Source organism: Ammospiza nelsoni, chromosome 6 (assembly GCF_027579445.1).
Source record: "Ammospiza nelsoni isolate bAmmNel1 chromosome 6, bAmmNel1.pri, whole genome shotgun sequence".
Lineage (NCBI taxonomy): Eukaryota > Metazoa > Chordata > Aves > Passeriformes > Passerellidae > Ammospiza > Ammospiza nelsoni.
Window position 1 is genome coordinate 54,559,413 of NC_080638.1, and position 70,493 is coordinate 54,629,905.

Below are 70,493 nucleotides of genomic sequence, written 5' to 3' on the forward strand. Positions count from 1 at the left end.
CCAGGATAGCCAGGACAACCAGGACAGCCAGGGACAGCCAGGGACAACCAGGACAGCCAGGGACAGCCAGGACAGCCAGGGACAGCCAGGGACAGCCAGGATAGCCAGGGACAGCCAGGGACAGCCAGGACAGCTGCAGCAGCCCTGGCGCGACCAGAGCCCATCAAGGCAGGGGACCTTGGCTGCAGGACTTTCCCCACAAAGGCAAAGGAAGGATGGGCTCAGCGCTTTTGCCAGGGCTGACATCTCAGGGAATAAAGACAAATAAATTGGCGGGAATTTGTGGGAGACCTAAGTGTAAACACGACAGGAGAAGGAAGCTCCCTCAGGCTGAGGGACCAGGGAGCCACCCCAGGGCCGAGCTAGTGTTAGGACGGGATTCACGATGGTCTGAGGAAGAGGCAAATTTCTCTCCACAAGCGAGTCCAGCTCGGCTGTGCTGAGTTTTTAAGCTGGAAGTCGGTGGGACAGGGCTCAGGAACATCAGCTACCAGTTGCCAAAGGGCCACAGTCGGCCCTGGCACTGGGCCGTGTCTGGAAGGAGGAACGCCGCCGTGCCAGCCCTAAGGGGCATGCCCGCTCCGCGGCCCCACGCGTGGGCTCGCCCGTTCCCGCAGGTTTTGCTCCCATCTAGCGGCGGATCCCGGCTCCACACGGCGCTCGGAGCCCGGAGGAGGCAGCTCGGGGTGCGCAGCTCGGCTCGGGCCGCGGCAGGCAGAGCCCCTCGGTGCCGAGGGGGCACCGGCAGGGCCGGGGCTGGGGCTGCCCTGAGCGCCGGCCCTGTGCCAGGGGACCCGCACGGCCAAGGGATCATCCCTCAGCCTGCGCCCTGGAGGGTTCTCCCTCCTCTCCCACAGTGAAAACTCATGTTTAACATCTACCCCAGGTTCTGCCCGAGCTGCAACACCTCCGTTTGGGCTTATCCTTTCCCCTTCCTGGACCCTCCTCTCCCTCCAAAGTTTGGATCATGCTGGTTGAGACCGCAGCAGACATGGGCACAATGGGCCATGGACCATGTGGCACCATCAGCAGGAGCCACAGCAAGTGTCTGGGAATGAAAATTTGGATCTTTCTCAGCACTGGGCAGCCTCGAAGGAAATAAAATGACATCATTCCTCATAGTACAAGCCCATTTTGTTAGGCACAAAAGACCAGTGTGAAGTTCAGAGGGTAGAATACAGCGAAGAAAAAAAACCCTAATACTCATCTGTGAACCAAGATAGGCTTTATAATTTTTTCAAAACCCTGCAAGGGTATACAACATAACAAACAGCTCCAGACAGTCTGCTCTTGCAAGTACTTTGTCCCAGCCCTGAAACACAGGGGTTTTCCCAGCAGCTGCTTTAAACTCAGTCCATTTATTTAAACTGCTGGCAGACTGGCACCGCTTTTAGAACAGCCCACTGGGGCAATAGGCAATGGTCCCACACAGGCTGTGTGAGCCAAGCTGGACAGCACAGGCACCCACAGCCCCTGGAGCAAGGGGCAGCTCGGGAATGGCAGCTGGGACCAGGCTGAAAAGCAGGATAGCAATAGGAGAAAGGAGAGTTAGAAGGTGTGATGCTGGCAGCTGGAGCTCAGAGAGATGGAACCAGGGCTCCTGAAAAGCAAACAGGAAAGGCAAACACATGCAGGATTATTTCTTTTGGCTGCTAATTTGCCATCAGTGGAGCCATATGATGAAGTAGTGAGGAGTCACCCAGGGGTGAGGGCAGGAACCCATCTTCAGGTGCCCATATGGCCTTAGATCAGATTAAGTCAACTAAAACCTTATCCTAAAGCCCTTTACTACAGCAGGAAGCCCAGCTGCTGTGTAATAGGAAAAAAATCATGTTCTTGGGTCCTGGCTCTGCAGCACTGCCTCTCAACCTCTCCTCTCCACACTCACAAGCTCCAGCTCTTTCTGTAAAGCACAGGGCACATCCCACCTATCCTGTTCACTACTGTCTTTCACAATCTTCCCATAGACCTGCTGGTTATCTGGCAGGCAGACACATCTAAGTGCTCTGTGCAGGCAGACACATCTAAGCGGTCTGTGCACCCTACTTTGCAGCAGAGTTGAGTTCCCAGTGTTTTGTTGTCCTGCAAGTCGCACACTCTGCTAAGGGCCACTCACAGCCCACACAACTGATACGTCACTTAGGAGTATTTCCCTGTAACGCCCCATAATAATAACACAAATAATGAACATGAAAGAGGCACGGCCCTTTCCATGTCCCAGTGCCACTAGATGGCACCAGGAGTGTACCCTTCCCAGCCCGGGTGTTCCCAGGGCCGCCGAGGCAACGGGAATCCAGCCCAGCCCTTCCTTGATACAGAGACCTCAGCACACGCCAGTGCCTCCTCCTCGTCTTTTCTTCAGGGACTGTGGGGTGCTGCAGTAAAGGCAGGCATTTCAGCCTTAAAAATCAACCTTCAGTGATGTGCTGGGGATAATAGCCTGTGCTGGCTTTTGCCATGTTGCCTGCCACACATACACCCCTTCGCCCACCTGTGGACCAGGCATCACTCCCAGCTGGGTGCTGGAGAGGAAAGCCTCAAAGGTGGGTGCGAGTTATTTTGATTAATATTGGTATTAATGTATGAGTTTCCCATCATTGACAGGCTCCTCTTGGGAGGAACAGGAATAAAACACAAGTCACTATATAATTTTGCAATCAGAAGGTTTGCCTTCTCTGAGGCCTTACAGTTTTAGAGATTGATTCTCTTCATGCACATTTGATATCCAACAGAGCTCAGCATGTCCCAGAGTATTACCTGTGGTTTTCACTGTCAAGCCCTCCATTCCCTGTCACATCCTTGGCAAAGCCACTAAATAAACCAGGGAAGAACAGGCAGCACTTCAGCAAATGTCAGGTCTTTCCTCAGACCTTGCAACATAATTAAGGAGCATCTGCTTTCCACTGCTCTCAGCATCAAGGTGACCCTCAGAGATGGCAGCTCACATGAGGGGAATTCTGGTGAGGCCCTGTAGTAACACTTCAAAGCAGCCAGCCAAACCCTGCCCCCCAGCAGTGTGGGGCACTCAGGTGACAAATCATTGCTCATCACAGAGCCCTGCTGCTCCAAGCAGAGCTGGAGAGGTGATGGAGCAGCTTCCAAAAGAGCCAGAGCATCTTGTCACTCCTTCCTGCCCACATCCCAAGCCTAGTGTGTGTGGGTGATGGATGAACATGGCAGGGGCACAGCCCTTGTGTCAAGGGGATCCCAGTGAAACCTTGAGTGAAAAGGGAGTGGGAGAGAGGCTTTGTGCAGGGAGCCTCTGAGTGATGCTATCCTGCTCACAGAGGTGGAGTCCCTGGAAAAAAGGCCAAGTGGGAGATGCATAGCACAGCTCCATGGTGGCGCTGGCAGGCAGGTGGCAATGGCAGGGCTGTCCCTGCTCACATCCCAAGGCCACAAGATAATCCTACAGGAGGATCCTGAGTGTGACCCTGCTTCCCAGCCCTCTTCAGAGAGTGGCACAAATCCCACACAAGCGCTTTAACCCCAGGTTAGGGTGAAAGCTAGAAAGGAGGAGGCTGGATCACTTGGGAAGTTCAGGTCACATAATCAAGCGGGTTAAAATCCCTCATCCATTCCATCAAACAAGGCAAATTCCTCATCCTCCTTCCCTGCAGCCTCTACTTCTTTCCCTGATCACCTCAGACAGTCCTAGGGAGTGACCCAGCATTCCCTTGCTGCTGCCTCCCCTCCAGTGAGCCTCCCCACACACCATCTGCTCTCCACAGGTGATTTGTGGGTACCCAAGGACACCCCTCCCACACCATCTTCCTCCACACCATCCTGCCTCTCCCCATCACCCCCAGCCAACATCCCTTGGCCCTCTGGCTCTGGAAAACTTCATTAAACCTCATGGACAAACTCAAGTCTTTATTTGGTCTCTCCATAAGTGCATGTTTTCACACATGGTGCAAAAATTTGCTGCTACAAAACCTCATTGATCTGCACACAGCAGTGGCAAGCCTGGTGCCCCTCAGGGCTCCCAGCTGCTGATTCCAAGCAGAACACACCCCTGTGTGGCTGCAGATGTCAAACAGCACAGACACACATCGACGTGTGCATGGCCAGAGCTGTCCACATGCTGAAGGATTATTTTTAACCCAACAGTGATGGAAATGTCAGAGAGGGTTTTATTTACTTTCTCTGGAAGGCTTGTTGCTTGAAATCCCCATTGGCAGAGGCTGACCCTGACCTCGCCATCACAACAGGGTCTGTCATCCAGGTCTGACATCCCTTCCCTGAAAAAATGTGCAATTCAGCACGAGGGGAGGGTGACTGGCCCACCGTGCCTGGCAGGGCTGGCAACCTTCAGAAGGCAGGTGCTCATGCAGCCCTGCAGCCCAACCCGGCCAGGTTGCAGCTCCCCCAGATTCCCCAGCCTTCCCACATCCCAGGGGAGGTCTCACTGCAGCCACAATGGGCAGCTATGAAATGTTAGGGACACCAGCACTGGCCTTTTGAGCAGTCAGGAAGGGCAGGCAGGCCATGGGATGCTCTCACTGCCCTTCAGTGACATGAGGGATGAAGTGTAACAAAGCCAAGATCTCCTGGTGCCCTAAAAGCACCAGAAGACTCCCTGGAGATGGAGCAACCTGTTTCTTCCTTCTCAGACACTCACCTCATGCTCAGCACTGCACCTGGAACAAAGCCAACGACAATTACAAACCTGCCCTGGCTCCTTTCCAGCTCCCAGGACCCCATCTGCACTGAGGGTTCTGGGATGGGGCACCCGTGTCCCTGGGGAATGTGGCAGCACCCAGCTGGACCTGCACTTCTCAGGGTACCAGGGCATGACCTGTCCCCTGCTACAGACATTGACAGGTTATGCACAAATTTTCCTTCTCCTTGTGAGGGTGGCAGACTCGAGGGGGAATGGCTGCTCAGAAAAGCACTGGCACATCTGAGGTAGAGTTTTTTGCTTGGTTATGGTGTCAAAGAGGAGCAGTAATGTTCTATATTCACACAATAGCAAAGGAGGGCCTTGAAGCACATCCCGCTTGGGGTCTGTGACCAGTCCATAGACAACGAGGAAGAAAATCAGTGTTTTTCCTTCAGAACTGCATATTTACATCTGAAAACTAGCAGAGACCTTGCCCAGAGGCTGGGACAAACAGCTCCTTTTACTGCCTGCTTCCCATGAGCTTTTCTCCTCTGTCTCCAAGAGGAAATTTCCAGTAACTGAGGTATAAAAATTAATGCAAGACTATGCTCTTGAGCCAGTTGTAAAACTCATACAGGAGGAGCTCCCCATCCCACACCTCACCATGGCAGGCTGCCCCCAGAGCAGGTCACAGCCTTCATGAGAGAGGGAAGAGGCAGCTCTGTCTGCACCCTCCTGGTGCAGGTCAGGCTTTGGGAGTAAACTGAGGCACCCAGACCTGCAGGCATTGCCAGCACAATCAGCCAGGCAATATTCCCTAACAGAGGTCTTGGATCCCTCAGGAGGTTGCAATGCTGGGACACCATGTGGTGCAGCAGTCCCAATATCATTGGAGATTTCATGGAACAAGAGGTGGAAACAGAGAGGAAGTCAGTGAGGGGAAAACCTCCTCCACACTTGCCACATCCTGGGAATAACCACCAGGACTCAGCTGAATGGCAGTCTCTAGGAAGTCTTGAAGAAATGTCTTTCAACCATATCCCATTCATCTCCCTCCTGGACTTGGGATTTGAGCCTCATGGTTTTCCTGCAAGAATGCAGAAATTTTGTCTTCCATGGCTGACAGGCTTCTCCATGCATCCAGCTGCATGTGAAGCTTTCAAGGAGCTGTGGTTGCAGACACTGGCACAGCAGAGTAAGGCCTCATGTTTCTCCCAGCAGGCCTGAGGGAAGGCAAGAAAAAAGCTGGGTAATTAAATGGCACTCGTCAGAACATATGCAAGAGTCAAACAGCAGAAACATCCCTCCTGTGCACACTCCTGCATGAAGCTATGTCCACACTTACCTGCTGAAATCCTCACTTCCTGGGCTAAACAAAATCCCTGGGCAGCACCCCCACTGCTGCCTGCCCTCCCCAGCCAAACCTTCTCACTCCTCTTCTGGAAGGACATTTCGTGCTGACATGAAACAACCAAAAGCAGTGTTCTTCCAAAGTCCTGCCACCTCCATGTACAGGAGGGAGAAACGTGTTTCTGGCTAGGAGGAAGCAGCTGGTTCCCAGCAAGCCTACAGGTCACACCCCAGAGCATGGCAGCAAAATCACAGGGCTGGCATGGAAGGAGGAAGGTGGCACATCCCATAACTGATTTCACCTTTACTGTGCCAGGCATGTGTGTCCACCACACTGCAGACTCAGCTGGGTCTGGGATTTGGGAGCCTATTTTCCCAGGGAATTTCAGAAAACAGGAGATTCAGGGACTTACAACGCTTTAAAAACTTGTTCCTCAATATCTTTACTAAAGCAAAGGTGACACTATGGGTAATTTCTTTAAAGCAGGGTATAAACATGAGTAGCTGACAGCCAGTTCATTATATCAGAATCAGTTTTCATTAGGAGGGGAAGCTTTTGTGTTTATTAATTGTTTCTCTAATTGCTTTCTCTCTCTGCTACCAGGGCAGCCTGCTGTCTGCCTGTGCCTGGAGGGCAGAGTCCTGCATACCTCATCCCTGATCTGCTAACATGGGTAACTATAAATAAATAGTGACACCTGAGAGGGGAGGAGGAGAGGGACTGTGCTTCTCAACCTCAGTCTAGTCAGCTTATGCAACAGAAGGTAACTGCTGGCAATCTGTAGTTATTGACTGAGCAGGACTATTTCTGATAGCTGAGGGCTCTGACCTGGCCAACATAAAACAAAATTCTCCACCTCTGAGCTGGAGCTGGGTAACTTCGGAGTAACAAGAAATCGTCAATTATTTAAAGTGAAGAAAATAGATACATGTTCTCCACTAAGCAGTATTCAGTCAGCTAAATGGGGCCAAGCCTGGTTGAATTAATGCAGCTGTCATGGAGGGGGCAGTGGTGGGGCTCACATGTCCCTCCCCTCGGCACCAGAGAAGCAGGAGGATCACAGAGAGGTTCCTCCTTGGCTTGTCCTGCTAGAAGGCAACAGCACCTGCCTGGGAGACTGTGCCCAGGCAGAGGGTAAGAGCTGGGAGGGAGGGGATGCTGCAGACAGACCTTGCTGCAGGGATACACAGACACGAGTGAAAGTTGGGGAGGAAGAGCCAGCCCTGCCTTCTCCTTTGTCCCTGCTGTAACCTGAATCACTCATCTAAGAATTCAGCACCCTGCACTGCCTCCAACATGATCCTGCAGGGTGTGGAAGTCTGCAGGAGAGAGAGGGAAGTAGAGCCAGTGCATGGAGCAATGAGGGCCCTGGGGAGGTGAGGCTGCAGCTCCACCTCCCTGTAAGAAGTGTGCCTGGGCAGGTACACCTTACACACAAACACACTCACACACACCCACCTTTGCTAACAGCAGAGGCAGCCACAGAGTCCACATTTTCTAGGTTTTACTTCTATATCTGCAAAAAGCAAGTTTGCTTCTGTTTCTGATTCCCTGCAATTATCATGAAATGACTTCAAGAGAGCAGCTCTGTCATCTCGGCTGAGTGAATCTTTGATGTCCAGCACTGCACTCAGATGTTCCTTCCTTTCCAAAAGGACAAGAGGACAGTTAGTGAATAAGCCAAGAAAAAAAAACCTAACATTTGTTTCCTATCCCTGAGTTTTGCTGGACCAGACCAAAGACTGGAAGCTGCTTTTTGACACCCTCTGGCTATCTAAGGGGGATGCCATATCCCAAGAGATGTGTGGGACAGGGCTGAGCTCACAAGTCCCAAGCCCAGAGCCCACAACATCCTTGTGAAGTATTGAAAATGTTCAGTTTAGGTTATTCCTAGAAAAAGACCTGTATCTATCATAATAGGATTCAGATAACTCTACATTTGACCATTTGGAGGCATTTTTGATATCTTTTCTCCCCTCAAATGGAGCCAATTCTCGTTCATCTGGAAGGTTACAGCATTTGTGTTCTACAGAGCTCTATTCCCCTGAGCAGGGAAATACTGTATTGGATATAAGGCAAATGTGTACAAGCCAAAGAGTTTGAATCAGAGAAATCTGTTTTAGTCAGCAACACTGCATCCACTCACACCAGGATAACCTCCTCTGAGATCTGGGTCTTCTGAGAACTTTCTATGCCCACTTCCTATACTATGTATGCATATGTGTATATATATATATATCATTGCTATGCTGTATCAGATAAACAGCTTTTTAGCTCAATAGCATCTTCAAAAGTAGTAAAGTAAAAAAGAAGTAAGAAACCAGATGAAGCATAACATAATCTCTCTTTCTTTTTATTTTTTTCTTTGCCCATAGCAGTCTTTCCTACAGAAATCTAGAGACTTCCCTTGCTGCAGGTTTATCTGATGACTGTCATGTTGAATAGGCACTGAAGTAATTATCTGCCACAAATTGTCTGCCCCACGTTTGAAGGTATTCACACTTTTGGCCTTCAGAGCATCCTGTGACAGAGAGTTTTACACTGCAATCATTTTAAGTTGGAAAAACACAGGTACAGCACATAGAACAAAAGATAGATGCAGTAAACCACAGGCTTTGGAAAAAATGCAGGTATCCAAGATCTCTCCTTCCTAATAAAACCTGTGTTTCAATTCTGTTAAATTTTCTGTAAGAAATACAAGTGTATATTCTTGCTGAATACACCTTGAAACTTCTGAAAATAGTTATAGAGGGTGTGGTGAAGTATTGAAGCCAGAAGCCAAGTGTTTGAAAGTTATGAAATGCCCAAATTAAGGATGTTCTTGAAACCTACATTCGACACATATGGTCCTGTAAATTCTGCATTAAGGTAGTACTTTTCCACAGCATTTCTGCTTTGTTGACAGCAATTTCATCCATCCTCCACCTTTACAGGAGGACATCACAACTTCAGCAGTTCATGTCTGACAAGGATATAAAGCAGGCACCAGTGAGTACATTCAAAGGGTCACTGTGCCTGGCCCAACACACTGCAGAAGTATCACAGGACTAATATTGCTGTAGGTTTTCTGGTTTCAAGTGATCATGTAAGAAAGTACAGAAGTCAAAGCAATCAAAGACATTACCTGAGGTCAGGAAATTCTTTAAGAATGGGCAGAAGTGCTATCTTCATCCCCTCAGGATCAGAAGTTTGAACAAGCTCTAAAATTGTTTTTATTGGATCCTTGAGAGAGCCAGCTGCAGGACCCTGGGAGAAAAGCAATATTGTGTTCAGGGCAGGAGAAACAGCACAGCACATTAAGAGCTGGACTCATGTCAGACTGGGGATCTCTCTGTGTGGGTTAGAAGCTTTGCAGGAGTGTCTGTGCATGTATAGAAATCTGATTTTCACCACAGGATAGCAGAAAAGGACCTGGGGAGTGGCCACAGACTGCTTCCAGGGTGGCTTCTTCAGTAGTGCAGAATCCTCTCCTGCACTTCCTTAGGCAAAGCTGGCAAATGTACCTCATTTTTCCTTAAACTGCCTTTCCTTTCAGGGCCATTTCCTCTTGTGGGATGTGGTTTGCCCCTGAAGGTAAGCACAGCCCTGTGCTTGACTGTGTGAAAACAAGCCTTGTTGGCCAAACATGATGGCATTTCTGCCCCCCCAGAGCAAGCCCAGGACAGAAAAGCGACTTTAGGGAGAGCATAAATCCTCTAATAGAAAAAAGTTGGCAACAGGGCCGGACAGTGTAGAAAACATGACATGGTTGGTAGATGTTGCACACAATGATCTCCCTCTAATCTAGAGCACACAGGAGAAAAAAGTCTCATCAAAAAACACACAGCATTTTCAGCAGAGCTGGAGAAGCAGAATGCAGATGAACCACCAGGAAGAGAGCTCCAGGTCTTGCTCACATTTTCCATCAGTGCAGTAATGCAATTTAATTGCTTCCCTGAATTATTGATGCCACCACATCAACAGAGAGTGTGACAAAGCAAACCTGGAGAACAGGCTGCCAAAATGGGGCAGGAGAAGCCCACGTTCCCCTGATCTGCAGGGGGCATTTGAAACAGCTGGTCACATTATCTATGCAGCTCCTCTGCAATGAACATAAATTAAAAATAATAATAATATTTGAAGACAGTCTTCCCCCTCTCCCCCTGCAGTGCAGGCACACAGCATGTCTAGCTCTGCTCAGTGCACAAGCTGTACTCAGCTCCTGAGGCACTGGTACTGTACAGCTTCATACTTGGCAAGCTCACTATTACAAAATGCTAATTAATTTGAAGGCGTCAGATTTAGTTAAGCACTGCATAGGCAGGCAAGGTCAGAGGTAAACAGCCTGCACTCTAAAGGGGAAAAAAAGAGGTGTTTTGTCAGCAGTGTTTAAGTGCCTTTGACATGTACTGCTCTTAGGAGAGAAGCAAGGTATTTCCTAATGTGTTTTGAGAGCAGAGGGGAAGGAAAAGCCCAGAGAGAGGGCAGAACAGGGCAGAGAGCAGGAGCAGCCTGTGCAACAACTGCATGATAAACTCAGTCTGCAGCAGAGTTCATATTTGGCACGCATAACCATGAGCCTCATGACTGAGGAGCAGGCTGTCCCCTGCAATCTCTCAAGCATTTCACCTCCAAGGCTTTCAGTGCTCTCACATCAAGTAAGAAAGTGCACACACTGAGGACACTGGGGAAAATTTCTAACCAGATGCAGCTCTTTTTCACCCAAGCTCAATGTAAGGTTTTAATAGATAATTAGATTTCCTCTATTTCCTTTGCACTCTTCCATGCACATTACATCCAAAGCTGAAGCTGAGCACAGCATTTCTGGTAAACTTCAGAGTTAAGATTAGAGAACCCTCCTGCTATTCCCCATGTCTCAATTGCTGAAAGCATTAATTCATCTGTGATCGATCACTCCAAGAGAGGTGGGAATTCAGCTAAAAGCACTGGCAGCTCCCAGCTTTCTGCCATGAATCTAATGCATTAATTGTAATGGGTCTGAGAGGATTTTAGAGAAGCCTACAGACAATCATTTTTATTTCATTTTATTCATTGGACAAGGTAAGAATTGCTGACATATGGCTTGCAAGGGACTCATTTCTGAGAAAATAGATTTTCAGTCCCTAGCACTTAAATAGGCAAGTTGTGAGAATGACTCAGCATTTGTGAAATCATTAAAAGCAGTGCAGCCAAGGGGTTTAGGTGCTGTCACATCTGAGTCCTGTTACCAAACTGACTTTGCAACCACTGCTGTGCTGCTCAGCCCAGCCCCTTATGGAGCACCATGCCTGGGCACTCTCAGCCTGCATCTGCTAAGGAGCCATGCCAGGGACATTGCACAGCAGTAATTCTCCAACTGCACCAGCTGAAGGAGGGGACACTGCTGCCAGGGCAGTCCAGGCCCTTGGGTAACCCAGGGACTCGTGTGACAGCCTGGTGGCACCCACAGATGCTCTGTGCAGCACTGCCAATTACACCAGATTATGAGGTGAGACCTTTAAAGCTTCCGAAGTTGTTTCTGCAAATCAGAACCAGCACTTTGCACAAGTTTTCTTCAGAGGTGTGGCTCTGCTTTTACACCCAATCCTCTGCAATGTGCTTCACCTCCTAATGGTGTGAGGTGTTTACCCCTGCAGGAAGACTCGTTCTTCCCCACAGCCGTCAGCAACCACAACAGCATCAGCATGTTTTGCCATGAGGAAATGCCAGAGCACAGGGAAATGGCTGAGGCAGTCATCATGCCAGCTCTGAGGGGCTGGGAAGGGCCTGTGGGGAGGGAGGAGGCTGGGTGGAGGGGGGACAATGCACACCCCATGCCCAGGGAGGAGCAGCCTTACAGGGCAATGCACAGAGCAGGTGGAGGTGGGGAGCTGTTTGCTTCATCACTCCAGAGGCTCCAGGGTAAGCACTGCCACCCCATGCCAGCTACCAGAGGGCTGATGGAGGAGCTGGCAGCTCTGGAGCTGTCTCACCAGCTCAGAGGAGCACACCTCACTCTTGTGTCAGTGGCAACAGTGCAAAACTTGCATCTTCCAGTCACACATTTCAAAACCATGAGCTAACAGCTTCTGACAGATCAGAAGAGCTGTCAGCATATCTGAATGTCATTTCAGTGAAGCTTGATACCCCTGTGGTAAAATTCTTAAGCTTTTTTGCAGTCTTCAGAGTGTCTTCCTCTGCTGGTATTGTTCTTGATGATAAAGAGCAAAACTGTAACCATATCAAAGACTTACTAAGCACTCTTTAAAGATGGTTTGCATCATCCTATGATCTTCTTCTATCTTGTTGACAATCCTCCTCCTCTGCATAGCAGATGTTTTCCTGGGAGTGGTCAGGAGGGCCTGCAAGTATTCTGTAACAATGATGGCATTGACAGCCTTGACCAGGGCCTGTTCCAGAGCAAAGAGACCCAGATTAACTTCCCTGCACTGAGCAAGGCCCAGCCACACTTGTACCATGGCACAGAGCAGATATTCGGCCCATGCAGATGGCTGCCCCATTTCTTTGCTTAAATATTAATTTAAAATGCTTGATCCAACACTTGGACTATCTCCAAGCAGCATGTGGATCACAAAGCTTGATGGTAAGTGTGGAGACATCAAATCAAAAGCAATGGGAGCAGTTTGCTGAGCCAGAGGTCACTCACACTCCAGAGCTGCAGCAACACTTGGCTTGGCTCACAAATTATCACCTGGGGGGAGCTTGGGCTGCAGACAAAGCCAGATGCAGCCTCCCTCCAGCATCTACACTTGACACAGGGCCCTGGGGCACACAGCTGTGGCTGGGCACAGAGAAGTCACCTGGGCAGCTCCCTCTTAGCTCCCAGTACTGGCTGAGGAACCTCAGTGCAGAGCCATGCAGTGCCTGACAGGGACAGGGAGTGTTTCTGCTGGGGGTGGGCTGCTGCACAGAAACCACATTTGGTTAGCAATTGAAATCAGAGCAGGGTTAGGCTGCAGTCCAAAGGTACAGGAAATCCCCAGCTCTGTCCCAAACAGACAAAGCAAGGCACAGAGAGCTCTGGCACAGCGCTTCACCACTGAGCTGCTGCTTGCCCCAGCACTAATGTGACATGATGTCCAGTGACAGCCTTTGAACAACAGCAGAATAGATCCTACTTTTTTCTCTTCCATTACTTTTTCCATATTGCAAAATGTTAATTAAAATCATCGCTGACAAAGGGACTGATGACCTGGGAGTCCCATGCTGAGGAGGACACATTGCACATGTAGCAACAGCAAATCCAGCCTGCACAAAAGAGAGAATTCCCCAGGTACCAACCTCATTGCTGAAGAGATAGACTCAAGGCTGCTGTAAGATCCTATAAAAGCTGTTTAGGCTACTGTAAAGGTGAAAAAACTTGGGTACTTTGTTAGGTTGTTTGCCAATTACTCTGCATGAGACGCTGTGCCCTTTAAGAATTTGGACTTTTCACCCCACTCTGTCCACTCTACATCAAAGGGATCAATAATCCTCACAAATAAGGTTGAAGCACATTAGAAGCTGAGAAATTTTCCAAAATAATTATATTGGAGCAATGGTAGGAGAGGAGGGAGCCAAACATTCCCCTCTGTATTTGGGAGGTACATTCAGTTTCCACATTTCTTCACTTGTTGGTTTCTCTGCTGAAATTACAGGAAGGTTCCAGCTGTCACTACCCAACCCTAGTGGATAGAGGTACTGGACTGAGACCACCAGATATTTAAAAGCCCATTTGACAACAGAGAAAACTGCAGTTTAATTTTCTAGTATTGTGCCATCCAAATGTTCAATTACTAGTTTTAGTGATTTCACAGAACAGAATGGTTTGGGTTGGAAGATACCTCAAAGACCATCTAGTTCAAACCCCCCTGCCATGGGCAGGGACACCTTCCACCAGAGCAGGTTGCTCAGTACCCCATCCAACATGGCCTTCAACACTTGCAGAGATGGGGCACCCTCAGCTTCTCTGGGCAACTTCTGCCAGCACCTCAACACTCCCACAGCAAAGAAGTTCCTCCTAAAATCTAATCTAAACCCATTCTCTTTTAGTTTGAATCCATTCCCCCTTGTCCTTTTACTACATGTCCTTGGAAAAAAATCCCTCTCAATCTTTCTTGTAGGATGATTTCCTGAGTAACATATTGTTCTCACTGTCTTACTTGTTTCTTACCTCATATATATCTGGTTTTTTCTTCCCAAAGGTCAAAAAGCTTTGCTTTAAGGATTCAAGGATGTGGTCAAAACCACTGTCACACTTTTTGAAGTGGTCCTTCAGTGTTCCCTGAGGAAAAGAAACAGACAGAGTCAAAGGGTGCACATGTAGAGACACCAAACAAACAACAGACACAGATTATTGTGTCTTTGCTCTTTCTGCTCTTGGAAACAGATTTCTCCACCAACTGCAGCATCCTGTGTTTTTATTTCAAAGAAAATCAAAACATGAAAGAAAGAAACTATTCCAACTCAGGAAGGATGTACTAAGATCTTAAGCCCAAACCTGGAAGACTGAAAACCTGGGCCCTGGGCCTCCTGTTCCCCCCAGGGCTGCTGGTGCTCTGTCAGAGCCACCCCCAGTTCCCACACAGATGTGTGGGCCCATGGGACACGCTGGCAATGAGCTCTGGGACCAAAGCTGCACAGCGTAGCCAGAGTTTCTCTTGTCATTTTCCTTTTGCTGCCTCCAGCCTGCCCGAGGGAGCCTGAGCAATGAGGCTGGAGATGCCCAGGGGAGCTTCCCAGGGAAATGCACAGGATCACACACACTGTCAGGAGCCTGGAATTCTGTGTTTTCCAGACACAAGGGTGAACAGTGCCTGGGCTAACAGACTGATACTAGAAAGGATGAAGGAAGGGGACTTTATCTCAAGGCAGGGACACATTTCTGGTCAGCCTTCTCTACATCCTGACTAGCCAGCACAGCCCTGGGCTCTGTGAGTTATCACTGTCCTGGGAAGACGCCCAGCTGCTGGGAATTAATGGGTACCAGGTGAAATTCAGCTTTCTGGGCTCTGGGCAGCACAACGGCAAACACTACAAACAGTGAAACTGGGGTCCCAAAACTGGAAAATGTGAAGCTGTCCACATATAGATTCTGACACGGCAGAGGAGAATACCAGGCTTGAAGACCAAACTATGGCTTCACCTTTTCCAAATCAGGACATGAGGGAAGTGCATGCCAGCCATATGGTCTGCAAAGAGTCAGAATTAAAATGGGTCTTCCATACCTTGACTTTAGTAGTGATGGTCTGCAGAAAATGCTCCATAATGTCATCTTCCATCCTGTGTAGAAATCCATTCACCTTAACATTCTGCTCAGTGCTGACACTGCAAATGTATGTTAACTTATGCCAGACAGTTCTGTTTAAAAAAATAAATATGGAAAGTATTGATCAGATCAAATCATGCTATTCTCTCAGATCAAAACTCTTTCTACTGTAACCAACACAGGGGTCATTGAATGGGCACATGGTCAGGTCCAAAGCTAGCTCAGGGACCTGCATTTCTGTGCTCATTAAGACACTGCCACAAGGGCACGACATGCAAATGTCACCTGTACCCATCACTAGTGAGACCAGATCAATAAAAATTCCAGTATTTTTAAAAATGAGCAAGCATGAAGCAGCCTTGACAAACAGAGTCTGGGTGAGCATCCCATGTGCCTTTTTTGACAATCTACAAATACAGGACAAACAATTATCTTCCATCAGAACAGTCTTCCAGTCAGCAAATCCTGGTTAAAATTATCACCAGCTTGAATCCAGACATCCTACATTCTGGAAAGGCTCAGTGTACAACTTCATTCTCAGTAAAGCTGTGAAGGATTACATAAAAGAGACTCATAAGTATTCAGTCTAGGATCCAGCATCAGCAACATGCAAATACAACAAACAAAGCAGCTACCTAGGCTCAACACAAGGCTCTGATGTCAAGTAATCACCGTGCATGTGTTGGATTTTGGCATTTTGCTGACTCCAGAGATCCCTGGATAATTTTACACAGGAAGAAGAGAAGCAACCTTGTTTTCTCCGATGCTGCAAGTGCTTCTGAAATTAGCTTGTAGGTGCAAACATCCTCCTCCACCCTTCTGTGCTTTACTTCTTCCCTCCTTCCTAGCAACCCCAGGGAGTGCCTGGCATATTGCTTGGGGTTTCATTCAGCAAGGCACTTGAGATTGCACCTACCAAGTGCAGCAGCACACACATCTCAGCATAACCTTTGTGCAGCTTTTCTGCTGGAGGATGATCAGGCCTGGGAAAGGAAGGACATCACAACCCACAGTGGGGTTAGCCAGGGTAGTGTCCCCACACATGGCACAGCACTGCTGTCTCCTGCTCAGTGCAGGAAGGGGGAGATGGCTGCAAACCCTGCACCTGCAGGGCCTGCGAGCAGGCAGAGAGTGGCAGCACAGCCCTGTGGGCCTGGCCGCAGTGACAGCCCCATCTCAGCCTCCCTCTGGCTGGGACAGCCAGGGCAGCTCTGCAGGAGTCTTGCTGACAGCAGCTGGCTTCCTCCATGTTTAAAGGCTGGTGTGCACGGGGTTGGATGACCATACCCAGCTGGAGGTCAAGGTTGGCCTCATACCAGTCAGAAGGAGATCAGACCAGCAGAAAACTCGTTTTGCTCCCCATGGCATGAGGCTCTGCTTTCTAACCTGAGAAGGCAGCAACTCTCCAGGATTCGTAAGCTGCTGTAGATCTGTGAGCAGCCATCAAGCTGGATAAAACTTCTCACTTCATCTTCATAGCTAAATTAAAACAGGAAGAATCACCTTTAATCTGTTGTGATCCATAACACATCGAAAATCAACAGCACACTGAAGAAATACTGTGTGACTTTTTTGTCTTTTCATCTCACAGTTTCAATCCCCCAGGTGGGATCTACAACATGACAAAGTCTCTGCCTGCCCAGCTAAAGGGGAAGACAAACACAGGAACAGCAGGGAGAGCCCTGGAGCTGCCTGGGTACCTTTGTCAGGGACCAAGAGGCAGGAGGTTGATTTGCAACACTTCCTTCTGGGAAGCAGCTCAGTTTTGTCAATAAAGGTGCAGAACAAAGCCTCAGTGTGTATGAATAACCCATAAGGTCTCTGAACTGCTTTGTCAGTCTCAGTCTCACAAAGGGCTTCTGCACAACCCATTTTATAGGAATTTCTTTCCTCTCATCATGTGGAGGGCCAAGGGTCTTAAACCAAATCTCCATCTGAAATACTACCTAAACCAGCAGTCCTGACATTTTCTACATGGGGAGAGAAATACCCAAGAACAAAAAGCAGATTAGGGGAGCCAGAGGAAGTGGTGAGAGGCCAGATGAGAAGACATTCATTCTGCTATGAGAACTAGGACAGAGCAGATCTCCCCACCCTGCCACAGAGCCAGCAGAAAGCTGTGCCTGAGATGCACAGCCAGGTCAGGAAGGGCCAGGCCTGGGCACTGGGCACCTGGCTGCCCCTCTTCCCAGGTGTGTTTAAGGTCTGAGTCTCTCCAGATCTCCCCCAAAGGCTTTATCCTGTCCCAGCTACTCCAGATGCACTTTGTTCCCTCAGCTTTAGTCCAACTACAGATACTGAGCACACAAAGAGCAGTGAAGTGCTGTGTTGTCAGTAACAGCTTCATGGGAAACAGCCATCAAGATCCAGGTGAACACAGCATTACCAGCTGCTTCATCAGGGTTTCTTTCTGTTGAGCATTAAGAATGTTACCAAGGAGGAAAGCAGCATCCTTCCTACCTCTCCAGGAACCTCAGGCACTCCTCCAGGCACTCAGCTTCCACCTTCTCACCCAGGCTCTCGCTCACTCGCCTGGCAGCCTCTGTCTTCTCTGTTAGTATCTGTGGATTCCAATGTGTGAGAGGAGAACTGGCCAAAGTCATTTGTTCCCTATGCAGTGAACAGGAATACATCCCACTGCTCACCCTGCAGCAAATCCCTCTGCCCTAGGCACCAACTTCTGCCTCAGTTTGAGAGTCCTCATGGAAATAAATGTATTTTTTCATCAGCCTTATTGTAATGCCTAACCCTACACCTTTGCTACCACTGTTTTTGTTGTGGTCAGCTTGGGTAGAAGCCTGTCCCTGCAGATGTTCTCTGCTGGCCACATCCAGGCTGGCAGCTCAGCTCTGCAGACCTGCCATCTGCAGGAGCATCTGTGCCTCTACCTGACTCACCCTGGCAAATAAATTTGGGTGCAGCCACTAAAAAGAGGATTATGCAGACCTAACTGTGTGCCCTGCACCTCTGCCAGGGTCTCTGCACGGCATGCCTCAAGAGGGCAGGTGTCACCTTCCCAGCCACCACCCTCACACCTGGCACAGCTGTGTGCTAAACCCCACAGCACATGTCCTGCCCACTGAGCCCAGCTGGGTGGCCCAGGTGTCTGCAGGGGATGGGCTGTGCCAGACAGCTCAAAATTCACCCCACATCGGGCAGGCTTGAGCAGGTGGCAACTTAATGCTGCCCATTAGTTGCTCTGTGGAAACAAAAGCTTGCAAGGGGAGGAGAGCCAGATGGAAAAAAGGAGACAGATGGACCCATATGCTGTGCCCTCACAGTGCTCGTCAGCCAGAGACAAAGGGTGACTCACATCATGAATGTGTTTTTCCACTGCTCATAACAGATGCAAAGGCTCACCCAAAGGGGCTGGATGAAATAAGCCACACCAAAGTGTCAGAAAACCACAGCTGATGAGTTTCCATGACACCTTGATCATTTTCTATCTGAAGTTTAAGTGTCAGCCTGAGAAAATTGAGGAGGTGGTAATTTCATAAGGCTTTCCTATTAATCCAGGCTTTTCCATCACCCACCCCAGAGCATTCAAACCTGTCAGTTGCATACACAACAGAGTGAACCCACTCATGCTGAAGCATGGCCAGATGTTACAAATATGAGGACTATGGGATTCAAACCATGCTTTGTCCTAGTTCCAGTTAGAAAACTTTCCACTGTGAGCCAGGAGCAGGAAAAAAAACCATCTTGATAGCTAAACATCCCCCTAGCACAGGTACATCACTGGGCACATCACTGCTCCATGGCCCCAGCAGGTACAGGGCAAGGCAAGGAGGAAACAGCCCCTGATGTGAGCTCTGCTTTTGGTGCCACAGTATGAGATGGGCCAGAAAAGCCAGTGCTTGCCAGCTAAAGCAAAAACCAGCTGCTGCTGATCTGCAATGCTTCCAGTGCCTGAGGCTGCCATCCCAAAGGACCATGGAGCTACTTCCCTCTCTCATGGCCTGAATTGGGAGTGCCACTGGGGTGGTGGAAGAAAGCAGAGAATAAAGAGCCATGACAGCCCAAAGCCATGCCCCTGATCTCCAGCATCACTTAAACCCACATATAAACTCCAGGATTTGTGTTAATCCTTCTGCAGGTCGTGATCCACACCCCCTCTGCCCACAGTACGAGCTGCTTACGAGTCAGCAGGGTGTGCTCCTCAGGTGTGCTCCTGCAGACTGTCAGCATGAGTGCTCCTGCAGTGTTCTCCTCAGGTGTGCTCTGCAGTGTGTCAGTGTGTGTGCTCCTGCAGTGTGCTCTGCAGTGTGTCAGCGTGTGTGCTCCTCAGGTGTGCTCCTGCAGTGTGCTAACATGTGTGCTCCTCAGGTGTGCTCCTGCAGCGCCCTCGGAGCCCTGTGCTGTGCTCTGCAGAGCCCCCTGCACTGCCTGACCCGCCAGGGCAGCAGTCCCAGCAGGGATGAGCAGGAGCAGCCTGCCTGCAGTTTGCACTGCCAGCCAAACGGCCCTGCCATGGCTCAGCAGCTCTCCCTGCTTTTATAAAAGTGCTCTGCAGAGCTCACACAGAGCAGGCTGGGTAAGACACACCACCACTTTCAAAAAGGTTACATAAAGATCCAGGAGCATGTATGAAAATGCAACTTCAGCTTGAATCAGCTCAGGCTGATCCTTGGTTTAGTAAGGGGGTATTTTTTTTTCCCCAAAACAGGTTTGGGAGCAAACAGACACAGCTTAAGTATGGCAGCCAGCTTGCAGGCTTTTAACACACTGAGCCTGGACTGAGACATGCAAAACTGGGTCTTGCCAAATACCCACATGCTTGTGTGCAAAAACACCACAGCCCCAAAGACTGGAGCTTTTCATTTCCCCCCAGTTTACCTCAATGACTGCAGCATCTGCCCAAGGGGGTTTCCCAATATCAAAGGCTTCTTTCAGTGCTCTCCCCACTTCCTTCTAAATGATAAAAGGAAATTAAAAAGTACAGTTAAGATACAATGGCATTCATAACGTGTTAGGTTTCCCAGCCTCTCATTATCCATTTGGAGTAGATGAATTTCTGCCTCCATTTTTTTTGGCTGTCTCTTTTAACCCAAAGCCTGGCTGTTTTCCAGCTGACCTAATAACATTTTTCTGTTTTGTTCTACATTGTTTGTTTGAGTTTAAGTGATTTGCAGCTTTCTTTCATCCCAGTGTCAGCTTGGGTTATCTACAGTCTTCCCTAGTTAGCTTAGCTCAAATGAAGGCGCCCACACAGCAAAACAATGCTTAGATACATCTCCATGCTGCCAGCTACTGTAGCTGAGATTTTCCACCCTTCCTCTCTCCAACCAGCATCCAGAGAAACCAGCCAGCATTAATTAAAACCATTCCCTTGCTTAAGCCAGGGACTTGTGAGTGCAAAGAGGAGCAGGCTTAGTGTTTAGAGCTACTGTCATGGTGAGATGGGCCCCATGAGGCTGCACGATGGGAAATTTCCCAAGACTTGGCTGGCTTGTGCTAGTTTGAATGGCTGTAAAAACAAAACTAGCACTGCAGAGAAAGGGCTTGTTGCTTAAAACATGATCTGACCTTTACAGAAGCTTTAAACTCAAAAATCTGGCTTGCTTATTTATTCTTTCATTTCTGAATCTTCCTCCAAGAAATATAAAGTCTGATCTCCCATTTTGGTCTTTGTTCTCTTTTGCCTGATGAATTAGGAAATTTGTGGCTGTCAGCTGAAGAATTTCATCAAAAGTATATTCAAAACAACTGCTCTCCCATATTCACTGAAAAGTGTTAATCAAAGACAAACAAGCAGTTGTAAACAACCCAGAAAAATTTCTTTCCTCACAAGTGCCATCACCTGACTGTGAGCAAATGTGTGAACACTATGTGCTGAGATAGCACATCCCTGCTGAGCTGCACAAACACTTCAAGCCTGCCCCCCACAATGGGACAAAGCACGGCTTAGTGAGGAACTGCAAGGCAGTTAATAACTTGTTGAGGACAGCACTCAGTTGTTTTGGATCAGATTATGTGTCTGCATTAGAAACAGCCTGCTTGTCTGTAGCTCTTGTAGTGACACCAGCACGTCCGGCACCAAAGCTCCAATGTGGAGGGGACCAAAACTTCTGCTGTAATAAATAGATCCAGTTTACTTCTTGTTTCTTCCTGTCTGACCAAAATGTTTCAAGGCTTCAGATCCATGGATGGTCAGTACACCTGTGCTGACTGCAGAACAAGAACTTCTCAGTCCTCCTTCTGTCCATTTGAAAAAATACAGGGGTGGTGGGGAGAAGACACAGAGCCAAGTGATCCTTGCAGGGCAGTGTAAATGAGCATCAGAATGAGCCCTGGCACCATGCTGGAAGGCCTGCCTTGCACTCTTGTCAAATTCCCCAGTACAGCAAGGGCAGAGGTGACAGACTGGCAACCCAATTCATGGCAACAGCATTTTCATTTCACCAGCTTTGTAACCTCAAAGGCACAAAGCTCCCCTGCTCCAGGTGTGTCCAGACTGAGGGGAGGGCTGCCTGCATGCAGAGCTGAGTTCCCCACACTGGAGTTTCAAAGTGGTTTTCATGGCATCTGGGCTCTCAGCACCTTCAGACATGCTCACAGTTCTCAGCACTCATTTCTGTTTAAAGTACTTTTAGTTTGCACAAATATCAGGCTGCCACACCCAAAGATAAGCCAGGTATTCCTAAGCAAAGCAGGCCAGAGCTTATTCTGGTCAGGATCCTCTCATTCTGAAATTTTAGTCATCCATTGAAGTGGCAAAATGCACACCATGTGATTTAGGCACAATAATACATGACAATTGTTAAGAGATAACAGCAGGATATTTGCTCAATAACAACTGCCTGTATATTAGCATAATGAAGGCTGAATTACCCTAGAAGCTGAAATAGAGAGATAAAGCAGGTTTTATAAGCTGTGCCACTGAGCTAAGGAGACATCCATAATTTTTCCATATGGACTCAGCTTATGTCCACTTAAGCTCATTAGCTTGAGTCTGGAGCTGCTCCCAAGCTGGCCAGGTTTGAAGCAAGCTGGAGCAATGCTGTGCTACACTGTCCAGCACTTCCAGCTCTGCTCTTTCTGTACAACTCAGCACCACATAGAGCTGGGATGCTCCAGGATCCAAGGTGTGATCCTGAAACATCAGGGCAGCATGGCACAAAAGTTCATAACCAGACTGAGGTGAGCCTGCTCAGCACATGGTTTATCAGGAAAACGGTTAAGCAAAAGCATTATTCAGCTATTACATTAGAGGGAACTAAAAAAAGTTAAATTTCCCATCACTGTTACTCAGCATCTTTGAGGGCTTGACTCAGGGACTTGCTCTAGGATAACCTCAGTGGCACTGCCCTGAGTTAAGTCACTTCCTTCACTGAAACAAATGCTAAAAAAGGAGCTTGAGAGCACATGGTTTTCCCCAGGGTAATGATTAAAAACAGCCCATAAAGAACTTAAACACTGAAACCAGTAGGCTTTAAGCATATTGTCACCAGCTGGCACTTCTACTTGCATGTTTGTGACTACCTTCTTGTTCTTCAGGGAATAATTCTTGAGGAAAATCTCTGCAATTTAGAGTACTTTCCCAGGGATGATTCAGCAGTTTGCCATGGAATTTCCCCTCCTCTGCTCCCCAGGGGCTGGTGGAAATGGAAAGCAAGAGAGCTGAGTGTGGTAACTCCTGCTGCTGCATTTCAGCTTTAGCTGAATAAAAGAGGCCCCGCTGAGTTTTCCAAATAACATGGTTTCCTCTGGAACTCCCCATTGCCACAACACATCTTCCCTGCTTCATTTGTATTCTACATGTCTCAACAGAATTCTTCAAAGAGGGAACTTTGCTGAGAAAAGAAAGGGATGCTGCAGGGCTGGGGTCACCTGTGGGATCACAAGACAGGATTCTCTGTGGAGGGCTGCTGGGTGGGCACCAACTGCACAGTTTCTTGTGCTGAGCTCTGGAAATAATCTTTGCTCTAACATCATCAGTGTCAGTCCAACAGGCTGGAGAGGACTGTGAGGGGTTCACACAGAGACAAATTTAGCAGCCTCAATATCCTGCACAGCTAAGGCAAAGGGGCTGTAAAAAACCCCAGCTTTGCAGATGATGGGATCATTAACTGCTGGAGAGAAGATGAATAACATTTTGAAATGGCCTTCAATAAGGAAGTGGGTTTCACCCATAGTCTCCCTTTCTTCCAGATAAAAGGGCTTCTGAGCAGACTGTAGCTCTCTGAATATACAGCAAGGGGATGAAGAGAGATTTGCAAAAGTCCCAACATTTCCTTGCTAAGGAACAAGGACAAGGCAGCCTCCCTTTGGCAGCAGACAATCATGGATCTTCACACCTGGGCTCTGCAATGAAACTCGGTCAAGATGGAAACCTTGAGACCCACACATGCCTGAGCAGGGATGGCTGTTTGACAAGGGCACCCCTTAATTTTACACCACGGGAATAAAACTGGCAGATTGAGGTAAAACTCCTGAGTTCTTACCCGTGCAGTTGCAAGTAACTTTTCCTCAGTCTTCCAAAGGATCCACACGAGGCACTGTGCACCAAGGGAAAGGCTGTGCCCGGGTCTCTCACAGGCCTGGCTGCCTCTGTGTGCAGAAACAAGAGCTCAGCCAGAGGGGCAGCATCCCGTGGGCACACAGCATCGCCTGCCTGGCACCACAGCCCCACACCGAGCAAACAGGCTGCCCCGCAAGGACCCAGCCCTGCAAGGACCCAGCAGTGCTTGCCAAGCTTGGGCAGCCACAGCACAGTAGATCTTGACAATGGCCTTTGGCCAGCATTTCTTTTGTGCTGTTTCTTTTTCTTCTTCCTACATTTGCTGCCCAAGTTAAGGGTTTTGCTTGTTGTTCCCCTCTCCCCTCACTGCTGCTCAATTCCCTCTTAATCTCAGGGAGAGTCTCCCAAGCACTCTTGCACGGATGCACAATTTTGCAAGTGTCACATACTCTTTCTGAATGGAATAAGAAGCAGCTACATACCAAGACAACTGCATCTATGCATGAGCTTTCATGGAGGTTGTAACGGTATTTAGAGAGAGGAAAAATCAAATGCTGAAGTCTGGCATCTCTGCTCTCCTCATTTCTATTCTTTTCACTACCATCTGACTAATAGAGTCACTGTCTTATTTGTTTGGGGTTTTTTTTTCCTTGAAGGGATTCTGCATTTATATAATACATTTTTCCTATATTTGACTTTTCTTTATAAAATTAAATTACATTATTTTTCACCTCCACTTTAATAAAAGTTTTCAATATTTAATAAATCCATTACTCCAAAGCTTTACCATTTTAAAAGCAGCAGTAAAAGGGATGCCTCCTGACCACATCCACCATGTACCTGATGATGGCCAGTGTGTACCCACCACACAGCTTCCCTCCTTCAGGAGTTGGCTGGGGGAAGAGACCACCTGATGAACTGTTAATGAGCTCATCAAGGGTTTATCAGTGTAATTAATACAAGGACCAGAGAAGCTGTGGGCTTGGATGAAAGCAATCAAATAATCCAAAAAGACTGAGAACTATTAGGCATAAGAAGATTGGAGCTGCTGAGTAGCAATTAAACCACGGACACAGAAAATCAAATGCCTCATCCACCATGAAAAAAGAAATCACAAGAAAGTTTCAGGCTTTGATGACACCCATAGGCTGTGAATTCACATTGGGCCAAAGGGCCCTAAATGTGCCGCTCTTCAGAGGGAAAGCCATATCTGTTTCCCCAGACTTGGGCAGGAATTTAATGATCTGTTACATGTTTTTTCTGTGATCTGAGCGCTAATGAAGGAAATAGAGAAACAACTGGGAAAACTACAAGCCAGAAAAAGCAGTGGGAGAACCAAGGGCAGAACAAGAGAAATCCATAGAGCACCATGCTGACATAAAGGCCAGGGAAAATTACTCTGGGCTAATTAGAGTATTAGGGACCTTGTTAAAAAAGGGTTGATGCAAGGAAAGAAATTGCTTACTAAAGTCAAAAACTGTGCATGTCCAACAGCAGTCCAGCAGAAAAATACCTGCCCACCTCTGGTAAACCCCTGAATCTGATATTAAGGATTTAGAAAGAGACAGTACTGCAATGAAAAAAGGCTCTGGTTCTGAGAACACAGAAGATAAAAGAGACCGTGGGCAAATCTAAACTCAGCAAGAGTCCTTCCTCATCATTGCTGTGTTATCAGGAAGCAGGGACTGTTCTCAGAAACAAAAATTGAGCTATAAATATGTAGGAAAAAAAGCCCTTCAGACGTACCTTTTGTACATTTTAATGATCCATTCATAAATTAAAAGGCTCTGGCTGAAGCTGAAACAGTTACTGTCAGTAAGTGTGGCAAGGTGAGAGCACAAGGAGGCATGACAGCAGCGGGCATAGGTGGTGAGCAGTCCTGCTTCCCTGAAGACATCACTTCTGTGCTCCAGCCTGGGGACAAATGTCCTTTCCAGGTGACTCAGGTGCTGTTTCAGGGCAGTCTCATCGGCGTCAGTAGAGGAAGCAAACGGGGGAATCTGGGCTGTCATGTACTGCATTAGCTTTTCCTCCAGATCTTTTCTCCAGAAGTTTGGGCTCCAGGTGGAAACAGAGTCTGTCTCTAGGCTGTTGCCAAGCCACTCTGCTTCCTTCTGCTTCTCCCACTTCAGTGATTCCCCCACTGACTGCAACGGCTCCAGGAGCATCCTGTCACCTCCACTGAGTGCTTCTCCCACTACAGTCCACATTCGTTCAGCCAGCAGCACATAAAGTGATTCAGACTTTCCCATTCCATAATTTCCAGAATGCTCCAGATTATGAATCTGATCACAAGCTTCCAAAAATTTTCCTTGCTCAATGAATCTGCAGATGGTTTCCTCTGCAACAGAATAAGAACACAAGCTGCTACAGGTCTATAGGATCATCACTTTATTACCCAAGTTATGAATTATCTAGCTTATATCCATTCCAGAATTCCTCAGGATCTACTCAAGATCAGCCCACTTAAGGTCTAGCACTATCACCTCTCAGTTTCCTCAGGGCAAGCACTTTTTTGTTTCTAAATTTCTTTCATCCTTTCTCCTCCAGGTTAACCAAGCCTGAAGAAGTCTGCATCTTTCTACCATCATCTACGAGACACCTCCTCGTGTGAGCAATGAAGGGTCATTAAATACAATGTTTCCATAAGAAATGTACCTTCTGTCCAGAAAAAAGCATTAAAGAAAGGACATCTTCTGAACAAGCCAACTGCTGAAAGCCAAGCCTGGAAGGAATTCTCTGCCTCCTCTACAGAGACCCTGGCAGGACCAAAGTGCTGCAAGCTCCCTTGGAAGGAAGATTTTCAGTGCTGCTTGTTTCCAGTGCATCTTACCTAGCACATCCAGTCAACCAACAAGGGTTAAATGTACTCTCTCAACAGACTCACAGAGCTGCAGGGCTTTTTCCATGTGTTTTACAGATTGCAAGGTTGAGCAATGAGGGGTTAAGGTTTGCCAAAGGTATCTGGAACAGAGCCCAGAGGACAAATCGAACTTGATGAGAATGCACGGAAAGTTAAGCAAAGCCAGAAGCAGAGGGACTTAAATAATTCAGGATACAACTTTGGATGCAGAGTGAAGAATGAAAGGAGTATAAGCTTCCACTATGTTTTGCCTATATCCTTCCTACCTTTCCTCTATGAAAATATCTCAAATGTGAAATAAGAATTAAATCAAACAGGACTGGAGGGAGGAACATGACATGAAATGGAGAAGGGTTGATGCAAAGATGTTCAGTAAAGCAATTGGCAAGTTATTCAGGAGGGGCCTACAAGCTGCACCCACCCTGCCTCGATGCATACAACACATGGGAAACGTTTAATTGGCACAACCAGCCTGTGTGCAGCCCACCTCCCCCTCCCATCTGTGGAGGAGCAGCACAGTCACATGGCTGGGGTGTCAGTCACACATACATCATCTTTCTCACAAGACACATCAGGAGTCTTTGCAGAGATAAAAATAAGAACAGTAAAGAGAAACATTTGTGAAGCAAATAAAGAATGAAATTCAGAACTGCCCAGAGTAGCAAGCGTAGGGTTCAGAAGGGACAAGAATTCAGGTGAAGGATGGGGAGGAGGAGAGTGGAAAGCACCTGATCCAGAAGCTGATAAAAAACAAGAGCCTGTGGATGGGAGGGGCAGAGGAGATCCAGGCCTGGACCCAGAGATAACTCCAAGGTTACCTGCAGGCGTCCCTCTCTCCTCTCCTTTCCTACAGCTTGGTCTCTTCAGCAAATTCCCTGCCACATCCTCAGCACCAGCCTTCTCCTCTGTTTCCTTCCCACCAACCACAGTCTTCAGCAATTTGCCTGCCAAGGTTTTCAATTTCCCTTTCCTTTTTGCCTCCTGCTTCTTTCTTTCCTCATGTGTGGCCTTGGGCAGTATTCTTGCATTTTCCCCAGTCATTTTCTCCCCCTTCTTGTTGCCTCCTCCCACAAAGGCTGCCCAGGAATGCTTTCTCTTCTGCATGATCCAAGCAGTCTCAGGTTCTTTCTGTCCAATTGGGAATATTATCAGAAGAAAACATGAGAAATAGCTCTATGCAAAGTAATCTTAGTGTCTGTCTCCCAGAGAAGTTGTCTCTTCTTCTGACTTTTTTCCTGCACAGCTACAGGCTTCAGCTGCCTTTGAAAAAGTCTAACCTGGTTCCTGTCTGTGCCAAGTGAGGACACTTTTATAGGCTTCCAGCCTCTTATGTAATCCTTCCCTCTTCTGGGTAAATAATGTCAAAAACCTCATACATAGTCTAACCACAACCACTGGGGGGAAAACCAGGGGGATTTTTGGCATTTTCTAAAGGATTCAAATATCCCTGCACTGCCAGTTATCTTGATGACAATCCTATCAGTTTAAGGGAGTTGATTAGTAACAACTTTTATGAAGCACACATCCTTTTCCACCCACCCTGCATGCCCAGGCTGCACCTGAGTTTTCCTTTGGCAGGGAGATCACATCTGGGTTTGGAGCCAAGTTTTCCCTCACCTCCCAGCAAGCCCAGTGTGAGCCAGCAGGGATGTAAAGGCCCAGAGAATGGGTGTTGGTTTCCATGTTCTAATAACACCATTCAGAGGGGATAAGAGCAACCTCAGCCTTCTGGAATGTGCAATATTCCAGCAACTACGTACACTAGTGTGTATTATTTTAAATGTATATACACACACGTGGGTATAAACAGCATAACATTGCAGCAATCCAGCATATATGTGTGTGTGTCCATACATGTATGCACACATATGGATCTGATTACCACCCAACACCCACAAGTGAAGAAAAAGGAGGAGATTTTCTGCTTAGCATGAAGTCCATAATAGGCTGCTTAAGGTTCTGACCATAAACCACAGAAAAAAATTCCTCCACAGAAAGTATCCTTTAAATCCAGGAGCTTGCATTTAAAATAGATTTTTTTAAGTCCCTACACTGCTGTGAGAACTTGGAGAGGAGTTGAAATGCTGTCCTTACCACACCCTTCTTGCAAGAAAATGACAAACTGGGCTTAATTCTCCATTCCATTATTATAAAGATGAAATCAAAAACTTGAGGATTTTCATCAGCTGAAGACAGTTTGTATTAATCATTTCAAGCTGCATTGATTCAAAACCATGCACTATGCCACAATGATTTCAGGGGTATGAATTTAAGGGGTGATTTTTCCACATGTCATTTAGACTGTTCCAAATATGTTAATTCATATTTCTGGGTTTAATGCCTGCAGTTTCTTCCAAGATTTTCTACATTTTCATGATAGTAAAATTCCACTAGTTTCCTTCTTGGAAACCACGTGAATATTTTGTTCTGGCTCTTTTATCAGTGCTGAATTCCACCAGCATGTTATCACAAAGCTGTTTGATTCATTAGTAACAATAGGGAGGAGGAAATAAATACATTTCATTTGGAAAGAGAAACAGAAATTCCAGCAGTGGTCACACATTTGAGCTGCCGCCAGTAGGAAATACTGAGGTTGCAAAATACAGTGTTTTCCCAGCTTGTGAATAAAGTTGAAAACTGAAAGGCTTTATACACATTCCATTTTGACCTTAATTTTTAATTTGCTGAAGTAAAAATGTTTCATTTTGAATGTTATAGCTGCACAGTATATGAATACAAAATGGAGTAATAGGGTCAGTACTGACAGAAGCATTCCAGGCATGCTGAAACCCTTCAGCAATATTTTCCCATGAGAATTCCAACACAATGTGTTTATGTTTCACTTCATCAGCATTTTTCCAAGCCTGTCTCTAACAAAAACCATTTCCCTAGACTTCTCTGTTGAAGGAAATTAGATGTCAAAGTGCCAGTCCTGAAGGCAAGACTCCCTGCAGTACACAGATTTTGAACACACTTACAATTGCAGATCGTGCCCTCAGCTGTGGCAGCATGATGTGTGGGAATGGCTGTGTTTTCCCAGAAAGCCTCTTTCAAGGGAATACAATACAAGCCTCTGGAAAGCATGAAGTGACTGCAGGGATGGACTGACATCCTGAGGCTAGGACAAACTCTCATTCCATGCACCACTTGACCCACTCACTCAAGGGAATGTCAGGGACTCCCCAGGATGAGAGGGCACAGTCCACCTGAGCACTGCAGCACCAACCACCCCCATGGCTCCGTGTCCTGCCTTCCCTCACCCACAAAGCAGGGCAAGCAGGGGCAGAGCAGGCCATGGCCTCCAGCAGCAGGCAGCCAGGAGGGCTGTGCAGGGACAGCAGGGTCTGGGCAGGGTCACTCTGAGCAAGGTGCTGAGCCCAGCAGCAGCAGGAGGTGACGCCCCAGCCATCCATTGTCACCACTCTGCACCCCTGCCCACAATGGCTTTGTGCAGCCATGATATTTTCTGAAAAATCCTTTCCTTAGGATTTTTTCTCCTGAGAAGCTGAGAGGCCTCTGGAACAAAATACTGTATCCAGTTCTGGGCCCCTCACTTTAAGAGGGACGTTGAGTTACTTGAGCGTGTCCAGAGGAGAGCAACGAAACTAATAAGGGGCTTGGAACACAAGCCATATGAAGAGCGACTGAGGGAGCTGGGGTTGTTCAGCCTGGAGAAAAGGAGACTCAGGGGTGACCTCATCACTCTCTACAACTTCCTGAAGGGTGGCTGTAGTGAGCTGGGGGTCGGCCTCTTTCTCCGGGCGACAACGGATAGAACAAGAGGACACAGTCTCAAGTTGCGTCAAGCTAGATGTAAGTTAGAAGTAAGAAGGAAATACTTCACAGAAAGAGTGGTCAGAAACTGGAATCATTTACCCAGTGAGGTGGTAGAGGCATCATCCCTTGAAGAATTTAAAAAAAGACTGGATGTGGCACTTGCTGCCATGATCTAGCTGAACAGTTAGAACATCGGCTGGACTAGATGATCTTATAGGTCTCTTCCAGTCTTGAAAATTCTGTGATTCTGTGATTATCTGCTGCTGTGGAATGCAACAGGTGCATCTGTGATTGGTCTCATGTGATTGTTTCTAATTAATGGCCAATCACAGCCCAGCTGTCCAGACTGTCTCAGTCAGTCACAAGCCTTTGTTATCATTCCTTTTCTATTTTTAGCTACCCTTCTGATGAAATCCTTCTTCTATTCTTTTAGTATAGTTTTAATATAATATAAATAATAAAATAATAAATCAAACCTTCTGAAACATAGAGTCAACATTCTCATCTCTTCCCTCATCCTAACACCCCTGTGAACACCATCACAGCTTTGGGTTGAAGATGTTGTCTCTGAGGGGAATGCTGTCCTGCAGGAGGGGACATGGCACAAGGGAGCTGCCCAGGGGCCACCAGCAGCCAGCTTTCCTGCTTTTCTGTGTGCCTTAACAGCACACACAGGGTATACAGGTCTCTCCCCTCTATCCCCAATGCTGTGTTACTGCTCAGGCTGAAATTCTGCAGTTAAAAGATGGGGATTATCTGAGTCTCTAGGAATCATCCAGCACAGGGCTCCCATGGATGCTGTTATGCTGACACAGGCAAAGCTCACAGGGAAGCTACACCTTCATATAAAGGGTTTAGATCAGACTAGAACAGAGGTTTTCACAGTTTACATAATGCAAAGGGGATTGTTTGCTGTCCAAAGCCATTGGTTTGGGCAAAGGAACTGGTGCACAGCCACATTTTATCTGCTCCTTCCATGGGCTCCTGAGCTGCCCACCCAAGGGAAGCCACACCAAGGAAAGAAGTGCAATAGGAAACCAGAAAAACACAGGACCAAGAACAAGGAGAGTTCTGCTTCTGAACAAACTCCTTTGTCAGGTGTACAAAATGACTTTCTTCTTCCTCCAAAGCCACTTCTTGGAAGCCAGCCCTCTCCTTCTTCCTGGAGTTTCAATGCCTCCATTTATCCACAGTGGGATTTTCCTAGCAGGTCATTTTCTCTGCCATGACCCTTACTATGCTTACTGTGAAAGAGAAGCCATTTGTCTCCTAGGAACATCCCCAGCATTCAGGAGTTTCCCTCATTTCCTGGAGCTCCTAGAAAAGTCCACAGCCTCCCCACATCATTGAGACTCTGTCTTCCTGTCTCAGAAAAACTGTAGCTACTTTGTCTTTGGGATTTTACATTAAACAAGTGAACGTTGTGGAGAAATTTTATATTGTTTCCCTGTTGACTTATCTTTATCTTGCTATTTCCCAATTCTTCTGCCTATATAGATAAAATCTCTTCATAACAAGTGGATTGTGTGCCTGACTTGAACAATAGGTGTTTGGTCCTGATGCTGATCAGATGAAGTCAGACTACTAGCACTACAAATTAAATGACTTTGCAAGAGTCCAATCACATTAATATTCCAATTCCAGCAATGCAGTGATGCCTCTGCTCGCTTTGCAGGGACATTGCATTAACACAGTCATGCATAGACAATGGAAACTTTGTGTTCAGTAGCATCTGTTATATGAAATACACTTGGTCCTAAGAGGCAGGTGGATTGCAGTATCTGGAGAGGTTTTTCACTTCCTTCTTTTGTTTCCAGAACATGCTGGTACTTTCCACTGCTTTGAACCAAAGGCATGAAACATGGCAGAAAGGATATATTAATTATTATGATAAAATGTGCAGAGTATGGCACAGAATTCCTAGGATATAAATCCATGCAAAACCACTCTGTGAAGCTATATTGCTGTCAGACAAGGTGTTCCTCCACTCACACACAGCACCTTTGATTTCATCAGCAATCAAAGAAGAGCAAGTCTCTATTCCAAGCAAGATAGGTTCTTTTGGAGAGATACAAAACAAGCAAACCAACAAAGAAACAAAAGTATCGTCCCCTCACATTTGACATTGCAGCTGGTGTTGCCATCACAGGAGCGTGCAAGAGGTGACTCTGTCTATTGTGCACAGTTAGATGTTTATCATCGGTGAAAAACATACATTAATTCTTATTTCCTAAGGATAACTTCACTTCCTAAGGAAGCAAGACAACACAGCCAGAGGTGGCATGTGTCTCTGTATTCATGTGATTCCCTGCCCTAATGCACAAGAGTGGATTTTAAGTCAGTTTTAACCAGTTTTAAAGCCAGTTTTAACCAAACTGAGAGAAGGTGGCTCACACAAAACAGTACATCCTTCATAAACATACACATCTGAGGAGAGGATAGACCTTCAGTGCCCTCTAAGGAAGGGAACACAGCATGAACTCAGCCGTTATTTGATATCAGAGGCTCCACCCGGCAGCACAGTCCGAAGGTACACAAACACTGTTTCCTTGCCTTGGTGCTCACCAAATCCCCTGTACTCTCCAGATAACCTGTGTGCCTGTGCAAATAAAGCAGCACAAATATTTAATACAGGCAGCCTCTCCTGTAGCAACAGATGGAACAGAGTTCCTTCCCCAGAATTATTCCCAGCCCCAGCCTGCAACCTCTCCCTGCCTGAGATCTGTGCTACCCTGAACTTGCCACCAATTTGGGAGAAAAAGGGAAAGAAAAAAGATTCTTCCTTTCTCTTCATGAGTGTGTTTGTTTGGGTAGCTTTCCTCTGTTCAGCCACTGATTTTTATGCCATTTTAAAAGAGTTAATCTGAAACTTCTGTCCTTCTCTGGATTTGTCTGAAACTGGAGAGGATGGGCAGATGGGTTGACAGAGACACTGCATGGCCCAGCACTTTCAGCAACCCCACTAAAGTCCAAAGAATAAGTTCCCCAAAGATTTGGATACTGCTCCTTCCCCTGCCTTGAACACTGAAACATAACACTCATTGGATGTGTTATAATAAAATTTTTCACTGCCTCTGTTTTCCCTCTGATTGTGAGTACCCCATTTTGAACTGACCTCAGTTTTCACTTAATTAGTAACCTACTTTGCTGTTCTTTTAGAATATTTTTAGCTAATTCCTGGGGATTTTGCCTAATTCTGTTTTTTCTTTTCAGAATGAAACAAGCATTGCTTTAAGGAAGATGCTTCCTCTTTTGGCAAAAATGGCAATAGTAGTAATAATAAATAAAACACACAATCCCCAAAATTGCAAGAATGAACTGTAGAGAGTCAGGCAATAGAAGTGGTTGATGTGGCCCTAAAAATCCTTGCATTGGAAATATCTCAATCCACATAGCAAGAGAAGACTTGCTACAAACAAGTCTATAAAACAATGCTTTTCAGAATAGCAGCTTAGTCCTCAGCAAGGTTTTCTGCCACCTAAAACACCACAGCACTGCAGGCTGCCAGTCTGGTCATGTTGAAGAGCTGTCACCCAGCAGCTTGGTTTCTAATCTTATGAGTTATCTGAACTTATCCAAGGAAAACTCCAAGGGCAGCTTTGCCAGAGGAAATCTACAACTTAAATGCTATTTGGTCTTCTAGGAATGGAAAGAGTATTTTTAAAAAATTAATCATGGATGTTGTTTGCTAGTGTGATTACCTCAGCCACTACCTTGCCTCATTTCAAGATGATCCATTGTTTTTTCCAAAGGGTTTCTTTTGGGAAAGTTTGTATTATGAATATTCCATCTACATTTGGGACAGACAAGCCTAAAATTTTGAATTTCTTCACTTGCTTTAGATCAACAGGATTCCTCTGTGCATTTTTACATCAATTCTTTCCAGCAGTAAAAACTTTCAGTTCAACTTCAGAGGAAACTTCCTACACACATCTGTACCCACAGAGCAGCATATGCAGAGATCTGGGATTGAAAATCCACATTACATCATTCACATCCTTCTTCTGCTGCCACAAGAGGCCAGTGATTGTGTAAATTCCAGTCTTCAGTGTTTCACCCCCAGCGCACTGACATGGCTCCACAGGCACATCTGCCAGACACCATCTGGAAACTAAAAATCATATCTACAGATCAGCTACCAGGACACCCTGAGTCCTCTGACAGGAGCCAGGTACATTTCAATATTGACAAATTATCAAAACTCAACTGTTTCTCCCCTCAACATCCACTGCAAGTGTGCCTGGCTACAAACTAAGGCATGAATGCCCCATGCACTTGCACTGACACAGGAGCTATTGTATGGGGCACATTGACATATTAATATTTTTAAATGAATCTGTATTCTTATGTTACTACACTGACATATAAATATATTATGTAGTCATATATCAATATATTAATACATTTATTATTATGGGGTGGGGTACACCAACAACACTACTCAGGGCCCTCATTCTCATGGCTGAACAGATTATTTAGGAGAGGAGGTAGAAAAAATGAGATCAGCTGTTGTATAGACACTTAATCTTCAGAAATGCCCAGCACAAAGTGTCTCCCATTGTCACTTCTGGACAACCTGAGCAAGAATTCCATTCCCACTCCACAGTGAGCAGCAATCTGGCTTAGCCACTAGCCCTGGTAAAGCTCAGGATAACCAAGATGCCAAATCACACTGTTAAAAGGTCTGTTCTGAAAGATTTTTGCAATCTTTGCACTGGAGCTTGCTAGCTACAGTGAGGGACTTCCTGCAGCAAGAGGCACCCAAAAAGGTCCTAGGAGAGAGCAAATCATCCTCTGAAACTACTTCAGAAAAATACCCTGGGGAGGAACTCTTCATGAGCACAAAGAGAAGCATTAAATTTTTATTAGCATCAGTTCAGGCTGAATAAAGCAGGCTTCCCAAATACATGGTGATAAAACATTTACACTACATCACTGAGTTTTCTTCCAAAACCAGAAAAGCATTTAGAAGAGAAATGGCACTAGAAAATTCAGCACTGTTTCATGATGTGGAATCTGCCTGAGGGTCTTCAGCATTTTCAGACCCATTCCTGTCTTACAAGGAATGAAAAAAATACCAAGAAAACAAGAGGCGGGCAAAACCTGGGGACGGAAACATCAGGAACAGGCAAGGTAAAGGGAAGAGTATTTGTAATGCATGTATCTGCTGTCAGTATCAGGATGTATCTCATCTTTCCAATGCCTCCCACGTCTGAGCAGAGTAGAGGCAGTGCTAAATAAAGATCCAGAGACACTCCCCAGCTCCTGAGAGCTGCACAGCACCAACTGCCAGCACTCTGGCACTGCTCCCCTGCCTCCTCCTTCACAGCCACTCTGCCGCCTTCATCGCTCACAGAAAGATTCTCCCTGAAAGGAGGAAGATGTGGTCCTCGAGGAACTAAAATTAGGAGACTTGGAAGGATGTTTCTAAATTATTGAGCACTTTAAAAAAGGAATGGCTATTTTTTCCCCATCATGGACAAGCACATTATCTGCACTCTAAGGACCTTGGATCTCCTGCACGTGTTATTTACTGGTTGTCAAGAGCCAAGAGCCATTCTTGAAAATTAATGAAAAAAGAGCATAAAGGCCACATTGCAGCAAAGGATTGAAGTAACTGACAAATTCCTTTTGTTTCAAATTCAGCCTCTTAACTGTACACATCTGTTCAGTGAGCAGGAAGGAGGGGTGCAGCGTGGTGTTTGTACACTCCATGACTACACAACAACAAATGCCTTGGAGTCAATAACCTCTGAAAATCACACAAACTGCAAACCAAGTTAGCACAGCTGATCTTGACACAGCACAGAATCACTGGATTTTCAGGCAGCTGCCTTGGAGCTTGTCTGTTTGAATAAATGGGTCAAAAATGGTATTTTCTACACAAGGTTTTAATGTGGAGGTTCCAAGCCCAATAATGGGTGTATGTTCTCCTTGGCTGCTGCCCCACTCAGTATACCTTACACATGTGGGCAAAACATGTAAAATGGTAGCAAAAATATAAGTTGGAAGGCTCAAACCCTGTTTTACATCAGGAAAAAGATGACTGCACTGATTTTGTTGATGAGGACAAGAAGATGAACAGGGCACTCCCTATCCCTGGTTCCTATTAACCTTACCACGGGTAACAATTTCGTCTACACAAAAGCAAAGCCAAATAGCTGCTAAATATCTTTTGGATAAAAATGTCTATGGATCACACTTCATACTAGTGGGACCTGAGTCTTTCGTGTCTGCAACTGCCTTCCCCCACCTTCTGCAAATGTAAATAAAATGGAGAAAAGACATATTAACATTTTCTTTCCTCTTCCTTCCCAGTCTCAAGGAGCCATTACAGCCAGAAAAATCAGGAACTCCAAGATGGACTGCAATTTTATATAAAATATATAATACAACAGATCTTCTGCAACTAGTTCCAAGAAGAAGCAGATGCACCTTGTGATTATTAATTTATTCTAACATTTTTGAAAGGAAGAGATGGGGATAAATATTGATGTATATGGCAGGTACTGACTAATATTTAAAACCTTTGGCATTACCATATGTTCCTGAAAATGACTGCCAGTGCTATTAGCTGCTGTCATTGATGACAGCATGTAAATGACTCCCTAATCTGCATATACAATTAAATAATTAGATGCCATATGTAAGAGGAGTTTTTTATAGGTGTGAAATCAAAGAAAAAGTTCATTTTATAATATATGTTTCTAATATATGTTCTTACAAATCAGATCCTCTTGACCACAGATACAGATCTTCATTACTGAGGGCCCTATCTTAAGTTAAAAAAATTTAAAACCACAATTAATACCTCATACTATTAATTTTGCCCTGTGATGCACTGATTCAGTAATGCTTGCATCGAGCCTGCTGGCAGGATGCTATAGCTGCTGTCCACAAAATGCCTGTCAGCTTCTGGAGCTCACTGTGAACAAAAAAAGCCAGGGAAAAACCCATCCAACTGAAGGTCTGTCCACTGCATTCAATGAAGGCTTGATCTATTCTTATGAGCAGCTGACCTAGATTCTCTGCTTGAATGAGAGCATTTCCCAGCATCAAGGCTGCTCAGAGTCAGAAATTCATGTATCACTTATCAAGAGAGATGGGAAAAATAAGGAAGAGGATATGATCTTAAGGGACAGAAATGGCATCCGTTTGCCTTAAAAACTTTATTAATATCCCCACAGAACACTCCCTGACACACTTTGCTCTCATTTCAGAGTCTGGAAAGGACTGCAGCACAGATGACAGGCCAGGCTCATGGAGAGGTTGTGATGTACCAAGGCTGTGCAGGACAGGAGCACACAGCAGGGTGACCGGCGTGCTGCTCCCGAGGCACCTGCAGCTTCCCAGCAGCTCAGAGCAGCAAGGCTGTGCTGGATCAGGAGCTGCTGATTCACACCCCACCAGGCAGGAGGAAATGGGCCAGAGAGGGCTGCTGAGCTGCACTGCCTGGGGGTGCTGGGATCCAGCTGCAGACTCAGCACATCATCACCCAGGGAGGCCTCAATAAGGCAATGCCCTGTCCTGCAGGTGAGCCATACAGGACACTTCTCCTTCTGCCAGTTCTCCAACACAGGGGAAGCACATCCTGTGGCACTCCATAAAGAAAGATAATGGTAGGCTCAGGTGGGCAGAATGATGGGTCAGCCCTGGGGAAAGGACCTTCTCATCCGGCCTTTGCTGCTGATCCACTTTGCCCTCCTCTCCCTGAGATCCTATCAGGCCTCTGCACATGCCCATCCCAGTAATCTTGCATATTAACCAATAATACTCAAAAGACCAGTGATCTCCTGGAGTGATTTCCAGGAAATACAAGGGTGTCCATCACTGTGAGGGAGGCTACCTTGATGCCAGCTGTCACTGTTGTCACTGCAGCTGAGCTGCCCACAGAGAGCAGTTCCAGGCCCAGGCCAGGATTTGAACAATATCCACTCAGAAAGGATAAGAAGGAGCTGGCAGACAGGGATGACTCTCTCATATGCCCCAAGGTACAGTTCCTGCCCCGGGGTTACACTGCAGTCCTGGCCACAGGGACAAGGACAGGGACACAGACTGAGTCTGTGAGGCAGTCAAGGGTCATTTCCTTCAATACCAAAATGTTTCAATCTGTGCCACAGACAAAGACAGAAATCTAAACTCACATACACAAACTCAGGTCCACAGATTACAGAGATATCCTGACCATTCTCCAGACATGAACTTCCCAGACTGAGGCTGCAGAAGAGAATTTCTGCTTATGTGGACCCTTGCTGACTGTACCACACATGTGCAGGTTACACATCCAGCCCACATAGAAGGCAAGTGGCTGCTGTGGGCCATGCTGCCAGTGAGCATTTCCCAATCCCCTCTCCTCTGAAACCTCCAGAGGGGCCACCAAGAATCACAGAATCATGGAATTTTGGAAGAGACCCGCAAGGATCATCCTCCAAGGAGTCCAGATTCTGGCCCTGCACAGGAAATCCTCAAGAATTACACCATATGCCTGAGAGTATGGCCCAAAGCAAAGACTGTAAGAGCTGTTTGACAACCTCTCAATTCAGATCTGGTTCAGCAAATGCAAATACTCTGTCAGGCAATGGGTTTTCCTCACCAATTTTTTTTTTTTTTTTTTTTTGCACGTGGGCAACCTGCAAACTAGGTCAGTATTATTCCTACCAAAACACTTGCCAAGGGTGTTATTTTTAGAAAAGCATGTGATTGTCTGACTTTTATTTATGAGCACACTGAAAGATCCACTGTATATTTTCCTGTCTGTCTTGTTTGGGGTGGTTTGTTGTTTTTGTTCTTTGGGTAGGTTGCTGAGATCTTGGGCCTCTTTTTAAAAGGCAAATTCAGACTTCTGAGAGACCTTGCAGGCTGCATGCCTTGGCCATCAGTGAAACAAAGCACAGGCAGCAATGAGCAAATGAAACCAGACAAGAGCACAGAGAGAATATGAATAAGCAAGATAGTGACACAGGTAACAAGGGATGAGGATATGGAGCAGAAAAGATGCCAAGGGTTATGGGAGATGGGGAATCAGGCAGAGTTTGATGGATAACAGGAAATCCATATCTTCACAACTCCTGAAAGGGTGTACCAAGGATCTCAGCAATCAGACAAAAGTCAGCAGGAAAGCCCAGTTCAGTGAACAGAAAACCTGTCCAGTATTCAAGTTTATTTTCTGGGAGCTCTTCTTATCTCCTTTGCACAAACAAAACAAATCAAAACCAAAATCCTGCACCAGCTTTTCATTTGGCAGGTTAGTGGTCACAACCTGACAGATATCCATCAGACAAACATGCCGGGGGAGAGGGTCCCTACAGCCAGCACCTTCTGTGTCCAGATCTCTACTTGCCTGGCTTTCATCTGGCCTGTCTGGGGAATCCAGAGTTTGTGCCCAGTGCTTAAGTCGTCAGACTATTCAAGTTGTGAGGAGGTGAGTCCTTCCACTAAGTGCATGGCCAGTGTGAAGTGTACATCTCTGTAGATATTCCAAATTGCTTCTATAAGCAGTAAAATACACAGGAGTAGGCAGTGTCCTTCCTCTCAAATGAATGCAGATATCTAAAATAGGCCAGTCAAGGAGCACACCAGCACTGCCTCATTCTCTTCCTCAGCAGCAGAAGGAATTCAGAATGAGTAGCTCAGGCACTGATATGCATATGTCAGAACTGATGAACCACAGCCTGAATTACCAGAAATTAACCACAACAAAGAATGTCAGGAACCCATCTCCAAGCCCAAAGGTCTTCTGACTTTCCACTCTTATGAAAAACACAGATGTATATGATCTGTGAGGGCATGGGGTCAGATTGTTTCTTGCTAGGGTGAGTCACCTCAGCAGGAGGGAAGCGCCACATAGAATCCTCTTTGCCAACCTCACCAGAACACCCCCACCAGCCCAGAGCTTCTGCACAGCTGGGAAACACCTCTGCTTCTTTGGTTTCAAAGCTGCACAAGGAACATCAGAATGTATGCTGAGAGGAATAAAGCATGGGGATGATCTTCTCCTGCCACAGAAAAAGGGAAGAAGTTGAGCTGGCTGGGAGAGTCTGGTGTCTGCTAACATTTTCTGCCACTGTCTCTTGCCCAAGAGCTGCTACCCCACAACAAAAGGGTCTCAAGTGCCTCTTTGGGAATCCACCAACACATTGCAGTCACTAAAATTCATTAAAGTTACTTTTGTCTGTCCTTTGAAATTGATCTCAAGCCTGAAGCTCCCTGCCCAAGCATCCTGCCTCCCTCAGGTAACAGATGGTACCATCCAGGTACCTGCAAAAGGAAACAAGAACTTCAAAAAATCAACACAGGCAAAGACAACTGGAGCAGACCCAACTCACCTTCCAAACCCTAAAAACCACTTCTTTCTCCAGCGAGACCATGGTGACACAGAGCATCAGGTACAGCCTGCAGATGCAGTTCCACAAACTACATCTTCCACACAGGGCAGACAACAGCAGGTTCTCCTGCAAACAAACAAACAGGGAAAGGACAGGCCCTGTTACACATGGATGGGAACTCAACAGAGGGGAATAATGACACTTGGGGGTGCTCAGGGGTGTTTTAAGAACATGGGGCATAATCTGAAAGCTAGAATGGCCCAGTTGATACAAGCTGGCTGGAGGCTTAGCCATGCTTCACTACCCCATCATCTAACATTGATATGCCACATGTTTGTAATATTGCTCCCAGGGAAATCACTGGTTTGGGACAAACATTATGAAGACAGCTTCTTACACCCCAAATTTTCCAATTTTTTTTTCCATCCCTCATATAATACTCACATACAGATGACTGCAGCTGCCTATAACCTGCAATAGCTCACATGTGATGTTGCACTGAATTTTCTGTGACCATATTTTGGGGGGAATCAGTTAATCCACATACACTTAATCAGTCACTGACACATGCATTCTCTATCTTATTATCTTGCCTTGAAAAAGAACTGAAAGCAGCAATTATTCACTGCACTCATTAGCAGCAAAACCAGATTTCCAGCCATTTCAGTCACACTCCTGAAATTACCCAGTTGGTGGTTGATGCCAGAGTCCCCTTTAGCTCAAGAGCCCTTTGTAACAACAACAAACAATAGCTTCTTCTTCATTTATCTGGCTTCCCTTCAGAGGAAGAACTCAAGTTACAAAGGAAGGGCTACATAATCATGTTTTACTAGCTCGAGGTACACAGGACTTTTACGAGTATCTCAGAAATTTCAGTATTCACAACACCCATGAAAGTTATGAGTAGCCCAAAGGAAAACAGTCTGACCTTGGTAACAGGAGAAGTACCAATGAGTGCAGGACAATAGTCACAGGCCAACAAAAAGCAGAGGGAAAGGTGCAATGGGAGCTGGGTTATCAGCTGTGCTGTAACAGGAGAGCTGGTGCAGGCCTGCTCTGTGTCCCACCAGCACTGTGCATGATGTCTCTAAAGATCACAGAGCCACCCCAGAAGCTGAAGGGGTTGCAGAGGTGAGAAATGCAACTCCTCTATTCCTGCTAAACAGAAAACATGAGTTGTCTCCTCCTCTCACCAAAGTGAAGTTCCCCTCACTCTACCTTTCCTCATGGGAATGTTCACTTGTCATTCCAGTACAAAGCTGCTGGGAGAGCAAGTTCAAAATCACATCAGACTCATTCTTTAAATATCCCTTTTTCCTTTCTGGTTTTTTACAAGCATGAAATGAAGACATGTCTTCCTCAGAGAAGGTAATTATTTATTAAGAGTGGCCTGCCAGCACCATGAATTTTACATGACAGAACCTCCATCCCACAGCACATTTAAGCCTCTCCTCGTTAGTCATCAGAGCTCTGATCCTTCAGCCAGAAGATGTGGCACATCCCACCAGGAGTCCTGGCACAGGGTCTGGCTAATGTTGTTCACAGGCCTATTCTTTCTCCCTGCTGACCACCCCTGAAACAGAGCCTGCCCTGAGGCATTGCCTTGGAGGAGACAGATCTGCTGCATCAGCTCCTGCCTGCAATGTGTGCCACTGAAATGCACCCCAAGCAGCCTGTTTGGAATACACAGATGTGAGCAGAGATTTGGCAGGTCTAGCAGAGCATCCTATCTGCTGCAAGGCCTCTGGAGGTCACAGATAAGCAAAGCCAGGCAAGGGCAATGCTGGGGGCATAGATATACAAGCAAAACAAGACAGGCAGATGAGACATGTCTTCCTTTCATTCTAGATGATTTTGCTTCTAGTGCAGAACTCAGTTGATGACTGTGGAGTTATACTTGGTAATGAGTGTCCAGAAAGCCCAGATTTTACAGTAAATGAAATTTATTCAATTCTCAATTAGCTATGGAAGATTAGCTGGGTTGAGGATTAACCAGACACTCCCCCCCCCATAGCAACCACAGCTACAGCACCACACATTGAACTCAAGCCCCATTTTCACCCCAGCAGGTTAAAGCTGTCCCCACTCAGGACAAAAACTGCTGGTGTCCTACAATCCTTTCACCTGTAGGTGAAAGATAAGACCTGAATTAATTCTTATCCCCTAAATACCATATAGCCTGTACAAGCCAGCATCTGCTTCATCTAGGTTTCATCTAGGCTACCCCATCCCACATTTTCTTCAATGGCTGAAAGCTGACGACATTTACAGAAACCAGCCAACATTAAAACAAGAACACACCATGTAGCCTGCAAAAGCTGTCCCAAGCATTAGGCAGCTGGTGTGCTGACACCGTTGCCCATGTGCTGAGTAATGATGTCTCACTATTTCTTTGTGCTCCCTTACCCATCTCTTTCCATCTGTTTTTCCTTGGCATCCATTTGGATCATATGCTGCTCAAAGCAGGGCTTTCTGTCAGCACCTAGGAGATAATCTGTGACAGGGCACTGCAAAAATCAGTCTGATTGATTCATGTGAGTAATTAGTGAACTGGAGTCAGCTCTGTACAAGGACATGTGTATGAATGGGTTAAGCACGGTGTGCCTGGATGGAAAACGTGACTCATAAGTGTTACTAACATTATTCTTTCTCATGTCCATAAACCTAAGTAAGAAATGGGGGAAATGGAGTGGGTAGAAAAAGACAGCAGGCTGGCGGGCAAGTCTCTCTGAAATACAACTGCACTGAGTTCTGGGCACATAGATCTGATGCTGAGAAGAGCAGAGCATTTGCTACTCCTACACACAGCCCCATTTCTTCTCTCACAGCTATTAACTTCTCAGCCTTCTCCGTTTTGTTTTTGCTTCATCTTCCACATACACAGCCCAAGACTCGGATCTTATCTTCTCGTATCCCAGTGACTTCCTGGCATGTCATGTGCAGGCACAGCTACTCCCACACATTGAGGCATCTCTTTCTCTGCCTTCTGTACATGATGATAGTGCAACTACTCTGGTCACCAGGACAACAGTCACAGCCTGTCAAACTGATAAGAAGTTGGTTGGTTGGTTGGGTTCATGCTCTGAAAGAGAGCAAGACAGGAGCAATAAACGTAATACACAGCAGTGAACTGCAAATGACATTTGGTTTTCCCCTTAGGGAGCAGAAATGGGAACAAACATGAGAGGTACAAAGAAAGAAGACAGTCTGATTGCTGTTTAACTTCTAAAGCTCCTTAGTTAATGGGAAATGGGAGTTTTCCTGTGTAAGACACAGGAAATTTAGATATGAGGCTTATCTCAGCCTTCTCATGAAAAGGCAGAGGTTTTGAGCTCACACAGTCCCAAATTTCCAAAAGTGACCAAAGCTACTGTCATGCCAACAGGCTCAGAGATCGTCCCTACCAGACACTAAAGTAGGGTGCAGTTAAAAGAAATAAGCATTTACTTTGCTAGAATTGCCTTTCACTAACAGCAGCCAGGACTGCTATAGGACTTTGCTATCTCACTCAACATGTCTCTTGGCTGGATCTGAACCCACTGCAGGAGCAGGAAGATATTTGTTCCTGCAAAACAGCCCCACCAAACTGTGCTAAGCTTCATACAGAAATAGCATGTGCTATTCAAGAAAAATATTTTGCCAAACAGGCATTTGGTAGTTATGGAAGTCAAGGTGGACATCTAAACTTTTGAATGCTGTCAAAGCTCAGGGAAGCACAGAACTGGTATCTCTCACATTCAGTCTTACAACTTCAAGGTCCGCAGTCTGACCATTTTGTGAGAGCAGAAATAGATATGAAAGACAGTCTGAAAAGAAAACCAGTTGTAACTTGAAGTGAAGTCTATTTCATCTTGTTATCTATAGCCTATGGCAGGAGTACTTTATCAAAGTGGTAAAGCCTTGTCACAACAAAAAGGAACTGCACAAATCCAGGTGAAGTACAAGAACTTTGGTAAGACTATCTCTCTAAAACTGATAAGAAACACTCTCCTGTCTCTTTGAGAGATACTCATGGGCACAGCAGAGCTTCAACCAAAGCAAGATTTGTGTTAGCTGTGTTTAAAATAAGGTCTGAAAATCCAGGTCACACTAGTCAAACTGTAATCTAAATGGGAAGAAGGAAGCAATACAAATACTGGCAGACAACAGCTGGTGATAAAGGGGTAGGTGATGGTTAAAGGTCTCCTCCCCACCTTCGTTCCTCACTCCTTCCTAAATGCAGATGAATCCTGTTTCTCACCTGGTGGCCCAGCATTCTCCATCCCCTAGACTGTATATAAGGGAGAGAGGAACTTCAACCCAGCTGCACAAACATCTCTGTTTTGCCCGAGGATGAGATACACACATTCAAGGTCTTTCTAAGCACGACAAACCAATGCCGAGAAACAGAACAATGTCATCAAGGCCATGTAGTTTGGTTTCTTGCATTTGTTTTGCATCTCACTCAGAATGGGCAGGCTTAGTGCAGGGAGACAAAGAGGCCTTTCTCAGCAAGCACCGTGGCCAGCACTCCTGGGTCACCCCGGGCGGCTGTCAGTCTGCTGGGCGCCCTTTACCCTGCTTAGATTGTAGCTGCATCATTTTAGTATCAAGATGTGGGTACTTAATGCATGCTCACCTTTGCCCCTAGCCACACACTGTTTCTGCTTAGCTAATGCTTTTCTTGGCAGGCTCAGCCAGGCAAGTCAGAGTTCAGCTTGCACACCGATCAGCTGAAGCACAGATGACTGGCTCTGGGAAATGCTGCAGAGGCACGGCCAAAATGAACTGAAGTCGCTTACAAGGAGCTGCAAATTACCCTGGGTTGGTACTCAGCCAGTTTGATTCTGGCCCATGACTGGGCATCCAGCCACAGCCAGAGGACAAATCAAAATAAACAAACCAGAAATTTCTTCTAGTGGCATGTTATGAAGAGATTTTCAAAGCAGGATTTAAGAACAGAATACTGTCTGTCCATGCCTTAGCAGCATGGACAGCACAATGACAGGCCCTCTAAAAAGGTTTAAATGCAGTCGGTGCCAGTGGGAAAAAGGCAAGATAAAGGGCACATAACACAAGTTAAGACATATACAGCTTTTCTCAGCTCTGGCACAGCTCTCCCATGCAAGCAATCCATGAGCTTTCAAAAGTGGTTGGAGCAAATGGCTGAAGTTTAGCTGGTCCTGAGTACAGGCTTATGACTATTTGTTTTATCTGATATTTTTACGTACTTGTTGAGAAGCAGTCATCAGTTATCAGTTATGAAAGAGACCACTGTGGGAAACCCATGACTGCTGATTCTCCTTTGATTCATGTGTGTGTTCTCATTAACAGGTCTTTGGAAGAATATATTGCACAGCCTTTTGTGCAACAGCCCTGTGCAGATGTGGACTGACAGACCTCCCCAACACCCATAATGTCTCCCAAAGATCTCTCAGGAGGTTTACTGAGGTAGGTTAGAATCAGTAAATGGGAAATACAACACTGTTTGCTGATTTGCAGCACAATAGGTAAACAGGTAAAAATCAGGTGAATCTGCCACAACCCAAAGTCAGTTACAGAGCTGCCTTTAAGACCTCTGCTAGGGTAAGAGAAGTCCAGAGTGGCTCACTCTATAGCAGGTCTGTGCTGACTCTCAAGCAACCTGGCCAGCAGGCTGAGACTTGGCAGCCCACCACTACTTTTCCTGATTCCCTGCTGCTCCAGGATGTGAGTGAGCTGTGAGCAATCTGCCTGCACAATCCCAGCATATGCCCCTGAGCACCAGAGCTAACACAGAGCTGGACAAGGTGCAGGGGACAAGCTGTTCACCCTCTTGCCCACCCAAATGGTTCTCAGGGTGCAGAACTCACTGGCTCAGGACTCTCTGCAAAGGAACTCAGTGGGACTCCATCACAGCTGTGAGAGAAGAAATTTCAGGCTTCATCTGTATGACTCAGCTGTTTACTGCAGATCTCTGTGGGAGCAGCAGTGGCACTGAGATTCACAATTCATTATCTATAAAATAAAAAGAAGTTTTAGCAACTGTCTACTAGTAAACATCCCTCAGAACACACAGACCCACACAGAGACTTACCATCAGAGCAGATAAACTAAACTATCAAAAACCCTTGTACCAGTACTTCTTGTCTCAGTGCATCAGGGAAAAAAAAACCAAACAAGCAGGGAAAGTAAAGGCTTTCTTTAGCCACATTAGGTTCAACCAATCAAAAGAACTGGATATCTGATTACAAAAAGTAACCTTTTCTAAGAATTTGTCTTTGAAGACAGAAGCATTATATCCATAATCAGGGGTAAGTGCACAAAGCCAGTACCAGGAATGATGCCTCAGAAGTAAAGTCTGAGTTAAACCAGCACATTTTCCACTGGTATAACATGCTGCATGCCCACAGACTTGAATGAGCTCACATGTATTTACACATGACCTTTGAGATCCCACCTGCACCCACACACCCTCCCTAACTTCTTCTAGAAGAGGCTGCTCATCCATCATCTGGTCATGCATTAATCTGTCAAACATCTCTGCTGGTTTCAGCTGGGGCAGAGTTAATTTTCTTCACAAGGGCTAGTATAAGGATATGTTTTAGATGTGCAAACAATCAGAAATGAGAGGAGCTGTGTATTTATTACACATTTCTGAATAAGTCATGCCAAATATCTAGGACAAACAATACATTAAGCCCTAAAGAACCCTTTGAAAGCTTTTTGTCTGCTGGAAGCAACAATGAAAAAGTAACATGATAGAAAGGGAACAGTAAATCATTCATGAGAATGATTAAAAACTAACTGTGGGTGAGATGCAGCAAACAACATTGAAAACAGCCACAGTATTTTTTTAGTATCTCATCTTTTAGAGGTTGGAGTGGTTGTGAGGAACTTTAGAAAGTCCTACTTTGTGTCCTTTATTGCAAAGAAGACATAGATACAAAATCCATGGAGAACTGTACAAGAACAAGTTGCAGTTTATTCAGATGTCTCATGTCTACATCAGGCACTGAAGCAAAAATGCTACAGGACTTGAAATTACTTGTGCAAATAAGGCTTAAGAAAAAGCCATCCTAAAGACACTGGTGAAATAAGTATAAATTGGACTAAGTGCCAAATAATTCTTTACACATGTGATCTCACTTTCATGCACACAATCATTTTGGAATCCTAAAATCAAGTTCTGAAAGAATTACAGTGTCAAAATGTTCACAGCTACCACATAATGTAATTCAGTTGTGGGTGCCACAGTTTCCCAAATGAGTGTGGTAGCCACAAATCATGTTATCATTAGCATTTATTTTAGATCACTTCAACTCTATGAGAAGCCCTTTACAGGAAAGCTTATATCCTAAGACTATCCCAAGTAAAAAGCTCAAAAACAGGCACTAAGATTGGTTAAGATTTTTCTTCAAATGACACCCTTGAGTTTCAAGGGGAAATTCACCCTACATTATGCCTTTGAGCCTCCACTGGCCTAACTCCGTGTCTCAAGACTTTTCAAAACTGATTTTGGAAACAACTTAATGCAGTAAAATCCTTGTAAAAATGTTTTCCCTTCCGTGTCCCCTGGGTCATTCTCAAAAGCAGAAGTCTACATTAGGTCAATAAATTCATGCTAGACTTTTTAGTCAACACCATGTTTGACCTGGATTCATATTCAAGGATATTTTTAGCCTCATTTCTTAAACAACCAAGATTTATGCAATGGTGGTGAGTGTGTTTGTGTGTGAGTATGCACCTGCCTGTTTCCTCAACACCATTTACCTGTTCCTGACCCCCCTGCATAATTCCAAACACACTGACATTCACAGGTAGGGACATTATTAGTGCTTCAAGTGAGCTTTTATTAGGTGTCAAAGAATCCCCACCAGCCAAAACCAGACTTAATTTATTACAGCACTCTTGGAAACCATGTGTGTTATTAGCTGTTCTAACATTGCTACTAGTCTGTGTAATACCCTGAGCATACATAACGCTTGGCATATGCAAAGCATAGGACAAAGATTTTGCCTCTATTTTCCTATTTAAGTACCACTCCCCCACTTTGTTTTGTAGTTTGGCAAACAATTTATTTTAGTAATATAAATATTTGAGCAGCAAACCATCAAAGCATTCAAAGCCTTTGGCACTGCATGGCAGTCATGTATTATTTGCTTCATTACAAAAGGTAATCCCTGTGTTTCTATTAAGAAGCTGGCACCAGCTGTAATCAAGCTGCTGGTTAAACATACCAAACAAGCAGCAAATTCTCAGCCATGATGTACAAATTCAACATTATCCTCTAGGACCTGTAGTGCCCTGAAAAATACCTTCAATGTTGCAAGAGAGGCAATTCTTAGGAATTTAAAATCAGATTTAGGAGAAAAAAATATTGTCTGTGATGTGTCTGTTTCCAAATGCACAGCACCAGCCAAGCAGCACCTTCAAAGGTTTTGTTTTGGAGAACATAAAATTTTCCTTTTCCTTCAAAACTGGCTTTTCCTTTCTTTTCAGCCCAAGCATCTGGGATGCTTTATCCTCTTCCTAGATCTGCCAGCAGAAGCACAAACTTAATTCCTACATGGGCCTCAGTATTGCCTCCAAAGCTCAGCTCTCCCAGTAATGCCTTGTGTTGTTCTACAGCAAAGAAACTCCTCCATGCTCAGATGGGCAGAAGAAAAAATAAGCAAAATTTGCTGCACCCAGCAGTGCAGACCCCCAGAAACAAGAGCAGCAGCCACATTTTGGCTCACAAGAGAAGGGCTGTGAGAGCACTTAAGGTGTCCCCAGACTGGGAGGAGGTTTGGAGATAAGCTCTCAATACCAGGGGCTACCACATTTTCCCTTTGGAAAAGCAGAAAGCCAAAAGGTAACTCTAAGTACTCATTACTTGTTTTTACTACTTAGAATTAAATCTGCTGGAAAATCTATGGTGATAATCACAGTACTGGTTGCCAGACCACCAGAAGCCAAAGAAAAAGGATGGAGGGAGATTAATCTGTGGAGTTGCTGCAGAGGGCCTGAGCAATTCCTTTAAGAAAACAGAAGTGCAGATTGCTAAAATGGTACTGGAAGAGAGATTTCACTTAACACACAGGCAGATCTTGATGTCTGGAGCTTGGCTATGACAAGGAGCAGGGAAATGTAAATGCAGTGGTTACTGATGGGCATTATGAACAGGCAGGTAGCTTTGACAGCAGGTTCTCAGCTGGAAGCTGCATTCCCAGGGACTCCTTATCTTCCACATCCACTTCTTTCAGCAACCATATAAATGTAGCAGGCAGATTTGCCAACCTCAGGCATGCAGCTGCTGGATAATGGTGGTGGTTGCCAGTTAGGCCCATAGCCAGAGCTGCTACCTAGACAAACTGAGAAAGCCTGGCCTCCCTGATTCCTATCACCAGCATTTCCACTGATTGCTGAGGCACACTGAGAAAAGATGGGTTATCAAGGCAGGGACTTCACTGCTACCAAACACTAGTTTGTATTCTGCAGAGAAGCAGTTTGCCTCTCCTTGCTGTGGGGAATCCCTGTACAGGCAGACATACACTGGAAGAGGGAGGGTACAGGGAACCTCACTGTGACAAGACCAGATCTGGGGCAGAGCTCATGCTGTCAGCTGGCACTGAGCCCTTTCAGAGCACTCAGACCCAAACACTAGCTGGGAGATTTTAGCATTTCTGCAAAGTATTAGAAGGAACAAAAGTAACTACCATAAGTAATGGCTATATGTGTGTCTAACATCATATTCATGCTCTCATGTTTTTCTCTGTTTACTAATTCCTGAGCTACTAATAATAGCTAACAGGAATGATGGTGCTACAGAGCATGGAAAGAAAAACATTTCACAAACTGAACCTCCCCAAGATGGCCAGTGAGGTGCTAGACAGAAATTACTAGGGCTCCTGAACAGTAAAACCAGAACTAACCTCTGCCCTTGTGACTGATCAATGCCTAGTGTCAATCCCCATGGATTTCAGACCCACCTTCCCTAAAGGTTACCTGTTCCAACCTGCCATGTCAATAATTAAACTTCGTTTACACATTGCCAAGATAGGAGGAAGAAAGGCTATTGCTATTCCACGTAGCTGCAGATAAGCCTGGCCCTCCTTCCATCTCCTGAAATTACAGCCAAAGCCATGAAGATGGCACAAGGAGGAATCCCTTACTCAGGTGCTAATGTTCCTGCCTGCACTGGGCAAAATAAGAGCTCTGACCCAGCCACGGGGAGAAAACACAGCAGAGACAAAACATTCAAGGCCAAGGTCATCAGGAGGGTGCTGAATTAGGGTTGTTTGCAGCCAGCTGTACCCCTGAGAGAGGACAAACTCGCTGAATAAACCACAGAAGGACATCAAGCTGCCAATCAGGGATTAAAAGAACACATTGTAACTGTTCAGAAAACAAACCTAATTCTGGAGGTGGTAAATATGTTAAGAATTTCAATAGAGTTTTGATTTTGCTGCATTGTCACAGTCGTTGAGTCTTGGTTATTTCTAATAAAAACCAGCTAAGGCAACATGAAACAAACTCGGTTTGTTCAAGGCTGAACTCAGCAATAATAATACATTTCTGTGATAAGGAAATGCACACTAAATTCAACTGTGGAAATTTTCCTATTCTTAGGCATTAAACCATTTGCAAAACCTGACTTACTAATGTAGTTTAAAATGTTGTATCTACAAAATTATGTATAAAACCTGCATAGTTTCTGTCAATAAAATGCAAAGTACACAAGCAGTCTGTATTTTGAAGGTCACACAAGCAATGTGAACTATGAACTTCAGGATTCATGAATGTGTGACATTTTAAAGTGGGAGAAGAAAAAAATATTTTTCTGTTTTGTCCATACCAAGAAATACTAAAATGAACAAACTGTAAATATTAAGATTCAGTAAAAAAATATTTTTAGTCTGATTTGCATAATTCAGGAGAATGTCATGTGACTTCACCTGGATGAGTCCTGCTTTTTGCAAAACAAATACCATCTTAAAAGGCACCTCTTTAACTTTGTCAATTTATATGCTATATTTTAAAACCATCTTTCTTTATGCTATTAATGGTAAGGGTTCAGAGTTATTCATAATGTCAAGCACTACCAAATGCAGGGTCTCCTTCTCAGCAGCTCACTAAGTGGTGTTGGCAACAGTAAACTTTAACACTTGAAATTTATTAACCCCCCAGGTGTTGTAACGCGGAGCTAAAGCCACAGACAGGAGGCATTTAGCAAGTTATACGTGCCACATGGTTTTACAGCAGAGGATTTGCTGCTGTGCTTTTCTTGCCTCACACTTTTTTATGACATTTTCCCTTCGTGGTAGCTGCCAAGCCTCACATTCCTTGGAGATGCTTCCTTATTCTGCCCTAGCACACTCTCTCATTTCAGAAAGTGTTGCTGTGCATTTCTCAAGGAGACATTTAACATATCCTGAAGAATTTTTACTTTTGTCAAATGCTGATAGTGAAGTTGAAGACAAACTTACATGATGGACCCTCCATCCCTGGAAGTGTCCAAGGCCAGGTTGGATGTGGCTGATCTGGTGGAAGGTGTCCCTGCCCATGGTGAGGGGTTAGAACCAGATGATCTTTAAGGTCCCTTCCTACCCAAACCATTCCACGATGCTTTAAAGGACAGTGTCCTGGCCAGAACAACCAGCTATTCCACATACTGAAAGGAGACATGCAGCAAGGGCAGCTGCCACAATGAGGGTTTTGATGGAAAGCACCAGATGTGCACATTTTTCTCTGGTTGCTCCAGCTGAGGAAACAAGCTTGTTTATTGTCACTGTGTGCTACTGGAAGTGGCAGTAGCCCTGCTTTCCTGACTTCTAAGAAAATATCATTTATCAGCCACCTTCTTGAGTGCAGTTCTTCTGCATATCAGACCAAAAATGTTCAACATGTACTTCAAGGTTCAACAGGAGGGATGTCTCCTTTGACCACACCAATGTGATATCAAAGTCAGGCAGGAAAACTACATGTCAAAACTAACTTTAGGCAGGAAGAGATTTAGAGTATATAACATCATTTAATGTCACTACTAGTTTTATTGTCACTCCCTCTCTTTTCCTCTATACTCCCACAGAGCCATCAAGAAGCTTTACAACATTACTGAGTAAGGCAGTGACAGGAACTGAGGAGCATTGCTCTGCTGGGGAATCTTTATAGGGGTAACAGAGCTGGTTGCCCACTCAATTCACCATGTGAGGAAAAAATTCTCTGCCACTTGAACATTATTGACACTCTAAAATATCCAAAGCATTTAACTCCTGTAATACTGGGGGAGTGTAGATGGAAGAAGATGGGAAAGAACAAGAAACAGGGAAGAAAGGATGCAAATTTTCTGCTTTTTCCGTGAAAATAAATCGAGACGTGCATTTCATTCAGGGCTCCAATTCAGCTCCAAAGGGCTGGCAGCATTTTCCACAAAGAACAGAGCACACGCATATGACACTTGTGTCATCCTTTATAAGGCACCCAGAGCCACCCGACGCTGAGCCTTTATGACACCGGAGTTAAATAACAGGCTCTTCCCCACACCCCGAAAGCCGGCTGTGCAGGAAAAACACAACTTATTCAGCAACTTAATTGCTTTAAATTCTTTGTATTATTACTTGTAACATAGTTGCTGAGATGTCAAGCCCTGGGTCACTGCCCTCCAGGGAGTAGCTCGCCCCCCCCCCCACCCCAGAGGCAGAGTCTGGGCACACCGGGCAGGACGGAGGGGTCGGGAGAAGATGGGAGGCCCCTCAGCCCCGGCCGGCCCCTCAGCCCCGGGAGCCCCGTCAGTCCCCGCCGGCCCCTCAGCCCCGGCCCCTCAGCCCCGGCCCCGCCGCACCGGCCCGGTCTCGCCCCCCCCCAGCCCCGCACTCTCTCGCGAGACTCCGTCGCTGTAGACGCGATGTCCTCTGGGGCACACGCGGGGGGAGGGCACGGGGGAGGGAGGCAAAGCCTTGATTGATAGCAGCTTTGACCAATAGACGAGGGGAGCGGCGAGGTTTTAGCCAATAGCTTTGCTGCGGGGCGAGCGGTGAGCCAATGGTGACGGTGGGGGGCGGGGCGCACCGCTGGCTGATTGATCCCAGCTCTGGCGTTGTTCAGTCGGAGCGAGAACATTCTAGAGGTGAGTACGGGGCAGCCATTGCCGGGTCCCGTCCGCCGGCCCCTCCTGCCTCAGCTGCGCGTCTCTCGCCGCCTTTCCCTCCCCCCTTCCCTGTTCTTCCCCCTCCTCCTCCCTCTCCCTTACAGGTGCCGCCGCTAACGATGCTCCTGATTGTGTCTTGCCCGCAGATATCCCGGCACCGCTCTCCCTGGTGATACCGCCCGCCCCAGGACGCCGGGACCCGGAGGCTGCGGCGTCCGCCTCCGCCTTCCTCTCCGTCTGGATATAAGCGCCCCCTCGGCCCCGTTCTCCTCTCACAATCGGCTTCGTCGCAGCCCGGGGCGAGCAGCGTTGGGTTTATGTCTTTATTGGACGAAAACGGTGAGTGCTAATAGTGGACTAGGGCGTTGGAGCGGGGGGGTGACGGGCGGGCGGGCGGTTTGTGCTGGGCTGAGGCCTCGGGCGGTCGGTGAACGGTGGATATTTGGGGAGGTTTTGTGTAACGAAGCGTCCGGGACTGACGGGAGGGGGAAGAGAAGCAATGCGGGGCGTGGAGGGGGGGGCGGGGGAGCAAACAACATAAAAACGCGCAGCAAAATTCAACTCTTAAAGCAGCAGACCTTCCGCTGTGAGGTTATTGTTCGTTTTTGGGGGGGCGAGGCTTTCCTATTATTTTTTAATAATTTACTTATATTCATTTCGCCGCCGCCATGCGACGAGACAAGATGGCTGCGGCGGGGCCGCGCCTCCCGCGCTGTGGCCGTAGGGGGGGGGCGGTGGCGCAGTTCCCACCGGCCGCGGGGGGGGGCGCTCGGCCGCGCTCCCGAGGGGCGGCCCCGGGGGACGCTGGGGGGCGGCCCGGCCTGGGGGGGCGGCGGAGCTCCCCCGAACGGCGCGCGGCGCATGCGCGGCCGGCGGTGACTCCCCCGTGGCTCCCGGCGCTGACTCAGTGCTTTAATTGCTGCATTTCTGAGTCACCGCGAGCGGGGCGGGGACGCGGCGCTGTGCGGCACGGAGTCGGTGTGTGCCTTCCCGCTCTCTCCTCCGTGTACGGCATATGGCGGGGTGGTGCTTGGGATGAGGTGGCGTAGGGACCAGGAGAGGGAGCTTCAGCCTGCAGCAGTCTAAGTGCTGCGCTCTGGAAGGAGGGAAAAGGGGTTCGCTCCTTCTGGGAGCTCGGCCGCCGAGAGAGCCGCTTCCTCAGCGTTTCTGCAAACACGTGGTCAGGTTACGCGGTGGTTCTTTTTAGACATCCTGGGGAAGGAGATTGTGTGTTTTAAACGGAGTGCGCGTTGTACTTTTTGCTGAGGAAGGGTAAAATTGTATCGGGGCCTAGTGTAGAACACAAGGCATGTAGAGATCTATGTTCTTATTGGGTAAAAAAGTTGTAAAACTTGACCAGAGGAACTCGGATCGTGTTGCACCATAGGCACGCTCTTCCACATAAATACTAAGAAAGCTTTTTTAATGCGTCAACGCTTCTGTCGTTAACGATAACAACATGATGACGTGTCAGAATAGCCATGCTCTGTAGTCAGGGTTGCCTGTGTACTCAACCAATTGTGGCTTAAGTGCTCTTAGATCTGATTATAGAGGCACGTGTTAATTTAAATATGTAAATACTGCTCAAGGCAACTTTAATAATAGGATTCATCCTCCTTCCCCTTCCTCCCCCTCCTCCCTTTCCCCCAAGAAAAAAATCAACTGGAAAAGCTGCCGCACTCCTCTGTACCTCTGCATTGCTAGGCTTTCTACAGTGAAGCAACTTCTGTCAGACTTTATCAGGCTTATTGTTAAGTCAGAACTCAACAGAAGCTGCTATGAGAATCCATAATTGAGAGGGAGAATTACGTAATTTTCAACTCTTTTCCACTCCGATCCAAAAACTGGTAAGCCATGTAGAAACTATGTTGGGCTACAGATTGCTGCTGCTTCATCTTATATTTCACAACATTTTGGCAGACTTTGGTTTGTGATAGGTTCATGATATGATGTGGAATTTGAAATGGATTTCCAAATCTTTCTCCTGATGTCCTGTGCCCTTCAGCCTGAAACCACAGCATGTGACCCTTATGGTGCAAGTCACTGGTCTGCATAATAAATTGAGGAGTGTGCCCTCCCTTAGTGATCCCAGAACTCCTGCTGGAGTTGATTGTATAAAGAAGTAGTTGTAGGCTGTTCAGTGGTTCTAGGGTGGTAGGAGAGGGTGGAAAGCTTTGTGGTGCAGTGATGGATTTCAGTTCCATAGGCTGAAGAAAGCCATAGCTTAACAAATGTACTTTTCCCTTTTTCTCAGCCTAGATTTCATCCCTTCTATAGCTTTGTAGCGAGAGTGGATTGATACACATTGAGCTAAACTCAGTTGTTTTGTGTGTTAACACTTGCAGAGCTGTTGCGCAGCCACTGGTACCTGTATTGGGGAAACATAGCGTGCAAGCAAGAACCTTACAGCCTCAGTGGCGAAAATTTTTTCATGTCAGAGACCGAGAACTCTTGCAGTCGTTTATGTCATCCCGTCTTCTCCAGACAGAAGATACCAAAAAACTGCAATCAAAGATCTCTTCATCTTATTGATAAAGCTACTAATAAGGCAAAATGTCTGTCAACGTCAACCGCAGTGTTTCAGATCAGTTCTATCGCTACAAAATGCCCCGTCTGATTGCCAAGGTAACTTCCTAAGCAGCAGCTGGGAGCAGGGAGTGTTCTCCCATAGCTGCTTCTCCCAGGAGGGGAAAGAGAGGTCGTGGTGGTGCTTGGCCACTCAGGGCAGGGAGGGCTCTGCTCCTTCAGTCACACTAAGTGCACGTTAGGTCTTGGGAGGAGATGCCCTTCTGAGCACAATTTTGGTGTAGTTAAATGGGAAATGCACGTTGGGTTTGGATGTTGCAAGCATTTAACCTTGAAATATTGTTTGTTTTCTTTAGGTGGAGGGCAAAGGAAATGGAATAAAGACGGTTATAGTCAACATGGTTGACGTTGCAAAGGCGCTTAATCGGCCTCCAACGTGTAAGTAGTGTTGTGGAATGACACAGCACTTTGTAATGCTTTTCTGTTTGAAGTGGTCGTGTTAATTTGGCTAGCAATGCATTAATGCCCTTCTTTAAGGATTTGTAAGAAAAAAATGTGATTATCTCAGGATTAAATAATGGACAGAAAGAAACAGTAGCCTGTTTACTTGCTGTTTAAGAATCACAACAAAGATATGAATGTGGTAGTGACTGTAATTCTTCCTTTGCAGATCCTACCAAATTTTTTGGTTGTGAGCTGGGAGCACAGACCCAGTTTGATGTTAAGAATGACCGTTACATTGTCAATGGATCTCATGAGGCGAATAAGCTGCAAGACATGTTGGATGGATTCATTAAAAAATTTGTTCTCTGTCCTGAGTGTGAGAATCCTGAAACTGATCTGGTGAGTGCTCTGTCTGCATTAACAGTAACACTATGGAAACACTGTGTTAGACATTTGTGAAAGCTGTGCAAAGTTTAAAGACTTCGGTATCTATGAACAGAAAATCAAGTACGCATTCTTGCACCCTTTGGGAAGGTTTTACATCTCTAACAGTTCATAACTTCTGAGATAAATTGCTACTTCTAAACTTTATCTTTAGAGGCTGATACAAAGTATTTAAACTTCTGGCTTAAAACATAGATGCCAGGTTTTGATGCAGTTGTTCTGTAAGTAGTAAATTAACTTGTGGTTGTTCTCTTTACAGCATGTCAATCCTAAGAAACAAACTATAGGTAACTCTTGCAAAGCCTGTGGCTATCGAGGCATGCTTGACACAAACCATAAACTCTGCACGTTCATTCTCAAAAACCCACCTGGTAAGTGCCTTTCCTTACTTCTGGGGATAAAGAGAACTTCTGTATTAGTGATGTTATGGAAGTAGGAAAATAAACAGCTGACATGTAATTGAAATGTAAACAGGCAGCAGCATACTCCTAGAGTGTGTTTGGGGATCCAGATGAAGGAGCTGTGCTGGTAATGTCTTTCCTCGTTACAATGTGTCCCTCCCAAGTAGAGCTATTTGTTAAAAGCTGGATTTGCCTGTGCAGGACAAAACTTACAAGGAAGGAAGGTAGTTAGCAGTAGCTCATGGCAGTTGTTCCTTTAGGTTAGCAAGAAATGTGAGAGTAGGAAGTAAAAACTGTAGTAAACATGAACTGTAATCTGTGCAAGCAACACTCTGTAGTAAGCATCTAGTTGCCTGCTGCAATTTAAGCTTGCTAGAATAGAAAAGTCTAACCTATTCCAGGGGTCTCTGCTTTGTGAGGTCACCTGTTATATAGACTTGGACAATTTTGGTGACAAGCAAGACATGGACTGCAGCTGGGGGTTTCCCCACCAATTGTACATCTTCCTTGAGTGTGTTTGGGGATGGGTACTGCCCATGAGTTGCAGCTAATGAAAGCATCCAAACCCATTTGGGGATTTGGCAGAGGTGCAGGGACTTTCTAGTTTGCTCTAGTTCATAGAACAAAACATTAAAATTCACTTGCAGAAAGTGGTGACACTGGTACAGGAAAGAAAGAAAAGGAGAAGAAGAACAGAAAAGGCAAGGACAAAGAGAATGGTTCTGTGTCCAGCAATGAGACACTTCCACCCCCACCACCAGAGGAGATTACTCCTCCACAGGTTGTGGTAAGTAGAAGGGAAAGTGGGGAGATAAGGGTGTGTGGTGTGTCGCTCAGATTTAAACCTCTGAAGTCACTGGCATTCCTTGCTGGTCAGCATTACACCTGAAAGTCTTACTGTGTCCAGAACTTAGTGCTGGAATAGAAGGGTCCCTGATTTTCCTCTGTAGCAGCTTTATCAGCTCATCAGTACCAGCATTTGTGCTCCTTGCTAAGTGAAAGCTGCCTGTCCTTTATCACTCCTTTTCAGGCACCTGGATTGTCTCCTGTGTACTGGGTAGAATGATTGAACTGCAGTTCAGGTAGCCCTGCAGATGGCTATAGGATTAGCTTTAGCTTGCATTACTTAGTTCCTATTTTTGCACTTTCTCCATGATCTTTGACTTGCAAGTTGTACTACAAGCATTTCTTCAATTTTATGGTGCTATTGAGTCCATATCATTTCTATCCTCACATAATACTAAGCCTGCAGTAATATTTTGTGGATCTCTTGGTTTGGTTTGGTGTTGTAGGAGGAGGAGGATGATGATGACTGGGGTGAGGACACAACAGAAGAAGCCCAGAGGCGTAGAATGGATGAAATCAGTGACCATGCAAAGAACCTCACACTGAGTGAAGACCTGGAAAGAACCATAGAAGAGAGAGTCAACTTGCTTTTTGATTTTGTAAAGGTAACTATGCTCTGGTTGTTGGCTTGATGCAATCACTCAGCTGTAATTGTACAAAATGTTTGTAAGGAAAGCAAAAGCACTTTGCTCAAGCCTCTGTAAAGTGCTGGCTCTGTCAGCAGTGGGAAGGGATGATTGCAAGGAGCAGACCTCAAGTGGCATTAAAATGTTTCTCCCTGTACCTGGTTCCCTTTAGAAAAAGAAGGAAGAAGGTGTCATCGACACTTCTGACAAAGACATTGTAGCAGAAGCAGAGAGACTGGATGTAAAGGCCATGGGCCCACTTGTTCTCACTGAAGTCCTTTTTGATGAAAAGATTCGTGAACAAATCAGGAAATACAGACGTCACTTCCTTCGTGTAAGCCATCTCTTGTGCATTCATTGTGACAGCTGGTCAGAGTTTTTTGTAGCAGTTCCTTGGTACTATGGGGAAGGATGTTTTGTAGTGTTTTATTTTTAAACTTTTCCTTAGCTAGGGGGAGCTGATGGGAAGGGATAGTATGAATTATTGTAAATTTTGCAATCTCATAGAGCTGCTTCTGCTCTCTGTTCAGTCTGGAGAGAGAGTAAAAAAGTTTACTCAATCAGTTTTGCTTTTATCACAATTCTAGTTCTGCCACAACAACAAGAAAGCTCAGAGGTACCTTCTCCATGGCTTCGAGTGTGTGGTAGCTATGCATCAGTCTCAGCTTATTTCAAAAATACCACATATTTTGAAGGAAATGTATGATGCAGATCTTCTGGAAGAAGAAGTCATCCTTGGCTGGGCAGAAAAGGTAAGGGGCAGTATGTAATGTACTGCAGCAATTAAATACCTGAAGGCAGCCAATTGCATGTGGCTTCTCCATTCTGCTGTAGCTTCTGCAGCAAGAAGCCTCCTTCACAAAAATGGGCTGTGGGAGGCAGTGGTGAGATTAGAGTTCCAGTTTAGGCAGTGTTTGGGTACAATCTGGTGTAAACTCCTTCAGTGTTCACACAAAGAATCTGTCTTTCAGGCCTCAAAGAAATATGTCTCAAAGGAGCTTGCCAAAGAAATCCGTGTCAAAGCAGAACCATTTATTAAATGGCTAAAGGAAGCTGAAGAAGAATCTTCTGGTAATGAAGAAGAGGATGAAGATGAAAACATAGAGGTAGGAAAGGCTCATTTCCTGTCAGCAGCTCCAAGGCTGTGCTGTTCCTGCGTGCTTGAGTCTTGTAAGCTTGTCCTGTGCACTCTGAAATGGATTACTTGGGGTGTTACTGTGCAGGAGCAGGAGGAACACTCCATTTATGCTTTAAGTGTTGTTAATTGTCAGGTGTCTGCATGAGATCATTGTAATGCAATTGCACCTGGGTGTAGCCCAAGATTTTACCATTCTGCAGTGACAGTGGCAGGTCATGTAGCACAAGGTTGACAGGAGGTACCAAGCATCGTGTTTCATGTTGTAGATGAGTTAGTGGGGATGTGTTTGTTAGATAAGCTGATGGAAGAATAACTGACCACCATCTTCCTCACAGTTTAGGCCTAGGTAAAATCTGTTGGTTACCCTCCAGCTGGCTGTGGCTGGAAGTGTTTTTACACAGGGATTGCTTGGTTGTTCTCCTCCCAGCATTGTATTATTCTGCTCCTGAGTAGGAGATGCTGCTTCTTCCAGATGTACATGCACAGCTCTGCCTTACAAAGGAGGGGTTCATGGCCGTGGTCAGGAGGGTGCCTTACAAAGGAGGGGTTCATGGCCGTGGTCAGGAGGGTGGTTGGGTGCTGGGGTGTTGGAATTACTCCAGTGCTTAATAGTAGTAGGTGCTGTAATTGAAGGGAGTGTCTTGTCTCCACAGGTGGTGTACTCCACAACTGCCAGTGTACCTAAAGTTGAAACTGTGAAGCCTGCAAACAATAAAGATGATGATATCGATATCGATGCCATTTAAAGTGATGCAACATAGCTTCCAGCATAATAATGCAAACTTCTCTGCGTTTTCTGCCAGAAGTGTGACTTGTATGTGCACAAGCTGAAATGGCTTAACATCCTGCTACTTTGTACTCTAAAATGTATCTTCTTACTGTGACTGGTCTTGTGTAACTAAGCCTAATACAAGGAGTCAGCACGTCGGTGAACTGATCTAGTTTGCAACTGGCATGTTCTATTTTGTTTTTCTAACTTGTGTTGGACACATACTTGGAGCACATTTATACAGTTGTGGAAATAAAGGATTTGGTTTTGGTCAATCTTCATTTGTGATTCAACCCCCTTATTGTATTTCAAGTAAGTATTGACACAGCTCAATGAAATTTGTGAAGCTGATCACACAGTGACAATCTCTTTAATGAGACAAAAAAAGCCACCTTAACCCTAGACTCCACTGTTCCAACAGTGGAGATTAGAAACCTGGGCAAGAAGCAGGTGTTGGATAATCAACAGTGTGCAGCTGCCAGCTTGTTAAAGCAGGACAGCTGTGTCTGAATTCTAATGTTTAGAGGTGTGGTTTTTTTAAACAAACTTCAGTTGTAATCATACATGAGTTGGGTTTTGGCTTGGGTTTTTTCCTTTCCTGTGGTTTTCAACAGCTCCAAGTCCAGGATTAAAGCAGCAGGAGCTGGTCCTGCTGCAGTTGGTGTGTGCTGCCCTGAGGAGCTGGCTGTTACCAGGGGTCCAGCTGTGCACAGGCCCAGCAGTGTCCAGCTCCACCCTCATTTGGGGAGGGAGAGGCAGAGATCTGCCACCCTGAGTGCAGAGGTACCCAAAGTTCACCTGCTTGTCTCTGAAAGTGAATGTCTTTAATACCAATGTTGAGGAGGAATCAGATTCCTTTAGAAGCAGGATAAACTAAAACTTGGTCCATCAAAATCAGGAACCTGGTATGATGTATGTGACAGGTTTTGGCCAGGCACAAGTTAAGGGTGGGGGTTTTGTTGCCCTTCACAGCTGCCTGCCAGGAAAATCGAGATTGGGTTTGAGTTTTGGTTTTTTTTGTTGGATTCAGTATGAGAAGTTTCAAGAGATCAAGGCTGTGCACAGTGAGCTGCTTTTTCTATTCAGATTGTTCTGGCAGAACTTGGAATTGGACAAAAGCAAAGATTGTGTTTGGGTAATTGCAGCAGGGGTGCCTTGAGCTGCAGTTCTGTTCTACAGTGTCTTGTGTTGCATGTGAGTCATTGGCACTGGCAGCTGTGGCAAACAGCACTGGAACAATGGGGTAGAGCCATGGAGCATTTCAAAGTGCCCTTTTATGTGGGTTTTTATTGCTGTAATACAAACCCACCATTTTTAATTTAGAGACAGGTTCGTTCCTGGTTTCTTTTGTCTGAAAGAAAATCTGTTCTCCATTGGGTTTAAACCAGGTTTGTATTTCCAAAATGCCCATTGGGAATACATGTTTGGGAACCTGGAAGATGGATTACTGATCCCTGTTTACCCTCTCAGGAAGACATCTGTTCCTCCTGGTGCAGGCACATGCCTCCTTCGTGTAACTGTTGTGAGCACACCCTGATAAGTGTCACTCATGACCAGGCGCAGTGACTGGTGACACCAGGGAGGTCCCATTTCAGAGCAGACTTGGTGGCAATTGCAGGCTGCCACCAATAGGGATAATCTCTGGCTGGTTTTTTCCCCCCAGGATATAAATAGCAAGACATACCTGTTCCTTCCTGCAGGAAAACTAGCAAATAAATTACCCTAAAAAGTGTTTTATAGGGTCAGTGAAGTGATGATGCCATACCAAAGCTCTAGGATGGTAGATTTGCTGTAAAACATGGTGGGGGTACGCAGGGAGGAGAGGTGTTCTTGTCTGTAGTAACCCACAGGTGGATCGGAGTGTATCACAAAGTGGTACCCTAATCCAGTCATGGTGCAGGCTTCTAGAAGTGCTGAGGCTGCCACTGTGAAATTCCTGGTGCTGAGTTACACTTCTGACCCCATTTTCACATTCATGTTGCTGTTTCTGTCTCAGTTTATTAACCACTGATTCCACCAGCTCATAAAAATTGAGTGTTGGTTGTGTGACTATTTCTTTAAGGAAGGAAGTCTGACTTAAAAGATTCATGAGTCTTTGAATGGATTGCCTTGGCTATCTGATTGAAAATAACAAGTACATCTTCAAAAGGCAACTTGGAGTTCAGATAAAGCCTGCTGCAGGCTTCAAAGTTAGATTCTGGCACCCGGGAAGGAACAGCATGGGGTGATTCCCCTCGCTTGGGGTTGTACCGTGTCTCTGCTGAAGCCCCAGTGTGAGCACTGCCCTTGGGCAGCTGCAGGGGCTCGTGGCAGCTCCATCAGCCTCAGCTTTTCAAACCCCCATCTCCTTGCAGGAGCCTGAGATTGGGAGCTTTGCTGCAGCTTGGCAGCCTCTGGCAGCGGTTTCTCTTCATCCAGCTAGGATGACAAGGAGCTGCTCAGCTGCCAGCTCTGCTTGGGGTTCAGCAGCTTCAACCAGGGTTTGAAATCCTGACTGTTGTTGAGCATGTAAAATTGCCTGGTTTTACTTTTATCTGTTAAAACCTATGAGCTGTCATTAGAGCCCAGTGCCGCCTCAGTTGGATCTGATTGGACATCTGTGAGATAAAAGTGTGCTCTGCTCCTGAGCATGCACAGCTTGGGCTTGTAGTGAGGTGAGGAGTAAAGATGGGAAAAGTGATTTGAAGGGATTGCAGTAGGGACAGAAATGCGCTCAATGCTTTTGTTTTACCTTGCTGTGGTAGTGGCTTCCCTTGCCAGTGTTCCTGTGATGTGGTGCTCTCCCAGAGGTCACCTCTGCTGGGCCACTGGTCGGAGGCATCACCACAAGGCTGTCGTTCCTCCCCACTAAGACCTGCCCTGTTCCTTGGGGTAGGAGGTTGTGGAAAAATCCTAATCTCCACCCAGGTCTAACAGCTTGGTTGATTTGTTGCTGTCCAGATGTACCACAGAGATTAAAATGTTGATAATAAATAATGCTTAGCCCGTGGGTGTCTTCCAGTTGTGAAAGTTCTGAACCTTGCTGTTTGAAAAGGAGAGGCACCTCTGAAAAGTATTTAATGTAGTGATCTGTAATAAACTGCCCTTTCATCTGAGAGCTGCTACGAAGTTGCAATAAAGATCACAGGACCTCTGGGCTCCAGTAAAAGCAGGGACTGAACATGGCAGGGAGAGATGGAACAAAAGTAGCTTACCCCCAATTAGTCTTTCCAAACTGGCAGCTATTTTCTCCTCAAACTAATTAGTCCCAAAGAGCCTCAGAGGCCTGTTACTGAGGATTGACTCCTTGGCATTCAGTAACACCGAGGAACCATGAAGTTCTGGAACAGAAAACCCAGAAGTAAAGGAAAAAAAAACAAAAAAAACCACCCAAAAACAAAACAAAACAAAACAAAAAACAAAAAAAAAAAAAAAAAAAAAAAAAAAAACCAAAAAAACCAAACAAAACCAAAACCAAAAAAAAGCCCCAAAAAACCTTGAAAACAATTAAACAACGCTCTTTTAAGCCTTATCTGTGAAACACTGCATGGCAAAATTCCAGCTTAAGGTTTATAAAGTTGTTGGAGCATTTGGGGTTACTTACATGCTTGACAGGCTGCGGGCATTTTCATTTTGTAAATGATCATCTTGCTGCCACAGAGGTGTCAGAATCTGTCTCTTGCCCTGGAATTGCTGGGGAGATGTTCTGGAGCCACTGGCAAGCAGCTTTCCCGGGATGTCCCTTCCTTCCTTAGTGCAGACCAGCACCAGGGTATCTCCACAGCTCCCTTAGAGCTACTGTAGCTGACATCCATCAAGGGCATGGCCCCAGTGCCCAGGTGATGCTGCTTTTATTCAGTAAAATTCTAAAACTCTTCCATTTTTTTCAGAGCAAAATCAAAAAGTGTCTTGATAGTTTGGGTTAGGAACCTAAGAAATAGATACCCTCAGAGGGAACTCTTCTTCCTATTGTTATTTGTGTCAGGGAAACCAGATGAGTGCTAAACCATCTTTTCTGCACATCAGTTTTTCTACTTGCATGTGCTTCCAAGTCATTGCTTACTCAATAACTGGGGCTCTTTAGGCCAATTTGTTGTGGCCAAATTACCAGTCCTGGGTGTCCTGTGGGTGAGATGGCATCAGCTTCCAGTGCTGGCCTCAGGGATCAGCTGTGACAGTGCAGGTTTGGAGTGAAGCCAGGCAGCAGGGTCAGTGAGGCAGGGCTGGGACCAGCAAGGCTCAGGGCTGGCACAGCCCTGCCCACGGGGGTGACCGGGCTTTACACGGGCCCTGCCCAAGTGCCAAGGTGCCTTGGCCCCCGGTGTTTTCTCTTGGGACTTTCTCCCACCGCTCCTTCCACGTCACTCCGCTCCAAGGTTACTCAGCTGCTCCACATTTGAGCTTGAACACTGGCAGTCCTGCACCTGCCAGGAGGGGAAAGGGGTTGCAGCCCCCACTCCTGCTCCCAGGTCCTTGATATTTTCTGAGTCTGGAGGGGATTTTCTGGTGCTGCTCTCACCCCATTACTGTGGTGTTAGAGGCATTTTCTGCACATTATTTTCTCAAGGGGAAAAGAGATGATTCAAAGGAGTGCTCTGAGCACAGAGTCACAGGCACTACAGCCCCACATTTCAAATGAGGGAAGTATCAGCACCAGGAACAACTCAACTGGAGGTTTGTGTGGGTGTTTTATTATTCTCTGTGAATTTGTGCTTGATACTGTTTTTTATATTTATCTGATATTAATAAAACCAAGTAACTGCATTGACGTCAATGGAGTTTGGCTTTGATTCTGTGCAATTAAGGTAGACATCTGACATCTTGAAAAGAAACATGAGGAAAGTAAACTTCCCCAGGAGAATCCTATCCCTGTCTTGTCAGGGAGTTGTTAATAAATTATTTATTAATCAATTATCACTCTTACAGACAAAGTCACAGGTATACAAATTGTGAACAGAGTAGTTCACATAGGAAAATACTAAATATAGAAGTAAAAAGAGACTAAATAAAGAAGTAAAATACTATAAAGAAATAAAATGCTAAATGAAAAGACTAAGGGTGGTCTCTGGAGTTGGGAAAACTGGATTTAAAAGCTTCCATCTTCTGCCTCCTTTCTTCCTCCAGCCTGTGCTCACATTCTGTATCACAAGCCAGAGGAGCTGGTGGTTCCAGCTGGATGTGCTGTGGAACTCAGGGTGGTTTTGGATGGTGGGCAAACACACTCAGGCAAAATTGCAAAGAGGAGCACAGCTCCAATGACAGAAAAACGCTGCTGTGTGGAAATAATGAGATTTTAAATAACATCTTTTAGATTCTTATTTATCAGCTGACATTTAATACAGGAGTTTGCATTCTCCATGCCTTCTCCATGAACAGGATTGGCTAGATTGTAGTTTTGATTTATTCTGCTGAAAGATGCCTATAAATGGTTCAGAATGCAGAAGGGGAAATTTTAAAGAAACTTTAAAAAAAAAAAAACCTTGGCTGTTGGTGAACTTCATCAAAATCACAAGAAACATTTTAGACAAGGTGAATGATGTGGTAGCTGCATGCTGTCAGGAGCACACCACCTCCAAAGAGCAAAACTCCTGCTTAGGGGAGCAGTACAGAAACAGGGAGGGGGAAACCTCTCTGTGAGGAAAGCAGGCTGGAGCCTACTCAATAGAGGTCACAGAAGAACAGCACCTTCACCTTGCAGTCAATGAAGGAGCCAAACTTTTATCAAGTAGCACAGCTTGCTGAAGGGGAGTCCAGGGATGAAAAAACTCCACCATAAAAAGCAGTAACATATAGAGAGAAATAATCAGCTGTGCCCTCCTCATGCTGACTAAAAATCAAGGAGATGGAGGGGTGATGAGTCCTGCTAACCAGCTCCTGGTCAATCCTGATACCAGAAGATGGGAACAATGCATTTGACTTGGGGGAAAAGTGCTGTAGGAAGCAAGAGGTGCTCCTGGAGTCCCCAGAGCTGTGCAGTGGGCAACCAGCCTCTGTGACCCTCCTCACCTGTGGGGACCTGGGGGTGCTCTCAGCTCTGCATGGCCAGGTTTGTGTGCCTGGGTGAAACATCTGCTCCAGACCTGTCCCTGGGAGAGGCCAGGAGTGTGTGGGCTGGGGAGAGACTCAGGGCAGCCAGGCTGAGCAGCACAGGCATGGCTGGCTGCATCCTGCTCCGGGTCACCGAGAGGGAAGCCAGGAAGGGAAGGTGGCTGTGGTGTGTGGGTGGTGAGGATTGAGAGGTGAGCGGTGAGGCCTTCCTGTTTATAACACCAAAAGGCTTTTCCTGGGCAAGGGGGTGGTTTTATCTGAATCACTGAAGGGGAACTGAGTGTTCCTGGTGGGAGGAAAAGTGGGAGAGCAGGTACCTGTCTGTTGTGAGAGCCTTTCTGGGGGCGTTCAGGGATGTGCGCTGAGGAGCTGCGGAGCTTCACTAACGCGAGGCACTGACTGCTGCAGTTTCTTCTTTTTATTTTTACACTCTTTTATGATACTGTCTCTGCCTTTGTTCCTTTTTTTTTCACCTCAGCACTGTGGGGTGGGACTGGGAAACAGAAAGAAGCAGTGGTATCGCTAATACCAGAAAACCTGTTCTGCAGGAAAACCTGCAGATGTGTGCAGGATGGGGAAGGAGCACTCATGACCCAACCTGCCCTGCCCTGCACACGGAAGGCCAGAGGGTGCTGGGGGATGACAGGCTCCTTCCTGCCTTTCCCCTTTCCCATGAACCCATTGTCAGCTCTGGGCAAAGAGGCCACGTGCTGCTCAGGGCCTGACCTGATAACCCTCAAGGAGCAAGGGGAAGGAAGGTCTCCTGCCTTTCCTGCTCCATGGGCCTTGCTCTGCTGTGTGTCACACAGCCTGTGCCTTGGTCCGGGCTGGTCAGTAATGATGGATTTGGAGTTTATGAGGGAGATGCCTGTTTATAAGGGAGATGCCTGTAGCTGTCAGAGAGCTGACATCCTGGGCCATGCCCTGAGAAGGCACCCAGGTGTCACAGAAGCTACCAGTGCTGGCAATTTTCTGTGGCCTACTTTTCTTCCTGAAATTCTGTTTCGTGACACTGGCAAAGACCCTTTCCTCAGGAACATCCCCAGGAACGTCCCCCAGGCTGCAGGAGGGATCCCAGCCGGGGAACCCAGCAAGGGTCTGACCTTGCTCCTCCCATCACCGTGACACATGCACGGCCCCTCAGCGCCGTGCTGGGACACAGCCCAGGCGGGCAGGACGGGGAGGGCACAGGGGCACATTTTGTCCCGCCACGAGGCCTGGGTGCCACCTGCGACCCCGAGCATCCGCCACTCCCGGCGGGGCAGGGCTGCGTGGGGCGCAGGGATGGTGGATCGTGGCTGAGATCGTGGCGGGGAATGCGGGATCGGGGGGAGCTGGGGCCAGGCACTGGAATGCCTGCGGGGAGGGCCGAGGCAATGCGGGGTACCGGGAATGCGGGGGCCGGTAGTGCGGGATCCCGGGATTACGGGGTCCCGGAGTGAGGGGTGCCGGGGATGCCGGGTGCCGGGAGTGCGAGGTGCCGGGTTTGCCGGGTGCCGGTAATGCGGGGTGCCGGGAGAGAGGAGTGCTGGGAGTGCTGGGTGCCAGGGATGTAGGATGCCGGACTGTGGGGTGCCGGAAGAGTGGTGTGCCAGGAGTGCGGGATCCCGGGAGAGCGGGGTCCCTGTAGTGCGGGATCCCGGGAGTGAGGGGTGCCGGGGGCCGGGAATGCGGGATGCCGGGAATGCGGGATGCCGGGAATGCGGGATGCCGGGAGTGCGGGGTGCCGGTAGTGCAGGATCCCGGTAGTGCAGGATCCCGGGACTGCGGGGTGCCGGTAGGGCTGGATCCCGGGAGTGCGGGGTGCCGGTAGTGCAGGATCCCGGGATTGCGGGATCCCAGGATCCCGGGATTGCGGGGTGCCGGTCAGGCTCCCACACACCAGGGACCCCCTCGGCCCCGCCCCGCCCGAAGCGCAGTGGCCGCCAGGGGGCGCCCGCGCGCCGGCGGCGCCGCCCCAGCCCAGCGCGGCCCCGAGGCGGGGACGGACCCGGGGGAACGGGAGGGAGAAAAGAGAATAAAAATATAAACCAAAGGAAAAACAAAACAAAAAAACAAACCTCAAAAATAAAAACAAGGGGGGGAAAGTAATTTAAAAAAGAAAAGCACGAGGAAAAAAGAAAAGAAAACCACCCCAAAAATCTTCCTCCTTCCAATTTTCACCCTCCTGAATATTGTCTGGTTACAGATCTGCCAGGGCTGCACTTCTCCCTCTGAGGTCACGTTGTCTGATGTTCGTTTTTGGTCAATAACTGCAAAACTCTCGTGTTGGATGGGAAGGGGGTTCCCACCTCACAGCTGCCCCTGCTGGGTCACAGCTGCTGCAGGGCCCAAGAGGTGTGCACAGCCTTGGCACAGCCTTGGCACAGCCTTGGCACAGCCTTGGCACAGGGACGTGGCTCAGTGGCTGCCTTGTCACCTCTGCCCTAGGGTGGCTCTGTCATTGCAGAGGGAGATGTCTCTCTCTCTCTGGAAGGGAACAGTGGGGAGCTGTGCGATGGGGAAGGGCATGAGGGTAGTGAAAATAATGCTTTATTGAAAGCACTGTCAAGAAAACACTTGAGACAGGGAGAGAGAGAGAGGGAGAACTGCAGCTGTCTCTCCATCACACACAGTCCATGGGTACATCCATGTCACACTCAGGGAGTGATTGTTTTTTTGCATTCTCCAACCTGTGTCATCAGGATGTTCTTAAAACCCTGGTCCATGTAACCTCAGTGCACGTGCTTTGAGGGCAAAGTGATGCCTTTGGCATCACTGGGGGAAATATTCAGGTCATACACGGCCTGCTGCCCCTCAGCAGCACTTTTACCTGCAGGAACAAACCTCCTCACCTCCACATCTGTGTGCTACCTGACTCATTCCCAGTAACACATCTTGCAATGAGCCATTTCACCAGCTGCACTCACCCAATGTCATGTGAGGAGATCCTGCACTCACAGCCAGTGGCTGCTTTGCCTGCATGGATGCCTGCCCTGCCCTGCCCTGCTGATGGTCTTGGCTGTTCAGATTTCCTCCTCCAGCAGGGGATTGTGCTGGGAAGAAGATGGTGCCCTCTCTCACACAGCAGTGACTCCCCGTGCAGCTCCACGGCCTCCCCTCCATCTGCATCGCTGTAATTAAACACCTCTGAAGAGCTGTGTTAGCATGGACATACCCAGAGCTGCAGGGAGCCACAGAGAAAATAAAACTGATGGCAAGCACCATCCAGCTCCTGCTCAGCAGTCCAGTGGAGGAATCTGAGAATCCATTTCTTTTTCTTCATTTTGCTCTGATGTTATTTTTCTGTGATCATATTGCTCACAGCAAAACTGAAATGAAAAGCACAACAGCCAAGAGTATCAGCAGTGCAGGAAGAGAGAGTTCCCCACAAGATCCTGCCTCAGGCTGGTGCTGGGGAGCAGTGCTGAGCACCTTGGCTTTGTTTGGGCAGTGAGGGAGCTGGTGCAGCGTGCTGGGATGGGTTGGTGGAGGCTGAGCTGCCCAAAATCAGCTGCTGGCATCTGGCTGCATCCCTGTAGCTCTGCCAGGCAGGTGAAAGGACAGACACAGCCACTATCCAAAAATCATCTGCAA

General features: G+C 46.6%; 2 protein-coding genes and 1 non-coding gene across 6 annotated transcripts; 2 read left to right on the forward strand and 1 right to left on the reverse strand.

The window, feature by feature from the left end:
* Positions 1-3,856: 3,856 nt before the first annotated feature.
* Positions 3,857-27,767, reverse strand: LOC132074702 (exocyst complex component 3-like). 2 transcript variants are annotated; one of them, XM_059474667.1, is made up of 12 exons: positions 27,323-27,767; positions 25,388-25,982; positions 23,625-23,730; positions 20,017-20,091; positions 17,641-17,741; positions 16,567-16,659; positions 15,140-15,272; positions 14,086-14,196; positions 12,167-12,322; positions 9,079-9,200; positions 7,413-7,598; positions 3,857-5,826 (listed from the first exon to the last, which is right to left on the reverse strand). In XM_059474667.1, the coding sequence occupies exons 1-11, from the start codon at positions 27,606-27,608 to the stop codon at positions 7,418-7,420; spliced, it is 1,959 nt and encodes a 652-aa protein (XP_059330650.1). In that variant the 5' UTR covers positions 27,609-27,767; the 3' UTR covers positions 3,857-5,826; positions 7,413-7,417. The 2 variants fall into 2 exon arrangements, with proteins under 2 accessions (XP_059330650.1, XP_059330651.1); XM_059474668.1 differs by lacking the exons at positions 3,857-5,826; positions 7,413-7,598 and adding an exon at positions 8,390-8,475.
* Positions 27,768-53,656: 25,889 nt separating this feature from the next.
* EIF5 (eukaryotic translation initiation factor 5) lies at positions 53,657-61,171 on the forward strand. Of its 3 annotated transcripts, none has more exons than XM_059473501.1 (12): positions 53,657-53,675; positions 53,843-54,035; positions 56,042-56,321; positions 56,579-56,660; positions 56,893-57,065; positions 57,370-57,481; positions 58,159-58,298; positions 58,804-58,962; positions 59,156-59,317; positions 59,571-59,735; positions 59,955-60,089; positions 60,775-61,171. In XM_059473501.1, the coding sequence occupies exons 3-12, from the start codon at positions 56,250-56,252 to the stop codon at positions 60,865-60,867; spliced, it is 1,293 nt and encodes a 430-aa protein (XP_059329484.1). In that variant the 5' UTR covers positions 53,657-53,675; positions 53,843-54,035; positions 56,042-56,249; the 3' UTR covers positions 60,868-61,171. The 3 variants fall into 3 exon arrangements, with proteins under 3 accessions (XP_059329484.1, XP_059329485.1, XP_059329482.1); XM_059473502.1 differs by lacking the exon at positions 53,657-53,675 and adding an exon at positions 55,348-55,543 and having other exon boundaries at positions 53,743-54,035; XM_059473499.1 differs by lacking the exon at positions 53,657-53,675 and having other exon boundaries at positions 53,744-54,035.
* LOC132075237 (small nucleolar RNA SNORA28) lies at positions 57,834-57,957 on the forward strand. The gene has a single exon (XR_009418750.1). It is a non-coding gene; the product is annotated as a small nucleolar RNA SNORA28 (small nucleolar RNA).
* Positions 61,172-70,493: the final 9,322 nt, after the last annotated feature.

What these genes read in the sequence shown, in the direction of transcription:
- EIF5 (XM_059473501.1), top strand. Translation starts at nt 56,250, where the DNA reads ATGTCTGTCAACGTCAACCGCAGTGTTTCAGATCAGTTCTATCGCTAC. An exon ending in TGCTTTTTGATTTTGTAAAG is followed by an intron (nt 58,963 to 59,155) that starts GTAACTATGCTC and finishes GGTTCCCTTTAG; the next exon opens with AAAAAGAAGGAAGAAGGTGT. An exon ending in ACAGACGTCACTTCCTTCGT is followed by an intron (nt 59,318 to 59,570) that starts GTAAGCCATCTC and finishes TCACAATTCTAG; the next exon opens with TTCTGCCACAACAACAAGAA.
- LOC132074702 (XM_059474667.1), bottom strand. Translation starts at nt 27,608, where the DNA reads ATGCAGAAGAGAAAGCATTCCTGGGCAGCCTTTGTGGGAGGAGGCAAC. An exon ending in AAAAACCAGATATATATGAG is followed by an intron (nt 12,323 to 14,085) that starts GTAAGAAACAAG and finishes GCTCTGGAACAG; the next exon opens with GCCCTGGTCAAGGCTGTCAA. An exon ending in AAAGAATTTCCTGACCTCAG is followed by an intron (nt 7,599 to 9,078) that starts GTAATGTCTTTG and finishes CCTTTTGGAAAG; the next exon opens with GAAGGAACATCTGAGTGCAG.